This window comes from Ylistrum balloti, unplaced genomic scaffold (assembly GCF_031769215.1).
Source record: "Ylistrum balloti isolate Yb309-2 unplaced genomic scaffold, AGI_CSIRO_Ybal_v1 Utg369730, whole genome shotgun sequence".
Taxonomy (NCBI): domain Eukaryota; kingdom Metazoa; phylum Mollusca; class Bivalvia; order Pectinida; family Pectinidae; genus Ylistrum; species Ylistrum balloti.
In genome coordinates this window covers 2855619-2927707 of record NW_026781945.1, presented here as the reverse complement: position 1 = coordinate 2927707, position 72089 = coordinate 2855619, and the positions used below count along the sequence as shown (strand labels likewise).

The 72089-nt window shown below is 35.4% G+C and overlaps 3 protein-coding genes across 3 annotated transcripts; all 3 read left to right on the top strand.

Moving 5' to 3' along the window:
- The first annotated feature begins 14617 nt into the window (after positions 1-14617).
- Positions 14618-33967, top strand: LOC132565690 (putative beta-hexosaminidase). Its single transcript, XM_060230386.1, has 10 exons — positions 14618-14675; positions 20609-21304; positions 21746-22191; positions 23046-23852; positions 26878-27109; positions 29591-29858; positions 30047-30211; positions 30521-30569; positions 31714-31997; positions 33781-33967. The coding sequence occupies exons 1-10, from the start codon at positions 14618-14620 to the stop codon at positions 33965-33967; spliced, it is 3192 nt and encodes a 1063-aa protein (XP_060086369.1).
- Positions 33968-35788: 1821 nt separating this feature from the next.
- LOC132565689 (beta-hexosaminidase-like) lies at positions 35789-43427 on the top strand. Its single transcript, XM_060230385.1, has 9 exons — positions 35789-35843; positions 37094-37795; positions 37943-38382; positions 38884-39690; positions 39918-40161; positions 40725-40992; positions 41491-41655; positions 42631-42679; positions 43026-43427. The coding sequence occupies exons 1-9, from the start codon at positions 35789-35791 to the stop codon at positions 43425-43427; spliced, it is 3132 nt and encodes a 1043-aa protein (XP_060086368.1).
- Positions 43428-43439: 12 nt separating this feature from the next.
- LOC132565688 (putative beta-hexosaminidase) lies at positions 43440-59662 on the top strand. Its single transcript, XM_060230383.1, has 10 exons — positions 43440-43491; positions 45344-45481; positions 52462-53190; positions 53830-54251; positions 54511-55245; positions 56099-56336; positions 57627-57906; positions 58230-58406; positions 59264-59312; positions 59474-59662. Exons 1-10 carry the CDS (start codon positions 43440-43442, stop codon positions 59660-59662), a joined length of 3009 nt encoding a protein of 1002 aa, XP_060086366.1.
- Positions 59663-72089: the final 12427 nt, after the last annotated feature.

The following is a 72089-nucleotide window of genomic DNA, read 5'->3' as shown; positions in this document are numbered from 1 at the left end:
TTGTGGTCTGTGGTGACAATGTGGTGTATTGTGTTCCCTTATGTGTTTTGTGGTCTGTGTATTCCTTGTTGTGAAACTACCTGTTATTAAGTCAGATAGCTGCATCACTAGACAAGTACTTATCTGATGCTACGTCAGGTAGCGGCATCACCTGACAAGTACTTATCTGATGCTACGTCAGGTAGTGGCATCACCAGACAAATACTTATCTGATACTACGTCAGGTAGTGGCATCACCAGACAAAAACTTATCTGATACTACGTCAGGTAGCGGCATCACCAGACAAGTACTTATCTGAGGTTATGTCAGGTAGTGGCATCACCAGACAAATACTTATCTGATACTACGTCAGGTAGTGGCATCACCTGACAAGTACTTATCTGATATTACGTCAGGTAGCGACATCACCTGACAGGTACTTATCTGATGTTACGTAAGGTAGCTGCATCACCTGATAGGAATTTCATATGTGTTGCGACAGGTAGTAGCATCACAAAAAAAGTTCTTATCTGAGGTTACATCAGGTAGCGGTATCACCTGACTTCATTCGGGGTTGTTAAGGTTCGGATTTTAAAAATATCAATATTAATTTATGGTAGGTGAGATGATGTTTTAAACTTACTCTTGTTCTTAAAAAGGTCAGATGTCATCATTACATTTTTAAACAGGAAATGGTTGGCTGATAATGGCTGAAAAAAAGAGATATGGTTGTCAGGATGTGACAGATGACTGTGCACATGAGTGCGCTGTCTGTTCTTGTCTTATTGTGGAGAATTAAAGAGAATGACATGGTCTGTCTTAATAGGTGTTAATACAATAAGGGGATATTGTCATTTACAATCGTTGAACTTTTCACCAAAACTCTCGTTGTTGATATCAGATATATAATCGATGTATCTATACAACAAGAAAATACCAACAAATTAGGAAAAGCATATTCATGAAAACGAAACGAGACGAGATAAACTTTAACAAAAGAAAGATTTAAACAAGCTCTTGAAAAAAGTAAACGTTCTGGAAGGATAGGTGTCTTCTGCATCATAGATTGGGCGTGCGCCATATAAATCTTCGTCAATCTGTAATGTAACGTTCTCAAAAAAGAACAAGGATAACAACAACGAAACGACTACGTAAACTAATGGGCATCGAAACCCAAGGATATTTTTTGTATACTTTTTCATTGGGATTATGATGTAATCCACGAAAATCTCCCATAATCTCCAGCAATCAGCGTCTCTCGAAACCTGTGCTGTAACCATATCTTTAATGGGTATAATACAGTATATAATTGGTTTTAAACGTATTGATTTGGGTTTTTTAAGGCAAAAACAAATGATAAAGAAGGACATAAATTGGATGATATGTTACCAGCTACTCAAGTATGAACATTATTATCATTACGGGTCATTAACCCCTAGAAGGTCATCAGGGGTAGAAAATTATTGTCAAAAAGGAGTAAAATTAAACAACATCAAACAAACGAATAATGTTGACGACACATTTCTAGATACCAGTACAAAAATTGAATTCAAACATGATAAGATATATGTTGTTAAACAGACCAACAGCTTTCAGCAGTCTAAAATTTTAAATATGTTTTCTGTTGAAATAAACCCCAAACACAAAAACAATCAATATTGTTTTCTTTTAAATCTTAACTATGGTAATCTGCAAATGAATTCAGTGCAATAAAATGTGTTTTATTGTAAGTGGTTGTTTGTATGTTATGTGCTGTGGCTGGTTTTCTCTATATATGTTATGGAGTTACGTACAGTCTACTCGAAGACGACAAAGACGACCTCGTTTCTATGGAGGCCAGTCACCTATAATCGGTTTAATCCATTGGAATTTTTCTGCACATTGATTTTGTCCTAGTGACATAACAAAAGTGTTCAGAAACGGTATAAACTATGTAAAATGTGGTTTAAAATCGATGGATGGTGGTAATAAAGTCGTTTTCGACGGCACGATTTCCTGTAGGTTACCCGCGATTTGTACCTAGAAACCCAGCAAAACAAGCTATTTGATATAGGACTATGTAGTAGAATCAATGTATTGAGAATTAAGGTATTGTTATGATTTCTATCGCTATAGCTTATATGGTTGCTCTTATTAGCATATCATTAGTTTTTATATGTTCAAGGGCAAGATAAATGTAAACAAAATGTGTTCATGCGGAAATGATTGAAGCATTGTTTGGTACCTGGAATCCATGAGCTGGATCAATCAAGGACGTGGCCATCTTATCAATGTCTTCTGATTCAAACATATATACAGACTAAAAATTTTTTAAAAAAATCGACCCCGGGAAAAGCCATGGAGGAATTTTAATTCTTTCAAATGATTCAATTTTGTCGACATTCATTTTGTCATTCTCTAAACGAGAGAAGGGAGAGGCTTGTTTTAAAAGAAGGATTTCCATTTTAGATTAAGCACAGGTGTGGAAAGCCAGGTTTGAAGGATTTTACGTTAACTTAAGTGCCTACTGCAATGGCACTTTATCAGGGTAAAGAGACTCATACGCGAGGCTTCTCCCATTGTCAAAGGGATGGGTTTTTTAAGTATGCGGAAGAGGTCTAGACTGTAAATCGTAGTCCCTAGACTGTAAATCGCAGTCTAGCTTCTATGCATTTCTAAACATCATTAATCTTTTATTTCATCATTATTATTTTCTATTATTTCATATTTTATCAGATAAACACTTGTTGCTGTATAATTATCGTAACCAGGATATTGCTAGATCATCTTTCAACAGATGATATAGAAATTTCTGATATAATATATAGGATATAATAGCAACCAATTGTGATATATATATAAATAGTACTTTTTATCGTCAAAGCGATAGAAAATGTGATAAATAAAAATCCCCATATTATTTCCTTATTAACAATTTCTTGTATAATTTAGTTTAAGGAGAAAAGTCAATTGTTACACTCAAATTAGCAAACTATGTCCATCTCTTGGCCGATTTATTCTGAATTGACACAGGATTTTTTTATAAGACAAGGTAACAAAGTAACTGACTTTGATTGTATAATCAATATGGTTGTATGTATTGTTTGTAAACTGCTGCTTTTAAGTCATTGATCATGGCTCTCCACTTATCTCTATAAACAGCGTACAGCAGACAACAAGCTGTGGTCACCATATCTCAAAAGATAATATGAATCCATGTTGCTCCGTATCATCTGATGCTGCAGTTCTTTTTGTTAATCCCTGTCATTTCTATATGATAGTATGCAGAATGTTGTTATTTAGTGTCTTTTGCTCTTTTGCAGTAAAATAGTTCAAATTATAGATATATATCTTTAGTATTTATAGAGATTAAATGTTATATAATGCTTATAAAGAATACAATATCTTATCAAATTATAATGAAAGATTATTTGATTACAGAAATAATAAACATAGCTAATATAGATTTGTAAAATCTTTGACTTAACTGAATGAGAAGGTGCTATAATGCTATATGTGTCTTAAGTACATTTTTAAAGGTATTTTCAGTAAAACAACCTACGATATGTTGTTTTTTTATAAGATTGATAATAAGTAATAAAATAAGACATGATACATAATTTTCTTCTTTTCTGACAAATAAAAAAAGTTACTTTTAAAAGGTTATCAACTCTTCATCAATAGTATGGCAGTTTCTAGACCTGTTTCACATCTTCCTCAGGCCCATAGTTATTATTACACTATTATTGATTTGCAGTAGTATAGTATATTTTCGATTTCTCTCTTGAAATATCCCTGCTTTCTGCATAAAGATATTTCCTTAAGTCAGCTGAGCTCGTTTTCTTTCTTTCTTTTTGAATTTTCAATATCACAATTTATGTTATAGATGTGGGCAAAAACAAGCAATTATTTTAGGTTTTGAAAGATTCAGGTTTACGTGTTTACAGTTAAAACCCTGGTGCTGAACTGTGATGTAAATACGATGAATCGGTGTTGTTCTCATTATATACAAATCATGATACTTGTTTGGGTGTCGTCATGAACTAGAAGACGCTAACCCTTTCGTTACACATGGTTTTCTTTAGTAAGAAACTTTAAATTATGACATTTATTGATTAACGTTAACGACTTTTTATGTTTATATTTTATGTTTTTCCGGATCCGTCACGTAATTATTATTATTGTTTTGTCTTCATTACATCGATCTCTAGTTGCAATAATAATTTATCATGTTGTTTTACTGTCTGTAAGGTCTGATTATTAAACGAAAAAATCATTTATTATGAAATATACGCTTTTCATCAACCAAGAATGTTTATATCATTTTACTGATTAAGTAGTAACCTATTACAATGCCATTGAAATATGTCTGTTTCTAACGGAGTGTACAAAAGACAAGAGCATATTACCTTTCAATATGAATTTAAACGTGACACTATCCAAAATGGCACCAGTTTTCAATGGTTTACCTTAATATTTCGTTTGACGCGGATCAAATTCCAAATGTTTGCTTTATTTTGACAATTTGTTTCTTAGCAGGCCAGAAAAAGCTTATTTTCTTCCAATGTATACAACATATGTCAAATATCAGAGATCTACATGTATAGATACCTTTCATTATTCATGTATTATACTTAATGGTTCTGTTTTTCTTCCTTCTTATAACATTCTTATAACTTACGAGGTTGGTAAAAACCATGCACCTGTATATGGTGCTGCCGAATGTGTTGTATTGAAAAGTTGTTCTAAATAGATCATTAATAAAGTCATTATTGATGTATACCTTGTCCGAAAATGGCAAATACAGTTATATTATATATATCAAATTCATGATACTACAATGCGTATGGAATAATTTAGATATGATAGTTTAGATATGGATATAGAGGTAGAGTATCTGCCTCCATATATTACCTGGTACATGTAGAAGGGAAGGCAAAGGTAGGGTCACAGTCTGGTATGGGTTTAGTCTGTAATATGAAAGAATGCCTTATATTGATAACTTGTTCCTTTTTAATCATTAAATACGTCTGTCAATATGACGTAAGGATGAACATTAATGGCTACATTGTCTAACCAAGATATTGCATTGCTGCTTTCTGATTCAGGAATGAAAGGAAAGTGTTTCATTAGACATACAAAGAATAGGTTTGGAATTTTCTCTATATCAATTCTGGATGGCGTTTCAAGTCATACAAGAATAATTTATGGGATGACTAGTATTCACCAATATAACTATTTCTTCCTCCTTTGAGAATTACTCCTTATTTTGGTCATCATGAGAGCAAAGATGTCTCTTGACTGTGACACGTGTATCTAAGTACGGAGCTCATCCTCAGCTTGTTACAATGTGACTGTGACACGTGTTACAGTATGGAGCTCATCCCCAGCTGGTTACAATGTGACTTGATTGACTTTCAAACGACATTCAACAATCATATGGTTCAGTTCATTATCCTTGACAGTGTTATTTTTATTGTTTAGTTTGTCTTTGAAAGCATTGTTTACTGCAAATAGCAGTTTGGATTGAGATAAATGACTTATACTTGAATTTGAAAATAAAATTTAAACGTTTTTGTACCTGCACTAAATGATTTGTTACATGTCTGAGTCATGTACATGTGTTCGTTTTTTTACTGGTAAGGTCAAATGGTATAGAAGCATTCAAATGTAAATCAGAAATTGAAACCTTAATTAATTCTTTTTACTCTGAAATTAGGCTATGTATAGGTATCTCTTAGATATACACGTAAATTATACTAATGAGATATCCATTTAAAAATACCTTTTTTAATTCACATCAAAATTAACAAAGATTTAACATAAACAGAATATAAAGTTATGTTTAATGTAAATAGTGCAAAGATCTTCTTAGTCCGGATATTTGTTTACCTGGTATTTGATAGTGCATGCTTTTACTATATTAAATAACTTCTGGGAAATGTTTCATTTTAATATTTAATAGCTCTTCAGGGCTTATGAGTCATGTTCTTTATATACAACAAAACATATTATTATTTTTCTTTTAAATGGCATAATCTCCACTAGAAAAAAAGACAATATGTTAACTCTGACCTGAGACTTGGCTAGATGTAGGTCCCTGCATACATTTGAAAGGTTAGTTTTCTGTTTAATTTGTGTTATTACATAATAAGTGAGAGAAGACCTATTTTACCTCATATACACACACAGATATTCGACAAGTGTCATTTTATTGGTATATTAAAGTAGAAATAATACTTTCTACATAACGTATCTGTGAAACTATTGTATACTGGTCTGGAATTTTTTTTATGTCATTGTCAATACGAATAAAAAGAAGAAAATTACCCCCAAATCCTTTATTATTTACAGGCAATCTTGTATCTTGACAAGGCAGCTTTCATGTCACGAAGAGCATAACCGGATTTTCTTTCAGTCACCTTGCGTTTTTGAGTGACGCCATGAGCACGGCAGTGTAAACAAGATGGCGGAGACGACAACAGTAGTGGCTTGTCGATACAAAATCGAACCACTGAAGATATTTTCTAGACAAAAGTGATATTGATTTGGATTTTTGAGCTTATCATGTTATAATCGATTATTTGGTTATGTTTAAAAATGTCTAGAAGGACTAGAAAAATAATCGTCGCACGACCGTATGATTTGTGAATATAATACTTATGACATTTTTGCCCATTTCGATAGAATCTTGTAGATAAACTTTTGTAAAATAAATCAGTGTCGAATAAACAGTTAGATGTTGTTATTTTTACACAATCAGTGTGAATTTCAGCATATTTCATTAACAGTGCTTGACGAACACTTACTCCGCAAAAGGTATCAACTTGGGCACGGTATCGATTTCGGTAGCGTCACGTTAGAGGTTAGGTAACGTTTGTATTCATGTAATTAAATGCATGTGTATTTCAAGAACTTTTTTTTAAAACAAGTAAATGGATGACAGTTTTGTATACTGTATTTAACGAAATGCAAGTTTAGATTCATCAATCTTTCATTATCTGTGCATTTATATAAGGTACAAAATATGTTTTTCATGATAATGTTATATAATTCATTTGTTGCATGTAAGTAATATATTTATTTGTGTGATGAATAATGAAAACGTCGTGTTATGAAAGACATAAATGTATACGGTTTTGTTATTTCAATAAAATACAAACATATCTTGTGAATAAATTTAAGCCTTCTAGATTTCAGTGATATAAACATTTACCACGTTATTTAACAAACCTTTCAATAAATCATTTCTCCAACACTATAGACAAGTGTTCTGACATACGTCATTATCGTACAATATGAAGCTGTCATCTGTCATGTCGTAAACTTCATTGCAGGTGACGTCTACATTACACCTTTAATTGGCTGGGGCCATCTGTGTTTCATGCATATGTATATATCTATTGTGCTTGTAGGAAAAGAAGATAATAACTATAAACTTAAAGGCAGTTTGATGAATATATAGACACGTTTGATACAAGATTTTGTTATGACGGATACCGACAGAATAAAAACATAAAACTGATATAAACGTCACTTTTAATTAGAGAGGAACTAGAGGTCGTTTCTCCTAACCTGTACTCTGTCTCCTCTCATGGCGTGTACTCTTATTCCATGCTGTGTTTTCTTTGTTTCATCTGGTCTGGCGATTTGCTCTTAACTGTAGGGTGTATATGTGTGTTAGTATGTATATGTGTCTTGTGTATGGTTATATATCAGTTTTGTGTGTATGTGGTTATATGTGTGTCATTTGTGTTAGTGTCGTGTAAGTGTTTTATCTGTATGATTTGTATGTGTTAATATCGCTTTAGCCACATTTGGATGTCGTGTGTGTGGTTATAATCTGTGTATGACTATGTGATCACGTTGGTGTGTCATGTATGTGTAGTTATGATTATTATATGTAATGTGTGGTTATTACATGTTTTATTTGTGTGTTGTATATGGGATTATAATTTTTGTGTTGTATATGTATTGATGTCCGTGTTATGTGTGGGTGTTTGTGTTAAGTCATATGTATGCGTCATGTGTGTAAGTATATATGTGTGTTATGTATGTGTATTGATGTCCGTGTTATGTGTAGGTGTTTGTGTTAAGCCATATCTATGTGTCGTGTGTGTAAGTATATATGTCTGTTATGTATGTGTTTATGTCTGTGTCGAATGGTTAGACGCTAAAATGAATTTTAAGATATTTATGTTTTTTTTTTTTTTTTGCAAACTATGCCAAACAATGTGTGAGAACATGGATTTACTTTCTTAGTTTGTTAAATCCATTCGGTCAATCTTTTCTTAAAAGAATCTAAAAGGAAAACAAAACAGGTCAGCTTTCCTCGATCCTGATGTTAAATCCACACTTAAAAATTAACATGACATGTATGCAATTTTTCCTGCAGATAAGGCGTCCAATTACTTGATCTTTATTACTGCGTTTCTGGTATGCAAAGTATGAAGGAAACTCCATCTAGACTTAATGCAATCTTTCCATAGACAAAAATCTGGCTAAACATGCTTTGGTATTGGAAAAAATTTGGATTACCTATTAATGATCAGGATACGGACTGCCCCCGTTGACTTTACAAGAATCCATATAAACAATGTTTAATAGCTAGCCTGTCTATCTGTTAAACCAAGCCTTTATCAAAATGTCAAAACTACTAAACACCATTCTTAGTACTATAAAATCTGGGTTATAGTCTTATTTTGACATTGTTTACCCAATACATAGAATGAATAGTATGTGGGCTTTTGACCTATCTTCAACACCCTCTTCTTAAATATTTCTTCTATAAGAACGTTTGTTTTTTCCATCCTGTACACCAGCATACTCCATCCTAAACTGAAAGAACGCCTTCGTTCTCATCCTATGAAAGCTTTCAACTCCAAGAAAGAAAGGTGACCGGTTGCATAAACAAATGGTTGTGAACTAGAATGAAGCGTATTTCGTAAAGATACGTCTAAATCAAAGAAGAAAAATACAGAGGACGAAATTTGGTTGTAAATATCTTCGTCCAGTTTGGAGATATGATCTTCCAACTGACTATTTGAATATCTATGGGAACCAACAGCGCCCATCTGTTGGCTGAATTATTCTTGTTTTCATACGAGGCTTAATTTATTTAAGAGCAAAACAGCCCACAAGACCTTGCAAAGTCGTTTGATTTCAATTTCAGATATATTGATTAAGTCTTGTCATTAAATAACAAAACATCTATCGGTAACGTTCACCGTATATACCCACCAGAATTGGACATTTAAGACATGACAGACTCTTCAACAACATGGACAGTTTTCCACTAAGCTGTATGACTTCAATGATGATTTCAATTCCTCTCTTGGGAATTGTCTATTTTTGGGTAGCAACATCCTTTCATTCCCAACCTCTGGTGTTTACATGTTGTAAGTGATTCAATATTCTGTTCCCATTTTCACGATTTATTTGCAAGAATTCATCAAATGATCAACAAATTCCTAACACAGGGGTTTGAAAAGATGCAGACTGATAACAATTATGGAGAATTGATACGACCGTCATAGCATAATATTCTATATTGTGCGTTATGAAGCTGGTTGTGTTTGATGCTTGTTTGTTTGTCTATTGGTTCCGTTGTTGTATTCCTTTTTCTCATTTGAGAACGTGAATGTGTTGTCAATTCTTCAGAAGTCTCTGTTTAAATCTTTCGTTTGATTACATTTTGTCCTCGTTTTATTGAATTTGAGTTTGGATTAAGATCATGTTGACATATTGGTATTTTATTGCTTTCTTTTCGCCAATCAAATTCTAATGTATCAATGGGAGGAGGTAAAAATGAACTGTACAGGTTATCATCTTGTTGTGATACTGTTCACTCAAGAATAGAATTAATGGGATGTGGATTTTAAACAACCCCAAACAACTCTTGACCATTCTTCAATACCCTCTTAAAAGGAACTATTAGTTTAAAAAGAACGTTATCATTAAGTTGTCTGTACATAGCTATACTCGATCCAAAACTACTAAAAAAATCCTTCGTTCTCTTCTTAAGTGAGTTTTCTTTTCAAAGAAAAGTGAAGGCGTTGCAAACATGTGGTTGTGAATTATACTGCGATATACTTCATTAAAAAACGTCCAAATAAAGAAATAAACAGAGGGATCAAATTATGAAAAAAATTATCAAATTGCTGGTTGTCAGTATCTTCGTTGAGAATATCTATGTTGTAAAAATTGAACCGTCTATCAATTTGATAAGGAAAGTGATTGCTCATTGCGCAAAATGTTACCTTGCATTTGATAGATCTGTTTTCATATTTATTGTCCGGTGGCTGTCTTGAAAGATATTTCGTGTCTTTCAGTATATTTCGCTACACCAGTGACGATCCGTGATAACGATCAAAGTATGTTTAAATGCTGCACATTACATAACGTCACATGCATCTTTAGAGGCTAAGTTGACCACAGTTTAAAACACACAATGTAATCGTTTGATGTTTTGTAACTTTTTGTTTTCTGTGCTTTGTTACACTTTTTTCTTTTCTATGTTGTTTTGACGACAGGCTATTACGTGCGTTGAACTTTTTACATCATTTTTTTTAATACTCCAATCCCACTTGTTACTGTCAATGAATCTAAATCTGTTCGAACTCTTCTACCTTATGATTGAAACATCAATGTTTAGCTGTATAACTGTACTCATTCTGTGGACACTTCGCTGCTGTTTTAACCTGTTAAAATTGCTCCTTCTACCGACACTCACATCATAAGTGGTTAATATATGAAAATTACGAAACTTATTGAGTAATCGAGACAGAATACATCCGCCTTTACATTTTCAAGTGTTTTTCGATCACTTTGAGTTTACCTCAGGCTCAATCCAGAACCGTCCACTCTACCGACTCTTCCGTGATGCTACAACTGTGGTTAGAACAGTCCATTCTACCAACACTGTAGAAATGTTATAACTGTGGTTAGAACAGTCCATTCTACCAACACTGTAGAAATGTTATATCTGTGGTTAGAACAGCCTATTCTATCAACATTTCAGTACTGTTATAACTGTGGTTAGAACATTCCATTCTACCAACACTATAGAAATGTTATAACTGTGGTTAGAACATTCCATTCTACCAACACAATAGAAATGTTATAATTGTGGTTAGAACAGTCTATTCTACCAACACTATAGAAATGTTATAACTGTGGTTAGAACATTCCATTCTACCAACACTATAGAAATGTTATAATTGTGCTTAAACAGCCCATTCTACCAACACTGTAGACATGTTACAACTGTGGATAGAACAGTCCATTCTGCCAACACTATAGAAAAGTTATAACTGTGGTTAGATCAGTCCATTCTATCAACACTATAGAAATGTTAAAACTGTGGTTAGAACAGTCCATTCTACCAACACAATAGAAATGTTATAATTGTGGTTAGAACAGTCTATTCTACCAACACTATAGAAATGTTATACCTGTGGTTAGAACATTCCATTCTACCAACACTATAGAAATGTTATAATTGTGCTTAAACAGCCCATTCTACCAACACTGTAGACATGTTACAACTGTGGATAGAACAGTCCATTCTGCCAACACTATAGAAAAGTTATAACTGTGGTTAGATCAGTCCATTCTATCAACACTATAGAAATGTTAAAACTGTGGTTAGAACAGTCCATTCTACCAACACAATAGAAATGTTATAATTGTGGTTAGAACAGTCTATTCTACCAACACTATAGAAATGTTATACCTGTGGTTAGAACATTCCATTCTACCAACACAATAGAAATGTTACAACTGTGGTTAGAACATTCCATTCTACCAGCACTTTAGAAATGTTATAACTGTGGTTAGAACAGCCCATTCTACCAACACTATAGAAATGTTATAACTGTGGTTAGATCAGTCCATTCTATCAACACTATACAAATGTTATAACTGTGGATAGAACAGTCCATTCTACCAACACTATAGAAATGTTATAACCGTGGTTAGAACAGCCCATTCTAAAAACAATATAGAAATGTTATACCTGTGGTTAGAACAGTTCATTCTACCAATACTATAGAAATGTTATAACCGTGGTTAGAACAGCCCATTCTAAAAACAATATAGAAATGTTATACCTGTGGTTAGAACAGTTCATTCTACCAACACAATAAAAAGTGTTACAACTGTGGTTAGAACAGTTTATTCTACCAACACAATAAAATGAAATAACTGTGGTTAGAACAGTCCATTCTACCAACACTTAAGAAATGTTATAACTGTGGTTAGATCAGTCCATTCTACCAACACAATAAAATGAAATAACTGTGGTTAGAACAGTTCATTCTACCAACACAATAAAATGAAATAACTGTGGTTAGAACATTCTATTCTACCAACACTATAGAAATGTTATAACTGTGGTTAGAACAGTCCATTCTACCAACACTATAGAAATGTTACAACTGTGGTTATAACTATGGTAAACAGTCCATTCTACCAACACTATAGAAATGTTACAACTGTGGTTAGAACAGTCCATTCTACCAACACTATACAAATGTTATAACTGTGGTTAGAACAGTCCATTCTACCAACACTATAGAAATGTTACAACTGTGGTTAGAACAGTCCATTCTACCAACACTATAGAAATGTTACAACTGTGGTTAGAACATTCCATTCTACCAACACTATAGAAATGTTATAATTGTGGTTAGAACATTCCATTCTACCAACACTATAGAAATGTTACAACTGTGGTTAGAACATTCCATTCTACCAACACTATAGAAATGTTACAACTGTGGTTAGAACATTCCATTCTACCAACACTATAGAAATGTTACAACTGTGGTTAGAACATTCCATTCTACCAACACTATAGAAATGTTATAACTGTGGTTAGATCAGTCCATTCTACCAACACTATAGAAATGTTACAACTGTGGTTAGAACATTCCATTCTACCAACACTATAGAAATGTTACAACTGTGGTTAGAACATTCCATTCTACCAACACTATAGAAATGTTATAATTGTGGTTAGAACATTCCATTCTACCAACACTATAGAAATGTTACAACTGTGGTTAGAACATTCCATTCTACCAACACTATAGAAATGTTATAATTGTGGTTAGAACATTCCATTCTACCAACACTATAGAAATGTTACAACTGTGGTTAGAACATTCCATTCTACCAACACTATAGAAATGTTACAACTGTGGTTAGAACATTCCATTCTACCAACACTATAGAAATGTTACAACTGTGGTTAGAACATTCCATTCTACCAACACTATAGAAATGTTATAACTGTGGTTAGATCAGTCCATTCTACCAACACTATAGAAATGTTACAACTGTGGTTAGAACATTCCATTCTACTAACACTATAGAAATGTTACAACTGTGGTTAGAACATTCCATTCTACCAACACTATAGAAATGTTACAACTGTGGTTATAACATTCCATTCTACCAACACTATAGAAATGTTATAACTGTGGTTAGAACATTCCATTCTACCAACACTATAGAAATGTTACAACTGTGGTTAGAACATTCCATTCTACCAACACTATAGAAATGTTACAACTGTGGTTAGAACATTCCATTCTACCAACACTATAGAAATGTTATAACTGTGGTTAGATCAGTCCATTCTACCAACACTATAGAAATGTTACAACTGTGGTTAGAACATTCCATTCTACCAACACTATAGAAATGTTACAACTGTGGTTAGAACATTCCATTCTACCAACACTATAGAAATGTTATAACTGTGGTTAGATCAGTCCATTCTACCAACACTATAGAAATGTTACAACTGTGGTTATAACATTCCATTCTACCAACACTATAGAAATGTTACAACTGTGGTTAGAAATGTTCATTATACTGGCATTTCATAAATATGCTAGGGAAACTATTTACGTTTATCATATGTTATCTTGTCCATATTCTTTCATTTGCATACCTTCATAATAGGTTTCATAAGTTCGTTTGGAAGAGGTATTAACATTGGTCACAAAAATCATGACATTTATGATTTTTAATCTTTAAAGAAAGGGAATTCGACGTTTACTCTGTAATGTGTCATTAATTACTTATAGTGACTAAGATATATACATGGTGTTTGTTGTCGGTGAAGTATAAAATGATAATCCTTCCGGAACACCTGGTCTTATTCTCCTTTAACTCTTTTTTAGTTTTAGTGGCGTGCTAAAGTCAGATAATATATAAGTGATTCCAACATGAAATAATTTTCTCTATATTTTTTCATTTTAATTTATACTGAAAGGAAAGAAAACAAACTGCGATTTAAAAAGAAACACTTATTTTACGAAATTGATAATCAAGTGTGAACTTGTCACACTAGGTTTCAATAAATTCTGTGAAACAGTTGCACCTAATGAGAAGAAAAAGTCTTCAGACATATAGAGATCCAAGGCCAGTGTGATTAGGTACTGGTTGGTACAATTCATTTAAATTGACGCATTGTTTCCTAATTTATTTGAAAAACGACGCAACTTGTTTTGATAGTTATCGTATGTTAGATTAACACTACGTGTTAGTGACGAGTTTACGGTCTGTCACGTGTGGACGGGCAGGCTGGCTATACCTATAAATCAGACGGAATATGTGTGGCGGGTCATAGCACACCTCCGTAACATCATGGAGGATCTTCAATCCCGTGGACCGGTGCTTCTTCTGCTCCTTGTAACCCTAGTCTGTAAGTAACAGCTAGTTGAATTATTACAGCTAGTTATCAGAAATATCATTGTGAAATAACAACTAGTTGTCTCATTGTGTAATAACAGCTGGTTGTCAGACATATTATTGTGTAATAACAGCTGGTTGTCAGACATGTCATTGAGCAATAACAATTGGTTGTCAGAAATATTATTGTGAAATAATAGTTGGTTGTCAGACATATTGTGTAATTACAGCTGGTTATCACACATTATTGTGTAATTACATCTAGTTATTGGACATATCATTGTGTAATCACAGCTAGTTGTCAGACATATTGTGTAATCACAGCTAGTTGTCAGACATATTGTGTAATTACATTTAGTTTTCAGAGACATTCTGTAATTACAACTCGTTATCATACATATCATCGTGTAAATTACAATTTCCTATCAGTAGTATTCCTTATTTAATACGTATTTTGTTTAATCCATTCTGATAAATGAACTCTCCATGTAATTTGAATATTTTAGTGACAATTTTCATTTAATTAGTATTGTAAAAGTGTTTGATGGTTTAAATTTTTCGGAAGTCATGAAATACATCATTATTACTTTTACTTAAAATATATTAACCATTCACGGTTTTATTATATCCTTGGAAAAAGTATGAACTTTCGTAAACATCATTTAAATGTAATAACCAAAATGTGATTGAAAGCTCGATATTGATTTGTAATTAAGTTAAATGGAAACTGTTAATACATCTGTTAAACCAGATATAAGTGTGGTAATAGTATTTTATGTATTTATTGGTATACTGATTTGTTTAATCATTATTTTCCTTAACTCCTCAGATAAAAACACTTAATTTTTTTTTCTCGAAAAGACATCAACGAAGATAAGAAAATCATAATTGCCCAGTGCTAATACAAATATATTCGTCATCAGATAGTCATTTAAAGCACAATGGAATTCAAATATCGGTAGCCAGTGCCAGATTAAGAGAGGGACATTTTTATTATTTAACTATCTTTCAATTTGATCTCGAGTATTTCATTTATTTTAGAAAACTCTTTTGTTTGAGGATGATAAGATGACTTCTATACAAATTTAGATGCTTTGTCATTATGAAATAAACTCACCTTTATCTCGACATCAGATTTAGGTTTACATTTACCGGTCATTACAGAAGACAACACTATTTTGTAACCTGAAAAGAGATGCACAAAGAATATATCACATGTACTCAGTAGTAGTGTTTATTCGCCACTTTTATATGCTAGTTATTTCACTCCAAGACACGTGAATTTTCTCAACAGATGATCAGTTATTCTACAACATGTACCTAGAATGCCTAAGATTACATCGAAGTTGTATGTGTAGGTCTTACTAGTTTAGACTACATTTTTAATAAGACTAGTTCAAATGCTTATTTTTACATTGCATTGCTCCAGGGCAAATTTCGTCTCTTCACCTGTAAATTTAAGTTATGTTAGATGTTTTACTTGTGAACTTAAGTTATCAAAGATGTTTTTACCTGTAAACTAAAGATATTCTAGATGTTTTTACCGGTGAACTTAAGTTGTCATAGGTGTTTTACCTGTAAACTGAAGTTATCTTAGATGTTTTTACCGGTGAACTTAAGTTGTCATAGGTGTTTTACCTGTAAACTAAAGTGATGTTAGATGTTTTACCTGTAAACTAAAGTGATGTTAGATGTTTTTACTTGTAAACTAAACTGATGTTAGATGTTTTTACTTGTAAACTAAACTGATGTTAGATGTTTTTACTTGTAAACTAAACTGATGTTAGATGTTTTACCTGTAAACTAAAGTTATCTTCGATGTTTTTACACCTGTAAACTGAAATATTGATGTTAGATGTTTTACCTGTAAACTTAAGTTATCTTAGGTGTTTTTACACCTGTAAACTGAAATATTGATGTTAGATGTTTTACCTGTAAAGTTAAGTTATCTTAGGTGTTTTTACACCTGTAAACTGAAATATTGATGTTAGATGTTTTACCTGTAAACTTAAGTTATCTTAGGTGTTTTTACACCTGTAAACTGAAATATTGATGTTAGATGTTTTACCTGTAAACTTAAGTTATCTTAGGTGTTTTTACACCTGTAAACTGAAATATTGATGTTAGATGTTTTACCTGTAAACTTAAGTTATCTTAGGTGTTTTTACACCTGTAAACTGAAATATTGATGTTAGATGTTTTACCTGTAAACTTAAGTTATCTTAGGTGTTTTTACACCTGTAAACTGAAATATTGATGTTAGATGTTTTACCTGTAAACTTAAGTTATCTTAGATGTTTTTACACCTGTAAACTGAAATATTGATGTTAGATGTTTTACCTGTAAACTTAAGTTATCTTAGGTGTTTTTACACCTGTAAACTGAAATATTGATGTTAGATGTTTTACCTGTAAACTTAAGTTATCTTAGGTGTTTTTACACCTGTAAACTGAAATATTGATGTTAGATGTTTTACCTGTAAACTTAAGTTATCTTAGGTGTTTTTACACCTGTAAACTGAAATATTGATGTTAGATGTTTTACCTGTAAACTTAAGTTATCTTAGGTGTTTTTACACCTGTAAACTGAAATATTGATGTTAGATGTTTTACCTGTAAACTTAAGTTATCTTAGGTGTTTTTACACCTGTAAACTGAAATATTGATGTTAGATGTTTTACCTGTAAACTAAAGTGATGTTAGATGCATTTACCTGTAACCTAAGAGCATCTTAGATGTTTTACCGGTAAACTAAAGGAATCTTAGGTGTCTTTTCAGTCAATTAATGTTATTTTAAATGTCGCTACCGGAAACTCGTAAGAAGACATAAAGCGTTTAAGCTAACTAATAGCATTTGGAAGACTGCCGGTGGACATCAGGTCCACAAGATCTGATGGAACTTGAAAGTCACGTTTTAATTCATTCGAAAAGTGGCACGGTTCAGAATACACACATGTACTTCACGTTTTTCGGAAGTCATCAGGCATATGAAAATTACGAAAATTTGTCAAATCATTGGACCTCCACATTTACGTTTTGAGTTTAGGTTCCATTCAACGCCACTTTATCAGCATAATTATAATTATATGTGTTATTTGGTGGCTATGATGAACAATACGGAAATAACGTATTAAAGTTTACAAACGGCTATGCTATATATAACACTAAAATGGTATTTAAAAGGTGCTATTCTCTTATGTGTCTTTCATAAAATCTTTTCTTCCGATTCTCTTCAGATTTAAGTTGATAAGCACATTTAAGTAGGCTCGATTTTTTTATGATTTAAGTACTGAAAATTCATTATTTCGTAGTTATTGCATTTAAGTTGAATACTTACGCTGAGAACCTATTGGTTCCTAATTTAATCCTTTTGGTGTTAATCTATAGATCAGTGGTTTTATCTTGAGCAGACATTTGTAGAGTTTTAATGATATACGGCGCGACCTTTGTTTTTACAGGAAGAGGTCGTTTCCCTGCGTATGTCTCTAAAACAGCCTTCATGATCTTTGAACTATATGCTCGTAACCTATGTGATCTTTGTTCTGATTGACGACAAAGGTTATGTTAATTTTTATATTAATTAGATTCTGACATTTAATTGTAATGTTATGGGGTTTAATACCATGATTGTCACCTTTTTGTTGATCTTAAACGTCTATATTATTAATGTATCATAATTATTCTATTTCATGTCAATCAGTGTTTCAAAAGGACTTAGATTGCCTATTGAGAGCTTCAGCTATTCTGTTGATTCCTGTGTTAAAATGGCAGTGTCATGTAAACCCGTCCCACAGCAATTTCTATGGATTATTTCGCAAGCGAAATATATACAGGTTTTACATAAAAAGTGGAACAGGAATCGTTTTATCTCCACTTGTACCTGGTCACCTACATTCTCCCAAACGATAACTTGAGATACAAATAGTGCAAGTACATTAATTTAAATTGCTAACTCATCTTTCTATTGACGGTCTGCAACGTGACGTATTCCAGTGTGATACGTATGCCGATGTAAAGTTTCACAATAAACGTTAACGTGCCATCCCGTATTATATTCATACATTATCTGGTAAATCTACTTGGTGTTGCTTTGGAATAGTCGTTTTTTGACTTTTGACATTTAAGAAAAAAATTCTACCTTTACCTTGGGTATGGAATTTGGTCACAGAAGCTAGACTTTGGAGATGTCTTGACTCAAAATCTACTTTCGGTTACGGAAACGCCATATCAATACCCGATTTTATATGTAATGCCATTATTCAACTCGGAAAATGGAATTTTATGTGCAAAATCAAACATATAATGAAAAAAGCAGATTTATTATGAATATAAATAAACAAACAAATCAATTACTTAACAAATATATCACATGTTTCAAAAGTACGATGGACCGGATGCTGCTATCGCCGAAACGGTGAGAAACAAAAACCTGCAAAAACAGACGTTAAAAATCCCTATAAAAACTTGCTAAAGATAAGTCGTAAAAATTTTAACCTTGCACAATCGTGTTTAAATGATCACAGATTCAGCAGAGATATGACGATCATGTCATAAAAAACGTATGCTTGGTACCTTTATGATCTCAAATAAAACCACAAGGAGAATTGATATTGCAAATTTGCTCAAACATATCTTTGAAACTCACCTTAGTACCCATCTACTTTGACTCGGTCATTATTACAGTCACTAGGCTGGGTTACAGCCACTAGCTTTGATTACAGCCACTAGGTTTGGTTACAGTCACAAGGTTTGGTTACAGTCACTAGGGGTGGATACAGTCACTAGGCTGGGTTACAGCCACTAGGTTTGGTTACAGCCACTAGGTTTGATTACAGCCACTAGGTTTGATTACAGCCACAAGGTTTGGTTACAGCCACAAGGTTTGGTTACAGCCACTAGCTTTGATTACAGCCACTAGGTTTGGTTACAGCCACAAGGTTTGGTTACAGTCACTAGGGGTGGATACAGTCACTAGGCTGGGTTACAGCCACTAGGTTTAGTTACAGCCACTAGCTTTGATTACAGCCACTAGGTTTGGTTACAGCCATCAGGCATGGTTTAAGTTAATTTCACTTGTATAACGGTGTAATCGGGATGTGAGCGGTGTATAAGAATAACGTGTATAGGTTGAAGCTGCGTTAATCCGTACAATGATCTGTCGGTTTTTAATCCCCAGTTTTCTATAGGAAAAGTTATCTTACATGTCTTGCTTACTTCCAACATGATCTCATTATATATATATCATGTTTAGTATGTGCTTAATGATTTGTGTTCTGCAGTGGATAAAACTATCAACTGCATCCCAAACGTTTACAAATACCACTGTCAATGTCAATATATGAAACGTTTGTGTCTACAAAATATGCAAAATAATGTTAAATACATCGCATAACATTACAACATAAATGGTTACATAAACTTCAATTGAAGGTATACATATCAGGTGTCATCGATGAAGCAGAAAACGCTTACTCTTCCTTGAACACCTGGTCTTATTCTCTTTGTGCTTTTTTATAAGTCTCCGTGTAATTCTTTCTTTTGTTCACATACAGCCACTTACCAAAAAGATCAACTTAATTACATAATGATGAAAGTATATCTGGCATCTAGTTTGAATGGCGACTCAGAGGCAGTGTCAAATATGAGAGAGGGTATTATACATAGACGGGTCAGTCGAGATCGTTGACGCCTTAAAGGTTCACTGACCAATGGCTTTACCGCATATCTTTAGTTAAGAATAGTGATGAATGTGTCTTATCTGAGAGTTTCTTGCATATAAAAATGAAATATCGAAATGGTGGTGGTTTGTTTTATAAACCAAGAACTATTGTTCTTAAAATGATACCATTGGGTTTCATGTGATGTCTTTTGTATACAAGAAATCACCAATGAATACAATATGATTTAGTTTCTTTCACTGAAAATTATGTTATTGTTCTTTTGCCAGGCACAGCATCGGCAAATGTGGCAGACCTCGCCAAACGACTTGAAGCAAAGTACGAGCTGATAAACCACAATCCTGGCGGCACTTATTATGCTTCCATCATTCTCACCAACGTTGGTAACATTCCTATAGACGCTACTGGTGGCTGGAGTCTTAACTTCTGCCACGAAAACATCGTCGAGTTCGAACGATTTAACAGAAGCACAGAGGAATACCTTCCAACCAGACGAGGAGGCTTCATACTATCACATATAAGCGGATGTCTGTACAAGTTTACTCCAGATCCCCAAGGGTTCCAGGCGATAGGTCCCAACCAAACGAGACGTATAACGTTTCTGTCTCCTTTCTCTATCAGTGGAATATTCGATGTCTACCCAAATATTTACCTAGCTGATAACACGCAGTCAGCAGTCATATCAAACACAAGGGATACTCGTTTATTCGTCGCACCATTTAAGAATATATTTCAGTACACAAGACATCCACCAACAGACCCGATATTACCTGTATCACCTATTAGAAGCTATGCTGTGCTAGCAAACCAAAGCTACCCCGCTCTTCAACCTGGTGACATCATTCCAACACCTCTTTTGATACGCTCCGTTCCATCGAATAGAAAAGTCTTTATCGACAGCAGCTGGATGTTCTATTCAGGGACAAACAGTCCACAAGTAGTTGAGCTAATGTCGTATTTCCAGAGTAAGTTTTCACATTTGTATTTCACAATAATGTCCCCTGAACAGAATAATTCCTTTTATTGAAGAATTGCTTACGTTTTTAATCAGTGAATAGACTTAATACAACAGAATCTACATACATTTCTCCTGATACATACAACACAATGATCTCATGTCCGATCCGTCTTAACTGTTTAGAATAAAATGAAAAAGGAACATAATCAATAACTCTTTTAAACTATAAGTATTGGATAAAATCTGATCGATCAATACAAAATTAACGACAGGTTTGAAAGTATATTATATACAGACTGGTATTTTGACCGATATAAACATTTTGAACTTAAAGAAATAAGCAATACACATGCAGTGTATAATGGATAGATAGTTTTGTCTACGTTGGTTGCGGAATGATATTATCAACACATATATTTTTATCTATTTGTTACTTTTTTCCAAACAGAAACATTGGATATACCAGTATCTACAACCCCGAAACAAAGTGATGTTATTGCCATTGGGATCGTCTCTGATGTTCCATCCTTCGTGGAAAACAGCGATGAATGGTATAATATAACAGTCAGTGCTACATTTAAATACGTCAATATTGTAGCGAAGACTACACACGGGTTACTCAATGGGTTTCAAACTCTTTTAAATCTCTTGGAGGTCAAAGTGAAGCCAGACAACACAAGGGTATTCGAAGTTCCTGAGATAATGATAACTGATTCTCCAAGGTTTAAACACCGAGCACTACTTCTTGACGTTGCGTCAAACTTTTTTCCCTTACCAACTTTAGAGAAACTGCTACGAATCATGGCCTTGGTGAAACTCAACAAACTGCATTTGTTATTAGCCAATGATTATGGTGCCAGGTTGGAGATAACAAGCATACCCGGGTTTCATATTGTGAGTACATATTTACTCTCTTATTAGTGTATTTTCTTTTTCATTCGCATTGTTAATGGCCCATTATTAGTTTTAATGATTACACATTATTAATTTATTGTTTGGCTCTACTTTATCTAAGTCTATGGTTGTATTAAAAGGTTTTGTTCAGTTGTTTGTATTTTTATACAATGTCAATATGCAGTATCGTGGAACTTTTTCATGGAAGTTTTTTTTCTCTCATGAAATTAAGCAAATTAAAAAACCTCGTTTCGTAAAATGTTATGTGAAATGAAAACTCTTTTATAATCTTTTATATTTTTTTCTTTCATATAACATTTTGTATCATAAATTTTTGCACCCCTTTGGCAGCCTCGAATGATCTGTATCGGCAAGACTTGTGTTCTTGTTGTAATATTAATCAATATTTGAGTTAAACTCCTTTCTTTTGTTTACCTCAATATTCATTTATTTTTTCACAAATTTCAATACATCGATTAAGACCTTCTTTCACTTACATATACAACAATTTCTCGAATAGATAATTACGGATGACGATTTCATGACTCCGCTGCCATCTAAGACAAATGACTACTGTGAAGCGTATCTATGATGAAATACCCTGTATATTAGATGGCATTGTAATCACATGTATCATGGTTTTGCCGCCTTAGTATAATGTTAGGTGCAATTTAATGAAGAGTAGTATGGCGAGATGCTGGTCGTATTGTAATAAAAAGATTCATCATTTTCTTCCTCTGATATAGTACATTTTTTTGTAACTGTAAAATTTTCGAAACCGCAGACTGCAAAATAGAGGTTTTGCTATCTGACAAGCGTGAAGCAGTCATGAACTTATTTTATCTATGTTTCAGATTGCTTCCAAAAGATGTCATGATGAAACTGAGGAGTCATGTTTATCCCCCCAGTTCGGATCTGATCCATCAGGAAACGGAGTCGGCTCAGGATTTTATACTGCCACTGAATATAAAATGCTGCTGTCTATAGCGAAACAACTACACATTGAAATAATTCCGACGTGGAATTTTGATAGTAACATGAGAGCATCAGAAATAGCCATGCGGGCCTACAGTAAAGCCACCAACGACAACACAATGAATTGGAGTTTACCAGTGTTAGATAAAACATCTGAAGTCAAACCAAACCTATTCAGACTTGGAAAAGTAGATCCGTGTGCAGTGGAAACAGAGAGGTTTATCAGAACCATAATATCTACTATAAGATCATATCACACTGATGCCGGCTACCCTCTGAAGACATTCGGAATTGGTGGTGATGACACAGATATCGACGCATGGTTAACTAAATGTCGCGTGCGTAACAAGATCAACAGGCCTGGAAATCCTTATGTGCACCGAAAACTTGAGTTCAACCAAATGTTAGCGAAAATTGCCGTCGAAAATGATGTTACACTGAATGCTTATGACAACCAGTTTACAGCCTTTCCTACAACATGTTTTAATAGCACCGAATGTACGGATTGGTTCACACCATATGATCTCAAAAGATGGATGCCGAACACCTTTAGAGCTTCCGTTACCCATCGGGAACCTACCGTTATGACTCTTACGAGACTACGATTCAAGAATCTTAATGTTTCAGAATTAGGACCTCACGATGCCGAGACAAAGATGAGAATGTTCCAGAGAAATGGCTACTCGGTAAGGTATTAATATGGGAATTCCATTAACATGCTATAAACTTTTTTTACAACATTAGGTGTCATAACAATTGGAATAAACTATAAATGCGTTTAGATAGGGTGACACGGTGAACTTTGACTGGAAGGACGCCTCATCCATTCGCAGAGATTAAAACGAAATAAGTAGCTCATGTTTGTTTCCGTAATGGTTTAATTTTCAACCGGATTCCAGCAATTTATTGATTTTAATGTAATAAATCCGTCAATTCATTGTTATTATTTGTAATATTTTCTGAAATTGGCGTAGTAATTATTATCATTTCATTATAAGTCATATTGTTACTTCAAAACTACTTTCGTAAACAAAACCAAGCTTGGAACAGAACAGGTCAATTCATTGTCAGAATAGTTATTTCATTGTGGTATTGTGAGTCACACAAACTAACAGTTGTTGTATATGGTAGTTCTTCCACTCTCGTTAGTGATTTTTACAAAAGTTTCAAAAACAAATTCTGGATTATATAATTATATATTATATAAATGAGAAATTGTTTGAGTAAATCTAAGACAACATATTTAAAGGATAACTTCCAGAAAGGTATAAACGTCTTATTTAGTGGGTACCATACTCATGGGTTTATGTTATATGAGGTTTTAATGAGTTATAGATAAGTGTTCTGGGTACTGGGTTACCGGTAACACCCTGTGAAATATTAACGAGCTATGGGCTGTGTAAGATAGTGAAAGGGTTATGTCCTGTAAAATATTAACGAGCAATAGGCTGTGTAAGATAGTGAAGGGGTTATGTCCTGTGAAATATTAACGAGCTATGGGCTGTGTAAGATAGTGAAGGGGTTATGTCCTGTGAAATATTAACGAGCAATAGGCTGTGTAAGATAGTGAAGGGGTTATATCCTGTGAAATATTAACGAGCTATAGGCTGAGTAAGATAGTGAAGGGGTTATGTCCTGTGAAATATTAACGAGCTATGGGCTGTGTAAGATAGTGAAAGGGTTATGTCCTGTGAAATATTAACGAGCTATGGGCTGTGTAAGATAGTGAAGGGGTTATGTCCTGTGAAATATTAACGAGCTATGAGCTGTGTAAGATAGTGAAGGGGTTATGTCCTGTGAAATATTAACGAGCTATAGGCTGAGTAAGATAGCGAAGGGGTTATGTCCTGTGAAATATTAACGAGCAATAGGCTGTGTAAGATAGTGAAGGGGTTATATCCTGTGAAATATTAACGAGCTATGGGCTGTGTAAGATAGTGAAGGGGTTATGTCCTGTAAACTATTAACGAGCTATGGGCTGTGTAAGATAGTGAAGGGGTTATATCCTGTGAAATATTAACGAGCAATAGGCTGTGTAAGATAGTGAAGGGGTTATTCCTGTGAAATATTAACGAGCTATGGGCTGTGTAAGATAGTAAAGGGGTTATATCCTGTGAAATATTAACGAGCTATGGGCTGTGTAAGATAGTGAAGGGGTTATGTCCTGTGAAATATTAACGAGCAATAGGCTGTGTAAGATAGTAAAGGGGTTATATCCTGTGAAATATTAACGAGCTATAGGCTGAGTAAGATAGTGAAGGGGTTATGTCCTGTGAAATATTAACGAGCTATGGGCTGTGTAAGATAGTGAAGGGGTTATGTCCTGTGAAATATTAACGAGCTATGGGCTGTGTAAGATAGTGAAGGGGTTATGTCCTGTAAACTATTAACGAGCTATGGGCTGTGTAAGATAGTGAAGGGGTTATATCCTGTGAAATATTAACGAGCAATAGGCTGTGTAAGATAGTGAAGGGGTTATTCCTGTGAAATATTAACGAGCTATGGGCTGTGTAAGATAGTAAAGGGGTTATATCCTGTGAAATATTAACGAGCAATAGGCTGTGTAAGATAGCGAAGGGGTTATGTCCTGTGAAATATTAACGAGCTATAGGCTGAGTAAGATAGTGAAGGGGTTATGTCCTGTGAAATATTAACGAGCTATAGGCTGAGTAAGATAGTGAAGGGGTTATGTCCTGTGAAATATTAACGAGCTATAGGCTGAGTAAGATAGCGAAGGGGTTATGTCCTGTGAAATATTAACGAGCAATAGGCTGTGTAAGATAGTGATGGGGTTATGTCCTGTGAAATATTAACGAGCAATAGGCTGTGTAAGATAGCGAAGGGGTTATGTCCTGTGAAATATTAACGAGCAATAGGCTGTGTAAGATAGTGATGGGGTTATGTCCTGTGAAATATTAACGAGCAATAGGCTGTGTAAGATAGTGAAGGGGTTATGTCCTGTGAAATATTAATGCGTTGAAGCTCACCTATGAAGAACAAATGGGTTACTATCTGGTAACATATTTGGAGGTTTTATGCTTTGTGATATATTAATGGATTATTTATATGGGTGTATATTATTGAGTTATACATCATGTAAATAATACTCTAGTTACATATTAATGAGTTCTGTGAGATATTAATGGGTTAGTTATCTAGTAACCTATTGATGAGTTATATATCATTAGATATTAATTGGTTATTGATATGGTAATATAGTTATGGGTTATATAATGAGATATATTAATGGATTGTTGATCTGGAAACATTGAAGAATGTCTACCTGTAAACAGCATGATTATGTTATTTTATTTGCTTCATCTATACACATGTTTTAATTCCATTCCTTTCCCTACAATACTCCTTTGCTTAAGTTTTTATGCTCTTCACAGTTTCTTACTTTATAAACTTTTTTAATGTCACTGTTTTACCATTTTTGTGTAGTATACACGTTTTCCTTCGAAATGTCTTGATTTACATTTATTCTACTCCCTGTTATAACGATTTTTTAAAATTATTTAACACTGTAAGCTTTGTTCCATCCCTTTCTCTGCCAATCCATTTTGCGTAAGTTCGTTTTCATGATCTACCGTGTTTGATTCGTTTTTTTCTTTTTCTTTTACTTTTTATTTTTTTAATATTATTTTCTACGTTGTTAATCGTCGTACCATATTGTCCGTCTGTATATATCTATTTTTATTCCTGTTTCAGTCAATTATCTCACTACAAGATGTACTTGACTTTACCATAAAGGAGGAGCCGGGTCCGTATGTTCCCGGTGAAATGCCTCTAGGCAGATCACCCATTCCACTTCAACATGTCTACAGCATGTGGCCAGAGGCCTTGTGTTGTAACAGATATGAGTGCAATAGAGGAGCTTTCTCATATCGGGGTCGTCGAATCCCTTTATGTGTAGAAGATGTCAATGCGCCAGGACCGATAGGTTAGTAGAGAGTTTAGAGACAAAATGCTATAAATTAGTAGAATTTACATCGCCATGTCTCTTTGACAAGTTGCAAGGTCATTGCCCCAGGTAAATAGAATTGGTAAAAAGAAAAAGCACCTTGCCAGGACCACCCGGTAAAGAAAAAAGTCATTGTCTCAGGACCTCTCGTTAAATAGAGAAGTCCCATGTCCTCTCGGTCTTCAGGCAAATGGAGATTTAAGTGGCTTGGATTTAAAGGTAAGGGTAAGAAGAGAGTGCCTAGTGCCTGGATCTGTAGACAAATAGAGAGTTGAATGACCTTGAGCTTTTTTGGTGACTGGAGATCTCACGGGTCTGGACATGCGCCTGGACTTTCAGGATTTCACTAAAGTCGAATCCAAAATTACGCTTTCGGGTTTTCTCGGAGACATATGGTAGTCTTGTATCACATTGTCCATCGGTTTCCTTGATAAGAATACCATCTAGTATAGTTTTCACCCAACGCATGGCGTCATGCATCTCGAAAATAGCTCTGTTTCACTTCATATACTGTGGAAATCTTGTTTTGAAGTCTTGAACTTTTTGAGGACACTACACACTCATTATAACTTCGTAGGACGCGACAAAATGTAGTCCGTTTAAAAAGTCATATATATCTAAACACATAAATAAATTTCAATATAAATGTGCTTTTCCATCACTTCTTTATGTTGCTAAGAGACAAAATTTGCTGTGAAACGTTCAGAGGGAGTTAAACAAAAATGATATGTAACAAATTATTACGCGGCTGAAAATATGGCGTCAACCATGGTTTTCACTGTCGATTGTACGAATCCTCTTGAAATGTCTTGCTTAACTTTCAAGACGTTCGGTTTGGGAATGGGTTGGACCTCTCATAAGGTCAGTTGTAATACTGGCTTGCATTGTTTGCTATGAAAATAATTTTTACAACGGAATTGAAGGTCGTGTTACCTGTAAACAAACCCTTTCAGATGTCAAACTTTATTCTCGACATCTCGTCTTGAGAAATATTTTGCAACAGCCAACTTCGTCTTGACGTCTTTGTCTTCATGGGATGATGTTTCTTTATCACAATTCTGATAGAGATCATTGCAGATATGATTTGTTTTACTGTAACTTTCGAATTTACCCACTCTGCAGACACCAATACCTTGTTAATGATAAAGTAGTGGTAACGCATTTATCATAGACGTCTGGGCTTCGGTTCCCGAGCGGACGTTAAATTATATGGTGATCACCTGCCCGACCATGTAAGTTTACCCTGGTAATGCTTTTTACCCCACACGCTCTTCTATTTGGACCAACAAGAGTGATTAATATTTTAATCAACTTTTACTCTGTATCATGAAGAGCTATATGTGATCGTCTAAATGGATGAATCACTGGTATAATCGATCCATCTTTTTAATGTGATAGTTGTGTAACGTTCCTTGACCTTTAAACTTACCTTTTAGTCCTTAAAGGTTATGCCATTTAATTGTTTGTGTAAGGTTGTGAACACATGCCAAGTATGTCGACTGTTAAATGCTAGATATACTGTAAAATAATTATTTTTGTGGAGGGTTATTTTTATTGCTTTCGTAGATACTCTTCATCCACGAATAACATGTCTACGAATAGTTACAATTATATAAGTAGATATAATGAGCTATATTTAAGAACGAAGTCAAGTGTCCATAGAATAGGAGCTGTTGATACAAAATTCGAAAATTGAGACCCACAAAAAACATACAGTTTTACAGTATATTCATTAGATGTTCAACTGTTTTCTGAAAGTCTGGCTTTGAGATGTAATTAAGTTTTTCTTATCATATATACGTATAACAGTTGATGTTTATTTCCATTGTTTGCCAACATCGATTGTTAGAAATATCATATATTTGATATAGACCAGAATTTGTTGTTACGTTATATTCGTGAGATGAACAAATCCTTAGCGAAACGAAACATCCGAGGATATGCATAGACACTGTAAAATTATTTCTTGGAATAATTCATTTGTAGCATGATGATGCTAAAACAAATGAGTTATTGCAAAAATATTTTTATATTCAAATATTATAATTATAATGTTTAAAAAATAATTTTCTATTTCTCTTACTTTTGTTCTTAGAATCAATGCAAAGCACTAGAAGATCGGAACAGCTATTTAAGATCTAAACAGCTGTCATGATGATAAAGATATCAGATCAGTCAAATTTAAACCATCTCTATTGACATTTCTTTGTCCCTCTGAATGGTTCGTGTTCCTTAATTAAACAGGGTTAATCGCGGTTCCTTCTTTTAAACAGCCATTGATTTCATATATTCGCATTCAAATTTCTTTGCGAAACAACACCCATTCCAAGAAAATCGGCATATTCTCTAGCTGTTTACTGAAATTGCAAACATCGGACCAATATTCATATTACATCATTTATGTCATGCTGACGTTTAAATATTGTATCCTATCTACTAACGACGCGTTTCTGTACACAGGTATGCAAGCATTCTTATCAACGAGAAAAGTCCGCACCGAGTCAAATTTATTCTTGTTGCTCTTTCCTCGATTAATCGCTTTCGCGGAGAGAGCGTGGCATCGAGCTAGCTGGGAAAACACGATAAGAAGACCAATAAGGAACTTAACAGCTGCAGGGATAGCAGAAGTTCACGATTTCCAGAAATTTAAAGCCATTCTCGGGACAAAATTGCTTCCAACCATGGACAAGTACAAAGCAATTTATTATATGGCGCCTCCAGGAGCGATGTGAGTATTTGCCTCAATCATTCTGGTGATACTTAATTTAGATTTAACAAGCATGCGTTTGGAATACATTTATACACATAAACAGTTTTGCTAGGAAATGTTTAAAAGAAACTGCAACATGATTTATAATGGCTGTTTTTGCGTACAGAACGTCCTATGGCATTTTATATTCTTTCTCTTATATTCAGTATGAGGAATGTAACTACCAATGTGAATGACCAGAACAGAGCAGTCTCAGCGCACACTGAATTTCCAGGATTTGTCGCTCAAATCAAAACGGATAAAATGCCAGATTTTGAAGACATCGTCAACAACAAAATATATAGTATACAGCATGCAGAATTCAGGACAAGGTAAAAACATGGTTCTTACATTTTCTATATCCTTCCCGTCTCCAGATAACGGATTACCGAAAACTATCGTAAGGGTGTCCGACCCGATACATACATCAGTGAAATAAACTTTAGATTCTGATAGCAATAATGAATTACTTATAGATATACTTTACTCGATTTATTCGATTATCTTATTTTTAAAACTATGTCGTGTCTAAAAAAGTACCCGTATCAACCAATTTATTTATGTGAGAGAAGAAGAAATCTCGTCTTTTCGACTTCCTTATCCATGCAACAAATGAATAATACTTCAGTTTTTTATTGTAGAAATGCACAGTCGACAAGATTCAGTAGAAGCGAAGTCGTGTTATCTAATGTAAGTGAATCTTTTTTCTTCTGATATATTTAAAGAAAAGCAAATACATTCAACTTGTTTTTAAAACGTACGCGCAAAAATTGTAATGTTTACAAAGCGTAAATCGGGACCACCTTCCCGGTATTCATGAGGTTCCTAATGCAGTAAATAGGTCTCAATTTCCCGGTGTTCATGAGGTTCCTAATTCAGTAAATAGGTCTCAATTTCCCGGTGTTTATGAGGTTCCTAATTCAGTAAATAGGTCTCAATTTCCCGGTGTTTATGAGGTTCCTAATTCAGTAAATAGGTCTCAATTTCCCGGTGTTCATGAGGTTCCTAATGCAGTAAATAGGTCTCAATTTCCCGCTGTTTATGAGGTTCCTAATTCAGTAAATAGGTCTAAATTTCCCGGTGTTTGTGAGGTTCCTAATTCAGTAAATAGGTCTCACTTTCCCGGTGTTCATGAGGTTCCTAATGCAGTAAATAGGTCTCAATTTCCCGCTGTTTATGAGGTTCCTAATTCAGTAAATAGGTCTCACTTTCCCGGTGTTCATGAGGTTCCTAATGCAATAAATAGGTCTCAATTTCCCGCTGTTTATGAGGTTCCTAATTCAGTAAATAGGTCTAAATTTCCCGGTGTTCATGAGGTTCCTAATGCAGTAAATAGGTCTCAATTTCCCGGTGTTTATGAGGTTCCTAATGCAGTAAATAGGTCTCAATTTCCCGGTGTTCATGAGGTTCCTAATGCAGTAAATAGGTCTCAATTTCCCGGTGTTTATGAGGTTCCTAATGCAGTAAATAGGTCTCACTTTCCCGGTGTTCATGGGGTTCCTAATGCAGGAGATAGGGACCACTTTTCTATTTACAAAATCGTAATAAGGGCACGAAAAAAAGTAGTCCAATTTAGATTAATGTTGGGTTTCAACTTAAGAAGTTGGTCCGGAGTATGGCGTACTTACAAGCATTCGATACTTCATGTCGCATGAGGAAATGGAATATTTTCCAATGGCTGCAAAACCGCATCTTAGTCTTTATCGCCACATCTCTTGAAATCCTGTCTTCCGTCACTGCTCGACATATAAAATATTTTGCCGGGTTTTTGACAAACAGATATATGTTGGATAGTTTTGAACTTTGGGCTGATGAGTTCTCTTTCACGTTACAGTTCACCGATAAATACGCGAGGGAACATATGGAGATGATGAGCGACTTGGCCGAGACCTCTGTATTGGAGTATCCTATCCAAACAACTCTCAGAAATCAGGATGATCCAAGTGGTTTAGTCTCCTTCGCCATAAGACCGGAATTGCCGTTATACTTCGACAGGGAATTCGGCAGGTTTTTCAATAGAACTGGCTTTCAGGCTTTTACTCGAATACGGCCTACACTTGTACAACAAGCTATGCAGAATCGCGAACAACATATGCGTATGATGGAAGCACATCGAAGGCAAATGCAACAAATGGCGGGACCAGCCGTTGATCGAAATTCTAATCCCAATATGATGACCGGAAATAGGAACGTTCCTCAAATGAGAAATAATCAAAACTTAATGAACACACGTCAGAATCTTTTAGGCTAACTTATCATTCGTCTTAAATTCCAGCCAAAGAACATTTGTTGCGGTGTAGAACCAAATGTTTAATGTTCGTTCGAATATTAATTTTGTGTTAATTGGTAAACTGAGATGTAATTCTTTGTAAGTGACTTACTGATGTCAGTTAGTGTTACATCGGTGATGTTGGTTCTATTAATCATGTGATAACGTCATACCATAAATATATATGTACGTAACTCAGTATTAGGACCCGTATGCTGATAAATTATTTTCACACTTTTGTAAGACATGGATAAACTTCTTCTGAGTTCTTGTACCGCCTTAAATGCTTCCTTTATATACGCTCTACTGTTGGATTATTCTCTGACTGACAAGCAGACACGGGAGATCAGCACAAATAGCTCATGCATAATAAAATTCATTGTCCGTATTTACTTTACTGTTGTTATTGTCACAAAAATATTAATATGTGATTAAATTGTATTTGTACATAAATGTACAAATAAGTGACTCTTTGAACCTCGAATATTAGACAAAACTTATTTACAGATAGTGTAAACTGGAGACAATTAGAGCACAACTTTATACGTACAATGTAAACTTGAGACAGATAAGTTTATATAAATAATATAAACTCGAGAGTCAGAGGACAACTTTAAATGGACAATGTAAACCCAGAAAGTCAGGACACATATGTGTATGGACAATGCAAACTCGAAATGCAAAGTTAAGAAATAGTGTCAGGTTGGTACCGATCTTCTGAACATGTATTCAAATACGATAGTAGTCGTATTCGCCATCTCGTCACACTAACACATAACATTAGTATACACAGGATTATAATACAGGCGAAATGTCCAGTACAGTGTAGCACTTTATTGCTCATATGTCTGATGGACGATGTAGTCATAGAAAAATAAAGCTTAGATTTTCTGTATGGATGCGTCACAACCCAAGGCAGCTCCGGGTAGTGAAACATGGACAGGCCAGATTTTTTTATCCATTTAGATATCAGTAAAACTCCATGTTTACCGTGGAAACGAACTACAGTGTAAATGTGTATAATGAACGAGATGAATGCTGTAAACGTCTAAAACCTTGCCGGAGTTGTGGTTTATTGAAATAAGGGATATCTTGGATAACTTTAACCTGCGAACGGACATACGTGCATGATTACATGATGAATTAAATAGTAACAGGGAATGCCATCGCACGTTAGTTTTTATTTCGAATCTCTTTATCGTTCATGCTATCAAACCATCATTTCAGATATGTTTCTATAATTGGTCAATATGTTCCATGTTCAGTCAAAGAATACATATACATACATGCATACATTTTCCCGATAAATTGATATCCCTTCCGCGATTAAAACGGCCTCTGATTGACCTCAAGGTACATGTACATTAACTCCCTCTAGACCTGTAGAGTCCCAGATCGGGTCGTCAGTAACATACAGGGACATATCTGACCAGGGTTTCAATCAAAACGTCCAGATGTTTTTTCATACATTCTCGACCAATGTTCGTTGGTCTTTTGTTTGATGTTGGTAACAGTATCGTCATCTGAAATAATTTTATCTGTATGTGGCATGATATATAAAAAACAACTCTAATTGATCAATCAAAGTAGTATTAGTAATATTAGAACACTAATTTAAATGAACATTTCAAGATTTCGAGATAGTAAATCAGAAGACAAATCAAAACGAACAGAAAACTCGACACAAACGAACAGACAACTCGACATAAAGGAGCAGACAACTCGACCTAAACGAACAGACAACTCGACACAAACGAACAGACAACTCGACATAAAGGAGCAGACAACTCGACCTAAACGAACAGACAATTCGACCTAAACGACCAGGCGACTCGACATAAAGGAATAGACAACTCGACATAAAGGAGCAGACAACTCGACCTAAACGAACAGACAACTTGACCTAAACGGACAGTCAAATTTTAGAAAACAAGACCGAACACAACAATAGCTGAACAGTCAACTTGAGATAAGTCAGAAAACCAGCCCACCTGAACCGTTACAACTTCAGATAGAGAAGCGTCTGAAATGGATAAAAAATAAGGTTTTCTCTGGTAAATATCATTTCAGCAGCAAGGACACTAAAGAAAAGTGGACAATTCACTTACCTTTCGTTATATACACTAGGGGCAATCTATCATAGTTTGTAGCCTCGTTTTGGTAAAAGTCAAGGTCAAAGAATATAATATATCTTGACAACTGTAGAAGGGGAATTAATCGAAAATTCCTTATTAATTTTTACTACATACAATGGTTAGTTTTGCCGCATACGAACATTTATTTCGCACGGCATAATTTTGCAATATTATGCCTGTATCTGGTAGGGATTCTTGACCACTTGAAAAAGATTGAACAAAATCACTATCTACCTTGGTTATACGAGGATGTGGTATTGTAGACTACGAAGTAAATACCAACCTGATACCAGGATCTTCAATCCAAGCCAGTAATGCCATGCTCCAGAATGGTATACAAGAGCCCAATCACCAGGCATTCTATCGGGCATTTAACACGTCCAACTTCACATCGCATGACGAAATATAATTTAACCCAATGAGATCACTATGGTGACCGTAAAGGAATATCACCATTACTGTCATGAACCTGCATTTCTCGTATGTTATGATATCATTTCTTTTCTTTCAACATCTTGCATTAAATAGGGAACATCCCAGCTGCCATAACACCATAGGTTATGGAAGCTGGGGTGTAGCTCTTTAGAAATGATAAAACCACACAAGGGAAACTAAAACGTTAACGTTTATTATACAGGTTGGTGGAAAGCTGTCCATGATGATTTCGTTGTAGGTAAAGTATACGGATGATGTGAAAATCTATCATGTTGTTGGTTTCTAAATTTGGTGTTAGTAGTTTGTAATACAAGACTTCTGTGTGCTCAGCTTATCAGCTGTTTTTGCTTGGAATCTTGATACCCATTTCAGTATCATCTGCCATTATCCCGCGGCGAATGGCTCTGTAGACATTCGATTCTAAACAAGAAAGAGGAATACAAATGACAATATATTTATTTATGTGTAACTGCCAACTGAAACAATACTGTCCTACGTCAGACGTAGAGGAACAAAACTAGAATCATTTGAAACTTAAAAAGAATACGCGTGGTTTAAATAGGATACAATCCGCGTTATAACGTATGTCAGCAGTCTACGAACTCAGCATAGTGAGTGAATAACCAAATTCTGATTCAATTTTTTAAATGTTCAAAGTAACATTCAGTATTCATATATTTGTAACATGAAATTTTCGAAATGTTCAAAGATCAGTATGGTCTGTATTATATTCGATATGTCAAATGTCACAGTAACTCCTTGTTATTAGAATCTCGATGTAAACTAGTCCAGTGTCAAATTAAATCCGTTAGTAATGATATCACGTTCGGCGGCCTGTGAATTGATGCTATATCAGTTTTATAAGATAACATTATATGATTTTATGGGAGAAAAAGAAATCAGGTAAAATATCTTATCACATGCTTATTATCTATGGTCAGGTACACTTGGCTTAGAAGAATTTTCAATTTACCTGTCTTGTTATCGTCACGTGACATAAGACTGACTAATAGACGAGTTCCTTGTTAACGTATTGTGTTTACTCCATCTTTTTCACTCCTCCCTCTATCATGGCACTACAAACGAGTGGCTCCCTCTGTCTGCTGATTCTGGTGCACGTAGTCGGTAAGTCGTCAGATACATTGTTATTTCCTACAACTTGTGATATACAGATGTACATATCAATTGAACAGGTATGAAAATGTATAAAAGAAACATTTGTCTAGTTGTAATATATCCGAGATTATGAAAAACACACAGTGCGCATAAAACATCTGAAACGTTTCATTTTTGTCTTTTTTATCAACTTTTGCTGTTTTAATTTTCTCCAAGTACAATGATTGCATATATATCTGGTTAAGTTCTCTTTAGGTTAAAAAAACGTCATCAAAATATTACCGACTGGTGTCGTAAGATTATGTTGTTTATCTAGAATGAAAGCTAAGATTACAGGATATATTCTGTTCTGTTTAAAACATGACAGTCATCACAACGAAAAAAAAAACAAACAGAACACTGATGGTTGATTGTCTCGGCGCAAACATGAACAGGGCGTCGTTATTGTTTTCTACTTTTTATCCCGTTCTGAAATGTGTTTCTGTCAAACCTTAAAATGTCTGTCTTGACCAGGAAGGGATATTGTGGTTACGTTTGAAGGCATGTACAATATCAATCGACCGTCACATCTCTATTACACTCGTTTTCCATTTGTTAAATATTCTAGTAAATGTCTAAGGACAAAAATACATATTTTTAAGTGATATAAACTATTAACATTAATTATTTTCTTTAAGGCAAATGTAATGATGCAATTTAAAATATTATGCTATACTGAAAATGTATCTATTTCTAAATGTGTTAGAAAGTGTTCACCTGTGTCCCTTGTAAAGGTCTTGAAATTATAACATGCATTTTATAAATTTTTTGTTTTCAAATACTATCCTATCCACATTCTTTTTTCTAAAACTTTTAGTAGCGATCGTATTGTTATGAATGATGTTTCCTTATCAAGCTTTTTTTTTCAAAAAACCTATTTAGTGGGCAGTTAATTTTGTGAATAAATGCAATAGATCAATGAATCTGCTTTTACTATTTGTAACAGTTCATGGACATATGAATTCATGGATTGAGAATATTCACGAAATCAAGGATAATCAATGCCTCACAAAAAATCAATAATGAAGTCTTTTCCATGAATTTCTTGAAAAATGCATCATATTTGTTTGTATTTTTTGGTAAAACCACGAAAAAAAATAACCATCTGAAAAAAATCCTTATATAATAATGTCTTTATGTATATCAAGAAATTCCTTCCGCAAACTGCGATACGATCACCTGGTACGATTTATAGTTCATAATTTTGTCTTGTTTTGCAGGAACAACGTCAGCCAATGTGGAGACTTTGGCGAAAGACGTAAGGGTAATGTACTACTTGATCAACCACAACCCTGGAGGATCTTACTATGCTGCAATAATTCTCACAAATAACGGAACTTCGTCAATAGATCACAGCGGTGACTGGAGTCTTTACGTTTGTCACGAAAATCTTATAGAATTCAAACGATTCGACAGCGACACTGGGGAGTATGAATTTCCAACCAGACGCGGTGGCTTTTCCTTGTCACACATTGAAGGCTGCATGTACAAATTCACTCCCGATCCAAACTCATTTGGCACAATCAACCCTGGTAGAAGTAGATATATAACATTTCTAACGTCAGCCTCTATTACTGGTAAATACGACATCTTCCCAAACTTCTACATAGCCAACACAACTAATTCGGCAAAAGTTATTCAAAATACGAAAGCTGATTTAAGTCGAGAGTTTGTTGGACCATTCCAAAACCTTTTCCAGTACACAAGAAATCCTCCACGAGATCCTATTCTCCCAGTATCGCTGTCTAACCGTTACTCTGGCCTCGTGAAAAACATCTACCCTAAAACAACACAGGGTGACATTATCCCGACACCACGTATGAAGTATGAATCACCACAGAAGAAAGTATACATGAACTCGACCTGGAAAATTGATTCAAGAAATGATGCACGGATATCTGTATTAATGGAATATTTTACAAGTAAGTGGTGCATTTGAGAATATTGTTACCTGAATACAGTACGATAATATACCAAAGTTAACTATTATACAATTTCATATTGTTGTAAATATCTCTAGTCTATGGTTGTTTTTCAAAGAAAGGACTTTTATATATTTTTTTCGACAGGTACACTGGATATGACTGAAACTACAACACCGCTGCTACATAATGTGATACTTCTCCAGCTGAAAGCTGCTCCTGCAGTTGAGAACTACCATGAATGGTATAACATTACCATAAGTGCCGATCACTCTTACGTTCATATCGTAGGGAATACCACCCATGGTTTATTAAATGGGTTTCAAACAGTTTTACATCTGATCGAGAAGGAAGAGCACCCAAAACTTGGCAGACAGTTGGCAGTTCCTCAAATGAAGATTGTTGACTCTCCGCGGTTCCAGTACCGTGGACTTCAACTTGATACAGCATCTAACTTTATTAATATGACAACACTGAAAAAATTACTTCATGTGATGGCTTTTCTGAAACTCAACAAGCTCCAGCTATTATTGGCGAACGATTACGGTGTCAGACTTGAGATTACAACAATGTCCCATTTTCATACGGTAGGTTGTATTGGCCGGAAGTAGTATACCTGGTGAAATCATTCATGTGTGAAATAGATGCATGCTTTTTACATTAAGTTAAATGGAAATGGTATATTAACCGTAGTCAAGACAATTATCAGAATTAATATATGAATCCATAACTTTCAGTTTCAATTCTTCTTATGAAACTGGACGTGTTTGATGTCCGTTACTTTGCCTACTTATTCCGTTTTGAACCTTGTTCTCATTTGAAAACGTGACATTACTTATTTTGATTGACCAATGTTTACATGACAGGTGTCGTCGATGGAGCATCAGACGCTTACTCTTCCGGAAAACCTGGTCTTATTCTCCTTGTATGATTTCAGAAGCCTTTATGTAAATCTTTCGTTTGCTCATATTTTGCTCTAGTTTTATTGAACTTTAAGTTTGGATTATGATTACGTTGACATGTTGGGTTTTTTCTTTATGTATTTACTTTCACATTAGAACATTTAAGTTCTATCTATTTGATTTAAGGTTGGTTCGACAAGATGCCACGACGAAGCTGAAGAATCGTGTTTGTTCTCTCAGTTGGGATCAGATCCTTCTGGAAATGGGCTTGGGTCGGGTTATTATACTGCTAAGGAATATATAGAACTCCTCTCTATAGCGAAACGTCTACACATTGAAATAATTCCGATGTGGAGTTTTGACAGGAACATGAGAGCATCAGAAATAGCCATGCGGGCCTACAGTAAAGCCACCAACGACAACACTATGAATTGGAGTTTACCAACGTTGGATAAAACATCTCAACTCAAACCAAACCTTTTTAGACTTGGAAAAGTAGATCCGTGTGCAGTGGAAACAGAAAGGTTTATCAGAAACATAATATCTACTATAAAATCATATCACGCTGAAGCCGGTTACCCTCTGAAGACATTCGGAGTTGGTGGTGAGGACACGGATGTAGAGGCATGGCTTGATAAGTGTAATGCGAGAAACAAAACCAACAATTTGAAACACCCATACATCAGAAGGAAGGTACAGTTTTCACAAATGTTGTCAAAAGTTGCGACCGATAATGACCTTGTCATCAACGCTTATGATAACATGTTTACAGCATTCCCGAACAAATGCCTCGACCCAAACGATTGTCCTAACTGGTTTGTGCCTTTCAATATCAGCAAGTGGTACCCAAAGAATTTCCGGTTCACTGTGACCCATAGGGATCCCAGAGTCATGTTCCTGACCAGACTTCACATGCGTCCGTCAAACACCACAAACATAACGGCGATGGACATAGAGACAAAGTTGAGGACATTTAAGAAAAACGGATACAAGGTAAAAGATCCCTTCGGGGCATCAATGTATACCTCAAATCAGCATCATTCTAAAATAAAATCGATTACTAATTATGAGAACGCATATTTCAACTACATATTTTGACATTTTTATGCAGCTTAGTGATATTGTAAGATAACACTATTTCACCCTAGTGTACTAGGAAAAACTTATTACCTATCGATTATATCATTCCGATCGACTAACAATCGGCTTCACCATTCCAGTCAATAATATCCATGCATGACATACACGACCTGTCAATCAAAGAAGAACCTGGTCCACACGTTCCGGGAGATATGCCTTATGGAAAAGCACCTATTCCACTTGAAGACATATACGGAACTTGGCCCGAAGCCATGTGTTGCTCGAAGTATGCATGTCCTACGTCTGGCCCAGGAGGATATAGATTCACACACAATCAACCACCGCCTGTATGCATTGAGGATCCAACGGACCAGGGGCCATTAGGTACTTTGATATATTCGCATTGAAAATAGGAATGGTTTTGCAAAAAGATACACAATATTCTATTTTGTGTTTTTACGTCTGGATATTCAGTCTTATGTGGTCATTTTAAGACCGTGCTTATGGTCATGTTTACATCACGTTTTGTTTTATTTTATTGATTCATATTAAAATCAAGATTATTTAACCAACAGCACAGTCGTAACAACTATTTCAACATATTACATATGTGTTGTCGTCGTTTTCTTAGTTATTATCATTATGACGTTAAGTGGTATCTCGAGAAAGAGTATGAGTTGAAAAAAGGCATCTGTTATTTAGGCATGGGTTTCTTTGGAACGTGTTACGTGTTATGGAAATATGTGATGAAATAAAGGGTCAACATGTTTCACGCTAATTAACTCCACAGCATGTACATATTCACGCCTAAGTACATATGGGTATGATGATATCAAAATTAACTTCGATATGATTACGTAATTATAGAACAGGTGCCTATATGACGATTTAAGATATAGAAATATGTTATATGTTCTAAAAGCAACAACAATGATTTTTAACAATAGGTATGCAGGCTACAATAACAACAACAAAAGTGTTGGATGAAGATTACCTGTTCCAACTCCTCTTCCCACGGTTAATCGCCTTCGCAGAAAGAGCATGGCATCGTGCTTCATGGGAAAACACTGTAAAGAGACCCCTTAAAAATATGACGGAAGCAGAAATTGAAGAAAGGAAAGATTTCCTGAAATTCAAAGCTATACTTGGAGCCAAAATACTTCCGAAACTTGACATGTTCAAGGTCAGCTATTACTTAGCACCTCCCGGAGCCATGTAAGAAACATTTCCTGAAGTCTTATTTCAAATCATTTTATCTTAAAGATAAAATAAAAATATAGATTACATGTTATCACGATATCTTAAACAGGTAACTGTTTAATAATCGGTATGTATAACTATTGATAAATCGTCAAGTAATGGGGCTTCTTCAAGCGCTGTCAAAACAAACCAACATCACTTGATTACAAAAATATGTGATGTGCCCCTCTTAGTTCCGGGAAGTACTATTTTGACTACTACACCTTGCCTCGTGTTAGCGAAGGATATTGATGCTTGTCTTCATTTAAGTCGTATTTGATGAAACATAGGGTGGGATACCTTCTCTTAATGAACTCTGCAAAATGATATCTGTTTATAAAAGTCTTACCTATCTATTACAGTGTATATTATTCTCTCTTTGATGTTTTCTAATCCTCAATTTGGCAGTGGGAATCAGATTTATTAATCACACTTTTAGTATCCGACTTTATATTGTTTAAATGTATTTTATAGCCTGAAGAATGCCACTGCAGATGAAAACGACCCTGATCGCACTGTATCTTGGTTGACCGACTATCCAGGTTTCATAGCTCAAGTGAAGACAGATTTCATGGCTGACTTTGAAGACATTGTTGACAGTAAGGTGTACAGGGGAATGGTACTGGAATTCAGGACTAGGTAAAAATTTCACGTCTACTAGCTTAACTGACTTAAGCCGTATACTTGAAATCTATGCATTTTGTGACTATTTTTAATTCATATCCTAACTGTGATACACTGCTGTTAATATGTAATTTTTAATTAACACATAAATATTCTACTAACAAGAAGAACATGTTGTAGATTAGCCTCTGGCTTAACATGTACATGTTTATCTGCGGAAAGATTCTTCTTGTTCTAGCTTTGACCGTTATTATTCAAATTACGGACAGAATATTTTTTAAAAACGTATGAATATATACACACACAGAGTCTTGAAGATTTCACTGATGGAAAGAATAGACAACAGAGGCCATCTGTGTTTATTGTACATCTAAGGACTTTATTTTATGTTCTCTCAGTATGCTTAACTGGAAAACTGCAAATAGTTTTGCAGGTGTTTCAAAACAACTGAAGAAAAATGACAAGCTATTGAATACGAGAACACAATTATATTGCAATAGGTAGTTCTCCAGATATATTGTCTTAGTGGCCTTTATGTTTTTATCGTATCTGTTTATTATTTGAGTGTGTTGAATTGCTAACTCAGCACATTAAATTAACCTACAATTTCTGCTGGTTTATCACAACAGACTTTTGTATGATTCTAGAAAACGTGAACATCTCGTCAATATCATATAATCCTATAAGAACTTGTGGTTTTTACTCATAATATCGTACTCATAATGGTCAGCTTATTGTTTTTGAGTATATGTATTACTGCATTTCTGAAAATACATCATTACCTTTGTACACTGTTTTAATGCATAAAGGAATAATTTGTAAATAACAATGAGTATACACGATGAACGAATTTAAATTACGATCAAACACCCTTGATTTCCCCCAAAAAATACATCATAGGTTGTCTATGTATTGTTGAACTTGAATTTTCCTATTTTCATTAAGACCACATCATACATAGGTTTTCTATGCATCATTGAACTTTTCCAGGAACAACGATTCCTCACGATTTAGTAGAGTGGAGCGAATGTCAACACTTGTAAGTAACTACAATAGTGACATCACGGTGTTTTTTATGATTTAGACTGCGATATAATAATATTTGATACCCGGGATTCTATAAAGTGGTATTGTTACGTCATTACAATGATATTTAATGCCCGGGATTCTGTAAACTGGTGTAGTACATATACTCACATTGTTACAGGAAGTCATTAATTATACTCATTTGTTTATACACGAAAGTTGAATTTGTTATTACAACGTAGTTCATTAGAAAATGTTCATCGATATAACGAGAATATTTCACATTTTCTAGTTTGTTTGAATTCTTTAATCGGTATAACGAGGATTTTTCATATTTTCTCATTTGTTTTAATTTCTAGCACCCTGACCCTTATGCGAGTGAGCATCGAGCTATTATGCACAATTTTACAAGAAGCCCGGCGCTAACTTTTCCAATACAGTTGATGTTTGGTCACATCTCCGACCCTACTGGACAGTTATCTTTCACAATCACAGATAACCTGCCATTGTTCTACGACACAGATTTCCAAAGGTACTTTAACCGGACTGGTTTCCTAGCCTTCCGTGAACGGAAGCCAATGCTGCTAGCACAACAGCAGCTACAGATAGCGATTGTGGAACAGTATCGTTGGGAAAGGCAACTAAGACTGCTAGCAGCTTCAATGGCGAACCAGTCCGTCAGTGGTCAAGGTCTAAACTCTACCTCACAAAACCAAGTAGCCACTAGCAACAGAGACATATTCAGAAATACACAATTGTAATATAGAACGAGAATGGACGTTCCAGCATTTTATAAAGAATCCATTGTACGTCTAGTAATGAATGGTAAAAGTTAACTTAATCGTTCCATAGGCCCATCATTGGTTCTGTTTGTCACTATATATACAGCTGTCTACCGCTACCTCGTACATACAGATATACCCCGGCTGTTAACTGTCGCCTCTTTTGTTTTAGCTGATTTGGTGAAAACAATTCTCACTGAGTGAAAAAGAATCATCAATATGTCATTGAGATAGATATCCTTTGTTAAGAGCAACCTAAAGAACAGTTCCCAATATCAACAGATACCATGAATTAATTATTTGATGATATTTTATTTGTGAAACATCCATAATTAAACGGTAGACATTCAACGGGAAGTGTTATTAATGGTTAAACCGGGAGGCCTGCTTAAAGCCGCCAACCGCTATTTTCTTGTTTGTCTAAAATACTTTCATTTTGCCAGAGAATACATTGTTTATAATTAAAGAAAAGAGAGAAAAATGCCATCCTAGAGCTTCTTCAATGGATTTAACTTACGGATCTCAACAAAATCAACCGGATCTCAACAAACCGAACCTCAACAAACCGATTTCAACAAATTCAACTGGATCTCAACAAACCGGATATCGCAAACCGAATCTCAACAAATTCAACTGGATCTCAACAAACCGGATCTAAGCAATTGGGAATAAAAAAAAACAAAATTCGTTGGCTAGATGTTATTTGAACGTTCTGTACATAATGTGTATTTCCGTCTTTGTTTAGCCTGAATCTTAAAGAAAACGACCACGGGTTTTCTAAAACTTTATGGTTTCAGCTCTTGGTATAAACAAAGGCTCTATTATCATTTATTAAATAACTAGATTACAAAATCTTCAGATTATTTGTTTATTTTGTATTTTTGTTACTATATTACATATTAACAATTCAATGTCGAATCACAATATTTCTAACATCAAATATGAACAGTAAACTTGGAGTTCTCACCGAGATGAAATACTATAGTGAAGGGCTGTGGCAGTTCTATTAACTGTAATATTATAGGATAGTTTGACGAGGAACACACAGTAACATTACATCATATTCCATATCCAAATCATGATCAACAATGTCTTAACACAATAGTAAATATCAGTAATACTAAATCCCCTGAACGATCTACCTGTATGTTATACTGTTGACATTGTATGATATTTATACCAGCTTCGTAAACAGATATCTATTTCACTAATTCTCATTAACGAAAACGCATGGTCATGTATGTATCAGATATAATTGATGTATACAAAATAGGATCATATAGTTTTTAGCACAGCTTTATACATTTGTACCAGGACTGAACATGCAGAGAAAAGAAGTTTAAAGAAAAATATCGGCTTTATTCGATACACAAATTGGTGTATTAATCTCATAATTGATTTTTTTGAAATATAGTTCTGGTACTTTGTGTCTGGTTACAAAGAAGTATCGACAGTCTCTTTGTTACCATGAGTTAACGCTTATATTAGTTACATAAGATGTTGAATTACTTTAGCTTTGGTATTGTATTAATGGCACAGTGAATACGCATTCTAAAAATAGAACGTTTATATGTATATACACTCATTTTAACAATAACAACGATGTATATACGTTATGATAAAAATGAAGGTCACAATTGGTAATTGACAGCAACGTCATCAAAAGTCCGCTAAGTGCGCATTTCAAAACATAGTCCATCATAATTGTACACAGGTTTTTGCTCGTACCTTTCTCTTACGTGCACCAAATGATAGAGGTGAGCAGTACTGGACAGTTAGCCTTGGACGTTTGATGACGTCACTGATGGTTTGATGGTCAGTTGTCCGCCCGGAACTTTGTTTATTTATGGAGCTGTCAAGAGACAATAAGACAATGTGACGCATCAGCATTTGAGGTCAAGCCATCAACTGGACGTATTTAACGCTGACCGACCTGTACACTCGATCACTCCGTCCGCCATTCCGGCCAGACAAGAAGCTGACCACGATGGTCAATACATATATCTACCTACTTTTTGCGGCATTGCATGTCGGTAAGTTGGAGCATTTTCGAAAATATTTTTAAAGTTCCATGTGTATTACCAGAGTGAATGACTCTCCCAAAAGAAAGAAGATGTACAATATTACCTGTACTTTAATGGGAGGGTGAAGGAATGATATGGTCAGGAACCTTTCCTTTTGTTCTTGCGATATACATTTGTATTTGGGTATCCACTTTGAATGTCCACCTAACTCTATAGCTTTTATTTTCTGTCGGTATATTGACGCATTGGCACATACTTGACATTTCTGTTACCAATAACTCAAGTGAAGTGCCAATTATTTTTTACGCAAACGTCGCCGTTTCTTTCTAATTTAAGTCGTGTCTCGCTCACACAAGTTTTACGGGGACGTAACGTCAAGTGACGTGTATTGATAGACATGCAAGTACACGTAAAACCTAATTGTCGTCTGTTAGGGAAAGAAGAAAATAGTGGAAGAACATATGGTAGGCAGAAGTAAGATACAGTAAGCATGCTCATGGTCAATTAGCGATTACAGAGTAGGAACACTAACATAAACAAAGCTAGGTTGGTTCACTTAATAAACAGATGTATTATAACAGTAACAAATATAATATTGAACTGTCGTAAGTTAGCACTCCTGGGAATTGTGAATGCAAACTGGATAAAGACAAATTCCATGCAGGTGGCAGTCATAGATGCTAAATTATTGTTCTCAGAGTTGGAGCCAGTGAAACCTGAAAAATTCCTCCAGTTATAGTTTATTTTAGTTGGTAGATTACGAGCAGAGGAGATAGGTATGTTGTATACAGCTACCAAAAATATATGGGTCTAGGACATATACCGTTAAGGATATATATTAAACCGATACAAAACTTCAGTCTCGTATGTCCCACAGATTTCTTTGTTATTTCTAGATACTATTCTGATCCTTTTACGTTTGAATTAAATTTTATACATCTAGAGATGTACGGTAATATTAAAGATGGGTATTTAAGTTCGTATTTCAATTTTATATATTTCTTTCATAATTTAACAACAATGTACAGAAATATATTTTGTTTGGGATAGGAAAAACTAACTTGGAGATCATATTGATATTTCTTTCTCTTTGATTTCATGCATAATCCAATCCTTCAATTTTCAAACATACGTTCTCTCTATGGTACATGCTTAAAGCTATTGTATTTAGTTACTTAGTTAGTAAGTTAGTTACAGCTTTTCCGTCTCCACGACTCCTTCCGTTGTCGGATATTGTCTCGAACGTCAGTGTTCTGGAGACGTTTTATTATTGTAAAAATGACAGGACGATAATGAGTGGTATCAGGTCAGTACAGTTAGAAGCACCAATATCGATCTATTAACGACCCCAGACAGAATAAACCCATCTTGACAGGTACATTGTTGTCTGTCATCGCTACCAGACTGATGACATCAAACATACGTGTGACCAGCATGACGTAACTACCTCGTCAACAAATCATCATCATTCTTGTTCTGTTGATCAGCGATTATGACGTTTACGTAAAAACGTGTCATAATGTTCGTCTGCACATCAATCAACTTGTCACGTAATCAACAATGGTCCGCTGTTTCTATAGCATACAAGGCAAAGGCTATTCCGAAAAGATGTTGCTATTAAATACAAAGCAACGGCTATTTTACCACAGGTCTATCTTACACACATGGTCTGTTACTTAAGCTTGAGTTTAAAACTCGTCGATACTGTATATGACCGATTCGTGCCGATATGCTGACACAAGACATTGTTTTCGTGACATTTGGATGTGACAACGATGGGAATCCTGAACTGTTTGTGTAGACCTATAATGTATGTTTACAAAAAGTATATATAGCTGTGGATTGGGGTTTACTTACGCCAAGAAAATGAACTGACCGAAATGGAATTCAACCAGAAATTATCTCACAATTAGCTTTCGACTTTGTAATTAGGAGTAATATCAGTACATGTTCGGTTCGAAATTTGAACTATTTAGCTTACATATTGCCCTTTTTAATACACTTTCGTGAAAATAACAATCTAATCTAAATGCACTGTCAAAGGTAGTCAAAATGCTTCACTTCCTGCCGTCTTCCTTACTTTTACTTTTAGTTTCATTCACTTCCTGTCGTCTTCCTTACTTTTGTTTTTACTTTCCTTCACTTCCTGTCGTCTTCCTTACTTTTGTTTTTACTTTCCTTCACTTCCTGTCGTCTTCCTTACTTTTGTTTTTACTTTCTTTCACTTCCTGTCGCCTTCCTTACTTTTGTTTTTACTTTCCTTCACTTCCTGTCGTCTTCCTTACTTTTGTTTTTACTTTCCTTCACTTCCTGTCGTCTTCCTTACTTTTGTTTTTACTTTCCTTCACTTCCTGTCGTCTTCCTTACTTTTGTTTTTACTTTCCTTCACTTCCTGTCGTCTTCCTTACTTTTGTTTTTACTTTCCTTCACTTCCTGTCGTCTTCCTTACTTTTGTTTTTACTTTTCCTCACTTCCTGTCGTCTTCCTTACTTTTGTTTTTACTTTCCTTCACTTCCTGTCGTCTTCCTTACTTTTGTTTTTACTTTCCTTCATTTCCTGTTGCCTTCCTTACATTTGTTTTTACTTTCCCTCATTTCCTGTCGTCTTCTTACTTTTGTTTTTACTTTCCTTCACTTCCTGTCGTCTTCCTTACTTTTGTTTTTACTTTCCTTCACTTCCTGTCGTCTTCCTTACTTTTGTTTTTACTTTCCTTCACTTCCTGTCGTCTTCCTTACTTTTGTTTTTACTTTCCCTCACTTCCTGTCGTCTCCCTTATGTTTATTTTTACTTTCCCTCAGTTCCTGTCGTCTTCTTACTTTTGTTTTTACTTTCCTTCACTTCCAGTCGTCTTCCTTACTTTTGTTTTTACTTTCTTTCACTTCCTGTCGCCTTCCTTACTTTTATTTTTACTTTCCTTCACTTCCTGTCGTCTTCCTTACTTTTGTTTTTACTTTCCTTCACTTCCTGTCGCCTTCCTTACTTTTGTTTTTACTTTCCCTCACTTCCTGTCGTCTCCCTTATTTTTATTTTTACTTTTCCTCACTTCCTGCCGTCTTCCTTACTTTTACTTTTAGTTTCATTCACTTCCTGTCGTCTTCCTTACTTTTGTTTTTACTTTCCTTCACTTCCTGTCGTCTTCCTTACTTTTGTTTTTACTTTCCCTCACTTCCTGTCGTCTTCCTTACTTTTGTTTTTACTTTCTTTCACTTCCTGTCGCCTTCCTTACTTTTGTTTTTACTTTCCTTCACTTCCTGTCGTCTTCCTTACTTTTGTTTTTACTTTCCTTCACTTCCTGTCGTCTTCCTTACTTTTGTTTTTACTTTCCTTCACTTCCTGTCGTCTTCCTTACTTTTGTTTTTACTTTCCTTCATTTCCTGTTGCCTTCCTTACATTTGTTTTTACTTTCCCTCACTTCCTGTCGTCTTCTTACTTTTGTTTTTACTTTCCTTCACTTCCTGTCGTCTTCCTTACTTTTGTTTTTACTTTACTTCACTTCCTGTTTTCTTCCTTACTTTTGTTTTTACTTTCCTTCACTTCCTGTCGTCTTCCTTACTTTTGTTTTTACTTTCCCTCACTTCCTGTCGTCTCCCTTATTTTTATTTTTACTTTCCCTCAGTTCCTGTCGTCTTCTTACTTTTGTTTTTACTTTCCTTCACTTCCAGTCGTCTTCCTTACTTTTGTTTTTACTTTCCTTCCTTTCCTGTCGTCTTCCTTACTTTTGTTTTTACTTTCCTTCACTTCCTGTCGGCTTCCTTACCTTTGTTTTTACTTTCCTTCACTTCCTGTCTTCTTCCTTACTTTTGTTTTTACTTTCCTTCACTTCCTGCCGCCTTCCTTACTTTTGTTTTTACTTCCTTCACTTCCTGTTTTCTTCCTTACTTTTGTTTTTATTTTCCCTCACTTCCTGAAGTCTTCATTACTTTTGTTTTTACTTTCCCTCACTTCCTGTCGTCTTCCTTACTTTTGTTTTTATTTTCCCTCACTTCCTGTCGGCTTCCTTACTTTTGTTTTTACTTTCCCCCAGTTTCTGTCGTCTTCCTTACTTTTGATTTATTTTCCTTCACTTCCTGTCGCCTTCCTTACTTTTGTTTTTACTTTCCCTCACTTCCTGTCGTCTTCCTTACTTTTGTTTTTACTTTTCCTCACTTCCTGTCGCCTTCCTTACTTTTGTTTTTACTTTACTTCACTTCCTGTCGCCTTCCTTACTTTTGTTTTTACTTTCCTTCACTTCCTGTCGTCTTCCTTACTTTTGTTTTTACTTTCCCTCACTTCCTGTCGTCTTCCTTACTTTTGTTTTTACTCTCCTTCACTTCCTGTCGTCTTCCTTACTTTTGTTTTTACTTTCCCTCACTTCCTGTCGTCTGCCTTACTTTTGTTTTCTTAGTTGTCGTTGTCTACCTTGCTTTTGCTTTCGTGTTCCATCAGTTCCTGCTGTTTTCGTTCCTTTTGTTTTCGTGTTCCGTCAGTTTTTGATGTTTTTTCTTATTTTTACTTTTGTGTCCACTTAGTTCCTGTTGTTCTGTTTGTTTCCGTTTCGTAAAAAGTGACGTGTTCTATTTGAGTGATTTCTCTAATACTTCACTTACTAATGTATGTTCTATTCTTGTCATTACGAAGTATACATCGTATAACAGGCATTTATCATCCTAAGTTAGAACAGACACACATACATGGCCTGGTCAGATGATTAACCTTGGTAGGTTGTGTAAATATGTAAACGAATATTAGTACGCCTTAAAATGCGACTTATCGTGCGTGTAATTAATACATGTTCTTCAGTTGTTAATTATACCTGTGTATGAAATGGTTTGGATTTTTTAGGAAACATTAAGATGACTTCACTCATTAATCTTCATTTCAAACGTTGTTCGATATTTTGAGACGAAGTCTCCTTTAAGTAGCTAGTAGCAACACCACTGAAAAATATGCGCTTGTCCCGCTGCATGCTATTCAAATCAATTGTGGTAAAGTGTTATGCCAATGATGACGTTTCCAAATTCTATATTAAAATGATGTGGCCTTAATACTCTCACAAATATATTCTGAAGTGCAGCACAATGCATCACAGAGTGATTTATAAGTGTGGCCGAGTCGACTTCAAGTGTTACAACAATTAACCGTTAGTTCGTATATTCTTCACAACCAAGATTAATATTAATTATGCCTGAAATGATGAGGAATCGATCTGTCGGTTTGACTGCTTTCACCTTTCGTACACTTTACTCCTCAGTGTTCACTGTTCATATGTCTTAAGAAAGTGACAGATTGTAGCCACTGAAGCGCGACACTTAAATTGCTCTTTTACTTTCTTACAGATGAATCTATTCACATAAATACATTAAACTTTTTTTTTCAAAAAAATCAAAAAGGTGTGACGTATTTTGTAATCAAGTGTTGATGTATACGAGTCAGAGTTACTTCGCTTGTACACTTGTATTTTGGTGTACACAAGGGTATCACAAGGGTAGTCGGGTGACTGTAATATTCGAGGGTCGATTCCCCGCGCGGACGTGAGAAATCAAAGTAAGGGGTCACCTGCCCAACCACGTGAGTTTTGTGTCGATACTTCGGTTTCCTCCCACGGTAAGATTTCGTGCGCTTTATGCCGGGCCAACAAGCGTGATTAATATAGGTTGGATAACAACGGTTTAGAAATTGTTGTAAAATAAATAAAGTTTTGAATTTAAACAAACACAAAAACACAATCCACATTTATTTATTAACACAGTGTTAACTGTAAAATATCAACTATAGAATAGCTATGGATTTGTTAGCAAATCCGACATTTCTATTTTTTGTGTGTGTTGTTTTCAAAGCGTTTGTAAACTGCTGACTCCGAGTTTTTGGAAAAAAGACATTTAACATGCATGTAAAAAATATTTATAAAATTTACTTCGTTGGTATGATGAAAAATGGAAAATGTTGAAACGTGTGTGTTTATATATTAAATGGCGGAAATGGGAGTTCTACAACATGTGCCTTACATTTACACCAAACATTTACCTTACAACAATAGAAAGCGCCATGCTACAAACAGCTGTTAATGGCTGTTACTCCAAGTAATGTCAACATAACGAGACTCGCCGGACCACGTACAGCCCCAGGCAGTATACCTAGGCCTGTCAGAGGCCCGTTAACATCGGACAGAATAATTAATATGCTCCGTTTTCCCTAAACCTATAAGTCAACGAAACCAAGTGCATGTCAGATCGTTCTCTCTATCATATATTCTAATTCGATTGATTGCACAAAAAATATGATTTTTTTTTCACTCTTTAGAAAGTTTCCATGTTACCCAGAAATGACTCACTGATTGTGGTTGGAATGACAGATCTATAGTTTTTCATATACACTTGCTTTATCTCACTTAATGTTAACCTTTAATTATGAGGTCATGTCACGTGCAGACAGTTACAATAGGGATAACCAAGGACATATCAATCCTATCTGAAGATACGTTATACGAGTTTCCTCCTGGTGAGAACAATGACTCCAGACCGATAGACAATGTTAAGCTTTACGGAAAAATAACCTCCTTTCTTCAACCACGTTGGACTTATAGAAAGTCGCTTTGATCAGAATTGTTATTACATTTATATTCCTTAAATCATTCACGCAACAACGACATAATTACTTGTAACATTCAGCGTCAAACCTTAGACGACTACATTCAAATCACAAAATATCAAAATAATCTAACTCGCACAAATTTCGTTTATAAGACCTTATGAAGTAATCAAAGACACAAAACGGAAATATGTCAACGACATGACTATTTTGAGTACCAATCTAAACTTCCAATTGCTTGATTTTTTTTTTTTTTAAATTCTTAGAGAAGATAATCGTCTGGAGTCTAGATATAATAAAAACAAGAAAACACACGAGTTGTGTGTTCGGTACTACAAGTAAGGTGTTATATGTGAGAGAGGGCGTACCTCCGTACGATGTAATTTTGATATTTTGTATACGAGTTATCTCTCTTGTTGTAGTAATCGTACTTGCCGTGGACATCGACGAGTTGGCCAAGAACTTAGCCATCACTTATGACGTAGACCGCCACAACCCTCCAAGTCCTGTGTACGGAAACTCCTTCCTGGCAAACATTTCTCTGGCTAACGTCGGCAACAGTTCGATCCCTGCATCTGGATGGAGTATATACTTCTGTCACAACCCATTAATCCAGCCTCTGTATTACAACACGTCCGCGGCGCAGTATTTTGGAGGTGGGCTTATTTTGTCAGGGAATATTACCCTTACACACGTAAAAGGGTGCATGTTTAAATTTCAGCCGTACGTCGGTAAAAACCCAGCCTATCAATCTCAACCCCTTAATCCAGGAGAAACCCGCAATGTGTCTTTCCTCTCGTCTAACACCGCCGTCAGCAGGTTTGACGTCTATCCTAACTGGTATCTCTCAAATGAAACGCATACCGCCAGCATACAAAATACCAAGAATGACGTCCCGCTTTTCGTCACACCACACAATACGTTCCTGAAGTGGATGAGAAGCGTCCCTACCGATTTGTACGGGACTCCACTTGGTCTGTGGAACAGATATACCGGGTACAACTTTACAGCTGTTAATGCCACAAAGTACTCAGTTATCCCAACCCCTCTGGAACAGAAACTCAAACCAGGCAAAGTTATGGTCAACAACAAGTGGTCAATCGACCGAGATCGGGATGGCCGTCTGACTGGAGTGGCAACTTATCTCAAAAGTAAGTGGACACCGGCGTTCGTTTTGTTCAAGGCATTATGAATGCAATTGGTGCTGTTGATTTTTTTTCAAGTTGCGTCAAACACAATTCGAAGATTCCATACATATGAGCCATCGATAATCGTCAACGGCATGTAAAATCTTTTTAGGATGGAGGTGTTACGCTGTGCTGTTTGGACATAAATGTGTTACAGTTATTCCCCTTGCTCCATAATTTATAACTCTGTCTTGGAGAGAAATGAGGTAGACATTTTTCTTGTTAGATATCAAAATTTTCAACACCTTCTTTCAAAATTCAAAACACTGTATCATAGATAATAGTATGGTGACTTTGTTAGCTGGGTATCAGATTACCTCTAACAACAAGATGACAACTATTAGGTTAGATCTCGTCAGTCATAACAAATTGTTCGGAATCTACACTGTTGTTGAGAGGTACAATACCATACATATATGTCCATTTGTATTGTATTTTAAAATGTATATCATTACTTCCATAAATCAAGATGTGTGAATGATGGATGACGAGTAAACATATAGCTTGGGAAATATTTGAACAAGATAAAAGTGTGGTGACTCAGAAAAAAGTTTGTTAATAAGAGATAAACTTTTTTATTTCAAATGTTTTACATAATTGTAGAATCCATCAGTGGAATCCGCATCAAGAACAAGAAGCGAGGCAGTAAGGATGTTATACAACTATACATCCGAAGAAACCGGCCTGCCACAGAGAGCCCTGAGCGGTATCTTATACGAGTGAAGAGTACGCCCCCCAGGATAGAGGTAGGAGGAAACACCGTCCATGGCGTATTCAACGGCATCCAAACGCTTTTCAGTCTTCTCGCATTCGATGGTACCGTTCAAGAGATGGAAATCACAGACGAACCACGATTTCCGTACAGAGGAGTTATGCTTGACGTTGCAAGTAACTTTTACCCCAAGACCACGATAATCAAACTCTTGAATGTGATGGCGTTATACAAGCTAAACAAACTCCAGCTCAAGCTTGCTAACAACGAAGGATGGCGAATTGAAATACCAGACATTCCCGAGCTTTCACAGGTACCGTCTAACAATCTGTTTATTGAAGACGTTTACTTGAATTAACTGACTTTTTCAAATAGCAAATACCTGAAGATCGTTAAGTGAAATCCTCGTTTTAAGGAAGTACAGATGTTTAGTCGTCACATTCCTTCATATGCTACATGAGTAAATTTGAAACCATAAATTGTATGAAATACATGTCGTCCACCCCTGGTTATCAGTGCATTGAATGTCTTATATAATGATACCGTTAAATGTTAAACTTTCTTTTTGTTAGATCGGAGGACGGCGCTGTCACGATTTGAATGAGACAACATGTCTCTTTAGTCAGTTTGGCTCTGGACCTGATAATACAACTTCCGGTTCCGGATTTTACTCGGGAAAAGATTATATGGACATACTAAAAGCCGCTAAAAGACGACATATAGAAATCATTCCATGGATAAATTTTGGCGGTAAAGCTCGTGCTGCAATCGTTTCTATGAAATCTTACGAAAACAGAACAGGTGACAAAAGCATGAGAATCTTTGACCCTGCGGACACTGTAAATTACATGACCGAAGACCTGTACAGTGATGCCGTTATTAACCCATGTATACAAACTGTGGACGCATTCTATACCAAAATCCTGAAGACCATGATCGGGTATCATGCCAGGGCAAAATCTCCACTTACATTAATTAATGTAGGAGGCCATGATGTCCCAGCCGCTACCCGGATAAACTCCACCTACTGCAATGCTCTGAATCTGACAGGGCCGGACCCATTCATGCTGATGAAGGTTAACTACACTACGCGACTGGCCAACATATCGTCCTCCTTGGGAGTAAACTTGGCTGGAGTCGAAGATTTCTTCAGTGCCTGGCCAACCAACGACGAGAGAGGGGGGATCCTCGTGCCCTTTAGTCGTTCACGTTTCCCTGGTAACATCGACCTGTACCCTGTTTTGACCAACTCTTTTGACCCAATGACGTTCCAAAGAGCCCAGGTGATGGCAAATGTCGGTTACAAGGTAAGCTGATTTGGTAACACTAAGTTACATACCATGTCTGCACGTGTGAAGAATAGGTGAAACCAAGTGAAGTATTTTTATTTTGAATTTTCACAAAACTTTTACTTCTAAGTCGACAAACATACGAGGAAACTTTGATATCAAGAGATTTTACTTATCAATCTGTCCATGCTGACATGATTACAATAACTTTTACAAAGTTGTACAGAAGACACCTGAATGAAACGCAACTCTCAGTACAAATTTAGAATAAGGTACAGTCAACTAAAACATTAAATTGCATTATACCGCTATTTCGCCCTGACAACACTCGTAAATGATTTTAATATAACGTACGTGTGTTGAGTTTTTTTTTTTTTTATTTATTTTATTTCCGTGAACCATGCGACTCATACGTTAAATAACAAACACATAATTACATAATGTGGTACAAATATGAAAGAATGTTATACAGATCAGGTTAAATGAAGAGTAAGCTTACAATGATACTGTAGTGTACAAGTAGTTCTATCAATTTCTAAATTCTAAGCGTTTCCTTGAGGCACAATATAACTATTTCCCTAAATTACATAATTCTTTTACATTATTTTTGCTCAGTAATATCGTTAACTTAAAAACATTTTGACTTCTGTAATAGAATTGTTTGATATATTTACGTCTCAGATTTTGGTAAAAAGGACATTTTAGGATAAAGTTAAATTCGTCCTCTATATCACCAGAGGTACAACGAGTAAAGGATTTATTTTGACGAAAAAAAAAACAAAAGGTGATAATGACAAAAATATAGTTGTACTACCTGTGGTCAAATTGTAATTATACTTAACGCCTGCCGTATACACGATTATTTTTACAGGTGATTCTATCTCCCGCTGATTATGTGAGTTTAGATCACGCCCCGGAACCCGACCCGCATATTCCCGGGGCCTACTGGGCGATACGACATATCCAAGCCACCAGAGTGTTCAACTACCTGCCTGACAACCGCTGTTGTAATCTTAATCCGGACGAGTTCAGGTATGGAAAGTTTACACCTAACGGGTGTATTGACACTGACGACTGTGTACCACTGGATTATCCTGGAAATATCACAGGTACGTACCACAGGATTTACGTGAGGGCGGTGACGAGTTTAAATGATATATCATATGACAAGTTACTATTTGTTCTATATCAACATCATGTCCCTTGTACATCAGTTTAGAAACGTTGAAAGATTTTTTTTCTATTCATCTCGTGTTCTCAAACACGGGTTTAGTGTCTGTTCTCAATATTGTCCTCAATGTAGAAACTTAAGGTCAGATGAGGTCAGTAATGTACTACTTTTCACATGCACACACTCCCGCAACTAATGCACACAAGCATTCTACTATTTTTTTGAAAACTGACTACAACAAAGTTTAAAAACTTCCTTTAGTTCAATAAAAGTCGTTTGACCTGTAAAGTTTGTTATGCATCCTTTTTAGAAAACGATATTACTTCTACCCTCTCTATACAGCTAACGATATTACTTCTACCATCTGTACAGCTAACGATATTACTTCTACCATATGTACAGCTAACGATATTACTTCTACCATATGTACAGCTAACGATATTACTTCTACCATCTGTACAGCTAACGATATTACTTCTACCATCTGTACAGCTAACGATATTACTTCTACCATCTATGTACAGCTAACGATATTACTTCTACCATCTCTGTACAGCTAACGATATTACTTCTACCATCTGTACAGCAAACGATATTACTTCTACCATCTGTACAGCTAACGATATTACTTCTACCATATGTACAGCTAACGATATTACCATCTGTACAGCAAACGATCTGTACTGTAAAAGATATTACTTCTACCATCTGTACAGCTAACGATATTACTTCTACCATCTGTACAGCTAACGATATTACTTCTACCATCTGTACAGCTAACGATATTACTTCTACCATCTGTACAGCTAACGATATTACTTCTACCATCTGTACAGCAAACGATATTACCTCTACCATCTGTACAGCAAACGATATTACTTCTACCATCTGTACAGCTAACGATATTACTTCTACCATCTGTACTGTAAACGATATTACTTCTACCATCTCTGTACAGCTAACGATATTACTTCTACCATCTGTACTGTAAACGATATTACTTCTAACATCTCTGTACAGCAAACGATATTACTTCTACCCTCTCTGTACAGCTAACGATATTAATTCTACCGTCTTTATCGTTTACATCTTAAACGTTACATCTCAGTAGGTGGTCTAATTCCTCATGTCTCTGAAGGCATATTTTTATAAGTTTTTTTCCAAGAACTATTGATATTACATAAAGAACGAATGAAAATGATTATCTACATTGCTATTCCCTTTTAAGGTATGCAAGCACATATTCTGACCCCAAAGATCCGTAACGAAGACCACTTGTTTGGACTGATGTTCCCACGTTTGTTGGCCTTCGCCGAGCGCGCGTGGCACAAGGCAGATTGGGAGTCTTCCTATGTGGGACGTTTTAATAGATCCATGCCATTTGTCCCTCCAAACCTAAAGGCTCAGAACGAGGACTGGGTTAGGTTCGCCAGCATTGTCGGTCATAAAGAGCTGAGGAGACTCGAAGCATACACCATTCCACACCGTATACCGCCACCAGGTGTTCAGTAAGTAACAGCTCTAGTTCAAAATATTTTTATTGCGATTGCAGAGATTATTTTTATAATTTTGCATTTGTCTCTAAGTAATGAGAAGTGCATGTGTCTGCATACAATGAGGCCAATAGTAGACTTATTTTAAGCGGAAATGAAAGCTTACGTGTTTGTCCTTTTGGAAATACAGATTTGATGAACATTTGTCCTACCTTAGCGGAATTGTTATAAATGCTTTGTTAACATTAAAGTATACGATTTCGAAACGTTATTTCAATCATTGTTGAAGTGTTTGAAGGGTTTACTGCGCTCATTAACGCCGTTCATTTCCCTTACAGCGTTGATCCCCAGTTCTACGATCCTTTTGACGGAAAGAATAAAAGTGTAATATTGACGGATACCCAGTACCCTGGCCTGGTGCCTCAGGTGTATGGAGCCAACGGTCAATGGGCTGACCTTGGCCCCGTCACCGATATTACGAACCTCACAATTTCAACATTGACCTTCAGGACAAGGTAAGTGTTGTGAAAATATCAAGCGTTGGTGGGTAAAGATGATATGATACAAAAGTCACATTTTTGTTCAATCCTAGACCAAGACGTAAAGTTAGGTTATTTCAAAGTTATGTCATTTTCTCAAACTACTAACACTACTAACTGCATCCTCCTCCTCCAAACCAACCACTCCTGGTGTTACTCTATCTACACCTTCACGGAAATCCTCGACACAATCTAAAGTCAAAGTGACGGGCTGACGTGTTACGAGTGGGTCTTTTACGGACCGCGTCAATCCTAGACCAAGACGTAAAGTTAGGTTATTTCAAAGTTATGTCATTTTCTCAAACTACTAACACAGAATTTACATTCTCGTTCAATCCTAGACCAAGACGTAAAGTTAGGTTATTTCAAAGTTATGTCATTCTCTCAAACGACTAACACAGAATTTACATTCTCGTTCAATCCTAGACCAAGACGTAAAGTTAGGTTATTTCAAAGTTATGTCATTCTCTCAAACGACTAACACAGAATTTACATTTCCTCTTAAAACATTTGTACAAATTCTATTTTGACGATGACTTATTTAATATCCCTTTCATACACTGTGTTCTGATAATACGTTTCAAGTATCTCAGATATTTTGTTGTGGTGAAATAATTTGTCTTCCTTTCGGAGAACCTCCAGATTTCATTATGTATTACATTCTAACATGAAAAACTCAAGGAAGTGAATAATAAAATATGATATCTATTTGGTAAGTAATATGTCCATGTTTGTTTTGCCCGCATTGTCCTTTATAATAGACGAGCTTTACACACGAATCAGTACCATTGTGATGACGATGTCATTTATTATATCCTCACGACTCTTTACAGAAATGCCGCCGGTAACAGATTCAGTGAAATGGAAGGGCTAGACCTCAAGGTAACTAGATATTAAATGTCATATGGTGTGTTAGAATAACGTGAAAAAAAGTTAAATTCTCCTCGGAAATCATGTTTTACAACTTAAATTTTTTTTTTTTTTGTTCAATCACAAAAGTATTTCACAACGTTGATTTAATTATCATTGTTAACTTTTTGTAGGTTCCGAACGCATACATAGCACAGCTGATTGCTAACGGTATAATGTACAATCCGAGCCTCGTTTCCGGTATGAGACGCACTGGACCAACCTCTGCATCCTCCTCCTCCAAACCAACCACTCCTGGTGTTACTCTATCTACACCTTCACGGAAATCCTCGACACAATCTAAAGTCAAAGTGACGGGCTGACGTGTTACGAGTGGGTCTTTTACGGACCGCGTCAATCCAGTGTCTTACAATGTTTCTGCAAATCGAGTAGAAAGGTTCAGAAATGTGTGGTTGCCCTAGCAACAGATAGTGACATCCAGTGCTACACTCTCAACATCTGCTCGTGAACAACGTGTCTAAGACACAAAGTCATTACATCTCATCATGCACGTGTACCTCGAGCTGTGCGCGTCCTTTGGGTATGCAACAGCTCAAGAAACACAATTCAGAATAGTTTTGTAATAAAATATACAATGTAAATTATTGATGTCTTCGTCTGGTTCAATTCAAATCTCAATTCCACACATACACATCTTATAAATATGTCAATAATAACAACGAAACATAATAATCATACTTTTAAAACAAAATATTTTCAGACCTGAGATCGTGAGGTTTTCTTTGATGGAAATATTCGAAATCTAGGAACTCCTTCATTCTCTTCTTAAAATACATTTCTTGTCACAAGAATTTCTGCTTGAAACCATTTACGTTGGAGTTGGTGCCAATCTCTTCAAACTGACTACTAGTACCACTGGAACAAAACGTGCCAATATTTCGGCCATATCAAAACTGATCGTAACAGGTAACCGAAACATCTCCTTTGTTGATAGTTATAAATCTAGAAAGTATGGTGTCTACAAATGAAACGATAGTAACTGACGCTGTCTGACTAGTATATCTTGATTAACTATGGGTGATTGTTTGATGGTTGCCATTTCAGTCCTGGAAAACCTACATAATTTGCGATATAATGCTGAAAATGTGTTTTTGTTGGTTTGTTGCCACTTCTGTTGTGACATGGGAGCAGGACATTACTAGGATTTTACTAGGATGTAGATATCGATTATGCCGTGGATAAAATAAAAACGTTTACCTGTTATTCTCTGTCACAAAATAACTCTTTTACGAACTCATTGATGAGGAATCAATCATCAACTAGTCCTATGTAAATTCATAGCTTTATTATCGTGAGAAATAACACCGTAATACAAAATCTATCAATTTGACGGACAACAGGGAATGGTTTGAGATGGACCGTAAATACAGTTTACTTATGTACGGATCTAAACCAGAGTTGCGTAAGCAAACCAATAGCAGGAAAAGACACTGTTTAACATGTCGTCATATCCTGGTGTCCATGTCAGATCCAAACTCAAATAACACAAGATAAACATCGACCTAGACTTTCCCAATGTGGTATCCATTTTAAAATAAAATGAAAAACATGACTTACGTAACACAGATAACACGTGACAATCGCGCACAGGTCTGCTGGTGATATTGATAGGTGCATGTGTCCGTGTTTATATGGCTGTTGTATATGAGAGTAAGAAAATCCACATGACAAATTTAAGTGTTTGAATAAAATACGACAAAACCGATATCTATCAGTTCATCAAAGTCAAGAAAATACTGTCTAGCGGCATTGCTTTGTTAAAATTACAATTCAAAGATAATGAACGAGGACAACACGGGAATAAAATAAATATTTGCAGAAAGATTACAGAAAATTACAAGGGAATTAAAACTGGGTGTTTTGGAGAGATAGTTGCTTTCTACTTAATCGAAGACACACGTCATTTCAAATGTTGGTCAAAGTAGCTTATGTTGAGGTATATCAACGGCCATCGAACCCCTAAAACACCATATCTCACGAACGATTAGAGTACAAGTCGGTGACCACAGGAATTTCCTATACATCCAATCAACATGCATGTCTCAAAAACCCCTTTTGTAAGTTCATTTGTTGGTTCTCGACATCTTTAAAGGAAATGATATTGGTGTAACTCAAGATAGCTTTGGTAGATAATAGCTGTAATATACCGCTCGGCTAGAGAGAATCTCTCTAGCTCGAACGGTTGAGCGTCAGACTATTAAGCCAGAAGTCCTAGATTATCACGGAGGTATTGAAATAAATAATGACCTCTGTTACACAAGGAACAACTTCTTGAACACGAAATGTTAAAGAAGCAAGGGTAATATTATCTTAAGTCTATAACCTTAGACACTCTAATCAAAATGGCCTTTAGATATAGAATAAGACATATTAAGTACCTATGTCAGATTTACCCATCCTTCTTAGTCACCAACGTTGCAGTAATACTAGGAGTCTCGAGCTGTGTATATCAAAGAGAGGTGGTTTTGAAAACCCAAAATCGCCCAAATAGTATTATTCAATGAATGAGGTGTATTTTTGAAGTTAGCCTTTCGGTCTTTTATTATGGAAACTGTGTCTTATTGGATTTGAAATATTTAGTATGATTGATCTTACCTTAAAAAAATCACGAAAATACCAACATGGCAAAAATAATCATAATTCAAACTCAAATTACATAAAACTAGGGCAACATATAAACAAAGGAAACAAATACACAGGGACTCCTGAAAAAGTACAAGGAGAAAAAGACCAGGTACTCTGGAAGAGTAAGCGTCTTCTGCTTCCACGACGACACCCGCCATGTAAACCTTGGTCAATTCAGGTAAGTGATGTCACGTTCTCAAATGAGAACAAGGTATACAACAACGGAAACAACAGGCAAATTAACGAGCGTCAAATACGTCCAGCATCATGTCGCACAAAGAAATAGAATATTTCTCAATGAGATCACTATGGCGACCATAAGACTTTCTCATAATTTTCACCAGTCTGCGTCTTTTTAGCCCTTGTGTTACAAGTTTGTCAGTCAGTTGACGACTTAACTATATCACATTACATGCTTGCATATGTTGACAGACAATAACCATTTTTTTGTTACTATTCGATATAAAGCTATCATTATCTCACAGCCCTCCAACAAGACGACACCTTGTAGTATCGTCTTATTCCACTGACCTTGTTATTATATTTCTCTATAGATTATCAATAAATGACAATCCTGATACATCTAGGTCTGATTACTAAAAACTTATCTGATTGGTGGTATGATTCTATCATCCTGTACCTTTTATTTTTTTTTCTATTAAACCAAAGTCATTAAGTTTATATTACTTTTGTGACATGCTCATACTTTAGATTTTCACATTAAAGCGAGTGGTCAAACTGCCATGATTTCTTTTCCTTACTTGAAACAAAATGCAATGTCGAATATCATTTTAAAGAAAAAAATACGTTGTGTGTCCACAGTTCAGAAAATACCAATATGTCAACCGAATCTTACAATCAAATTCGAAGAAACCAGGACCAAATATGAACAAAGGAAGGATTTACTGGGACCTCTGAAAAAGTACAAGAAGAATAAGACCATGTCTTTCTGAAAGGGTGATCGTTTTCTGTCTCATCAACACACAACGTGTAAATCTTGGTCAACACAATTAAGTAATGTCACGTTCTCAAATGAGAACAAGGGAAACACCATGGGAAACAATAAAACTTCTCCATAGTTTTCATCAATCTACATTTCTCGAAGCTTTGTGTTGTGTGTTTGTCATATAACACGAAAATCGTGACATTTGGAAACAAACCCTATAATAATGAAATATCCTTCTTGATTTACAAAAGACGCTCGTGTGACAGGATCTAAAAATAATACGATATTTGATTTGTAGAATTTGTGTAAAGATATAACTAGAACAACTTAAAAACACCAGCTCGAAAAAGATTTAGAAACAAAATCTGAACAAAGTGAAATTTTTGCATAATTTCAAATCGACAGAAAATAAGGCAAATAAAGCAACGCAAATTCGACGACAGAAGGAACTATAAGTTAACAGAGTATCTCGACTACTTTGCATGAAATAACAATGGTATCTTATTTAAAGTAAAATACAGCAGAGCCAAACAATGAATTTAAGTGTATCATACAGTTGTTTCGACCTTCTAGGACTCGACAGTGATGCTACATTATACTGCTGTTTCGACCTTCTAGGACTTGAGAGTGATGCTTCATCATACGGCTGTTTCGACCTTCTAGGACTCGACAGTGATGCTACATTATACAGCTGTTTCGTCCTTTGAGGACTCGTCAGTGATGCTACATCATACAGGTGTTTCGTCCTTCTAGGACTCGTCAGTGATGCTACATCATACAGGTGTTTCGTCCTTTTGGGACACGTCAGTGATGCTACATCATACAGGTGTTTCGTCCTTTTGGGACTCGACAGTGATGCTACATTATACAGCTGTTTCGACCTTTTGGCACACGTCAGTGATGCTACATCATACAGGTGTTTCGTCCTTTTGGGACACGACAATGATGCTAAATTATACAGCTGTTTCGTCCTTTGAGGACTCGTCAGTGATGCTACATCATACAGGTGTTTCGTCCTTTTGGGACACGTCAGTGATGCTACATCTTACAGGTGTTTCGTCCTTTTGGGACACGTCAGTGATGCTACATCATACAGCTGTTTCGTCCTTTTGGGACACGTCAGTGATGCTACATCATACAGGTGTTTCGTCCTTTTGGGACACGTCAGTGATGCTACATCATACAGGTGTTTCGTCCTTTTGGGACACGTCAGTGATGCTACATCATACAGGTGTTTCGTCCTTTTGGGACACGTCAGTGATGCTACATCATACAGGTGTTTCGTCCTTTTGGGACACGTCAGTGATGCTACATCATACAGGTGTTTCGTCCTTTTGGGACTCGACAGTGATGCTACATTATACAGCTGTTTCGTCCTTTTGGGACACGTCAGTGATGCTACATCATACAGGTGTTTCGTCCTTTTGGGACACGACAGTGATGCTACATCATACAGGTGTTTCGTCCTTTTGGGACACGTCAGTGATGCTACATCATACAGGTGTTTCGTCCTTTTGGGACACGTGAGTGATGCTACTTCATTGAGGTGTTTCGTCCTTTTGGGACACGTCAGTGATGCTACATCATACAGGTGTTTCGTCCTTTTGGGACTCGTCAGTGATGCTACATCATACAGGTGTTTCGTCCTTTTGGGACACGACAGTGATGCTACATCATACAGGTGTTTCGTCCTTTTGGGACACGTCAGTGATGCTACATCATACAGGTGTTTCGTCCTTTTGGGACACGTCAGTGATGCTACATCATACAGGTGTTTCGTCCTTTTGGGACACGTCAGTGAAGCTACATCATACAGCTGTTTCGTCCTTTTGGGACACGTCAGTGATGCTACATCATACAGGTGTTTCGTCCTTTTGGGACACGTCAGTGATGCTACATCATACAGGTGTTTCGTCCTTTTGGGACTCGTCAGTGATGCTACATCATACAGGTGTTTCGTCCTTTTGGGACACGTCAGTGATGCTACATCATACAGGTGTTTCGTCCTTTTGGGACACGTCAGTGATGCTACATCATACAGGTGTTTCGTCCTTTTGGGACACGACAGTGATGCTACATCATACGGCTGTTTCGTCCTTTTGGGACACGACAGTGATGCTACATCATACAGGTGTTTCGTCCTTTTGGGACACGACAGTGATGCTACATCATACGGCTGTTTCGTCCTTTTGGGACACGACAGTGATGCTACATCATACAGGTATTTCGTCCTTTTGGGACACGTCAGTGATGCTACATCATACAGCTGTTCCGACCTTCTAGGACTCGACAGTGATGCTACATTATACTGCTGTTTCGACCTTCTAGGACTTGAGAGTGATGCTTCATCATACGGCTGTTTCGACCTTCTAGGACTCGACAGTGATGCTACATTATACAGCTGTTTCGTCCTTTGAGGACTCGTCAGTGATGCTACATCATACAGGTGTTTCGTCCTTTTGGGACACGTCAGTGATGCTACATCATACAGGTGTTTCGTCCTTTTGGGACACGTCAGTGAAGCTAAGAGCCTAAATCTAATCACAATGAACACAACTAACCGGATATATTACCAAACAGAAACAAACCCTGTATATTAACCTGACTTTCATTATGGCCCAAATGGTATATAAACCAAATATTTTACGTATATGTAGAAATTAATCACGAAGTATTCGGTAATAATAAGTAGTCATGTCACTGATGATATGGAGCCCAACGATTACTGAAGACAGTATTTTGTCTACCGGCGTAATTTATCAATAATTGTTAATAATTTATTAATTAAATTTGTAACACTTTATTCAAAATTCCACAGCGAAATCAAAATCAGTTACGGTCTTTGTATTTTGCCCAAACTGATAAGAGTTATTTTCTGTAATATACATGAATATTTGTAATTATGCGACATTTACTTACACGTGACAAAATATGAATAACATTATTTTCTCAAATTTAGATTAAGGCTATATGATTATCATTAATTGCATGTTAAATGTCACAAATTGTCACGTATTCATACGTCATTCAGAATCATATTTCAAACCTCATTGAAAACAATGTGTAACACATCATCAAGCTATCACTGGCATATCACACATGATATTAACCACTAAGTTCAGAAAGTATGTATGGAACTTTTGGTTAGTGACGAGAGATGGAAACGTCTCAATTCAACGCATGAACAAAATATACGATATTTGATATGTAGAAGTTGTATAAAATAACGACAACTATTTACTAACATCAACTCGAATAAGATTTAGCCATACAAGTTTACTATCAGCTGAACAATGTGAAATATTTTTATATTTTAAAATCGACAGGAAATAAGGCAAATTAAGCAATGAAAGTCCGATCTAAGCAGGAATTCAGTGAACAGCGTACCGACTACTTTACATTCTACCATCCAGTCAGTGGCTGAGTCCCGGATTCCCCCAATGTGCGATATTTAGACAATTAAGTCTGATTTTATATTTGCATGGTTATTTCCACCAATTTTGCCTGTTCAAACTGACCTTTAGATGATGAAAACAGTTTTAAAAGTCATTAAAAGAAGTGTTAAAAAGGTGCAAATAAGTCAGACATTTGCCAACTTATGCCAAATATCCCTTTAAGAATGTTTGCCAGTATAAAACTTTCAAAAATGACATTTTGTAACAACGCAAATTGAAAAATGAACAGTGCTGATAAGGTTATAACTCCGCCTACCTAAAATGTAGCAAATTAACAAATGTACAACCATTTGGTAAACAATGTCCTATTCTATAACATATTTATATACGGATGTTACCAGTTTTTAATATTAACAGACTTAAAGTGAACAATATGTCGTGAATTGATAGTATAAATTGATGTTTATCACATATAAGCACTCCTTCAATTCAAGGATCGATCAATAATGTATAGGATCCAGAAATGACTTCATGTCTCACCTACACAAAGTTTCCTATTGCGTGATAACTAGTGCTTCCTACCAGTCAGTCAAATGCCGTGAAAACAGATAAGTGAGAACTTACTATATTTAGAGATAGATACAGTTAGCCAAACAATTAATTAAACTGTATCATACAACAGTTTAGTACTTGTAGGTCATCAGTAATGCTAAGGGCCTTAGTATTGAAGTCTAGAAGGCCTGTGGAAATCCAAAGTGATCGAAAATAAAGTGAAAATCTGAATTAGGGAGGTGCACTGGCCCCGTAATTTATTAAATTTTGTAATTTTCATTATCTCATCACTTTAGAACAGGACAACGTCAAGTTCATAAGTATATTCCGAACCGTGCTGATGATCGAATGATTAAAACGTGTCATTCGGGTTATCGCAAACCTCGGGGACAAAAGTTCATCAGCAAATGTACATTGCCTACAATTTCAGATATTGTACAAAATAAGCGCCATTTTGTATCTAATGTGAGCTTACTTTAACTAATGTGTAATATTTATATACGCTATGTTTGAAAGCATTAGCATCCAGACTTGCATACCAAATAGTTGTGATCACAATACGTTCACAAACTAACTCTATCAGCAATTGAATGAGTGACGAAAAGAAAATGGATAAATAAAAAATGATAGCCTTAATGAAAAAGTTTTGTTGTGTTGAAATAATATGTTGACATAATCTTAATATAAACATAAAAGAAATATTTACTCCTTGAAAAGCACAATGAAAATAAGACCGTGTGTTCCGGAAAAGAATGCGTCTTCTGCTTCATCGACATCGCCTGAATTTGCCAGATTAACTAACATCTAAGCTGATAACACAAACAAACAAAACATATTGTTATTCTGCTACTAAGACATCTTATTCTGCGCGTAAAAAAGGTCAATATCAATAGGAATCGAACGGGCAAAACACACACTAATAAACCAGTTAACAACTGTAACCCATGGCAACAGGGGAAAAGGGAAACTGTTTATCTGTGAGGTAGTGCCACCAGCTATCTGTTGCAACATCCTGTTTGTATAGATTTTTGTAGAATTTCATTTTTCATTTAAGATCAGTTCAACTTCAATTGACTATCAAAGAGCCACGCTTACCTTAATACGACTTATTGTACCTATATTATGTAATTAAGAATGTATAATCGTCTGAGTTATCTTACGAGACATGAATTTAAAATACAGAGTGAAATGAGAATATGAAGGAAGATTTGTTGTTAGAACAGATGTTATGACTAGGCGAAAAACGTTTTGACTTTCAGATGTCGCTCCTTCATAAATACGTTGAAATTATTGAGGGAAATCAAATTACGACACAAAGAAAGAAATACTTTTCAATATTCAACAGATAGATGATTAACACGATTAGTTGATCATTGTCAGAATTAATATGACCTCCTCAGTGTTGAAAAAGAAATAATATTCAAGAAAGGAAATGAAACAAAAACAAATTGCACAGATAATCTAATATAGCAATCTGGAGCATGCTATTACATGGAACTTTTTACATAATGTATACGAAGAAGAGATGGAGACAATTGACTTCCAATATCTGAAAAAAAATACTCTTAATTGGAACATGACAGATATATATCCCGCAATTCATTTCTGATACAATGTATAGTTGGAATAATAGATTTAATAGTCGTGAAATTCACCGTTAACTGTAATTACATTAAGTATAATAGGGTGTGCGAGGCAAAGGATAATAACGCTGAGAATGTGATTTTATTACAAATCTGGTTTGTGATATATGCAGCAATCCCAATGTGATGTCATAAAGAAAATAACATTTGTGACGGTGTAAGTAGCAAAAACAGGGGCTTGAGTTTTACCAGCTTTAATCATATATTTTGTGATATAATTTTATAGAATAGATGCCATTCACAGCTGTAGAACCAAACATCACACTAAAAACCTATCAAATACGTATAAAACTGAAGATATACCGCTTCCCTTTTTTTCACAACAATCACACTTGCGTATTAACCAAAGAGATTAACGAGTATATATCATTCGACTACCAGTCGTATGATTTCTTCAAACCAGGTTTCATTTTATGTTCTCTATTTAAAACATTGAAGTGTGACAAAGGGCGTTAGAATTCGTGATATATCCTGTTTTAACGCCTAAAGGTTCGTCATGTTAGTCCAGAAATGAGAGTAACAATCATCAATTAGTAGGCACGTTACTATGTTCCACTACACTAACCACTACCATTTATTACAATTACGTAACTATAGAGATCAATAGAAAGGTCGTCACGAGACAAAGACAAAATGTATAAATGATATACAGTTGCTCTCTAATTTCGTTATTTCGTTATTACATCAGTAACAAATGGAAAACCTTGTTGGCAAAATAATTACATTACACTGATATAAAAAATCAGACTACATTGAAATACAATGTCGAAAACAGAAAATCAGACTATATTGAAATACAATATCGAAAACAGAAAATCAGACTATATTGAAATACAATGTCGAAAACAGAAAATCAGGTTATATTGAAATACAATATCGAAAACAGAAAATCAGACTATATTGAAATACAATATCGAAAACAGAAAATCAGATTATATTGAAATACAAAGTCGAAAACGGAAAATCAGACTACATTGAAAAACAAAGTAGATGATTATAAAAATTGTTCAAAAGAAGTCTTTTAATGAGATACGATGGAGCCAAACAATAAATTAAACTCGCCAACGATGCTAAGGGCGTAAATTTTGAAACCAAGGATAGCACTATGGAATATCCAAATTTAGATGGTCAGGTGCGTAAGCCTCACAATTCAATAAATTTCGTAAAGTTCATACAATTAGTAATTTCAAAATAATGTCATGTTCATATTCTGGACTGTGCAGCTATTGAAATTGATTAAAATGTGACATACAAGGCAGTGTAAATAACTTTGAAATCGCAATTTTGGAAGCCTACCGTAGCTGTAGCATGTCATTTCTTTGTCCTTGAAAGATATGAAAAAATAACTTTCGGCATGTTCACCTGATATCCAGCTGCTGCTGTAACCAGGGTGTGTCGTACGGTGCTAATTTATCATTCTGGGGACAAAACAATTAAATTATGTGAGTAGTTTTTATGCCTAGCCAGACATCTTGAAATGCACCTTTGATTACATTTGTATAAGCAGCAGATTCCAGAAATAAAATGTCCAAATATCAAAGGTTGATCTTTTTCTTGGTTTTCCCTCAAGATACCTTATGTGTTTCAAAGCGCATAGCATTATTTTAATTCAAATTGAATATTGGATATAATATATAATGTATATATTGCATCATATAGCTATGTCTTCGTTCTAGTACTCGTCGGTGATGCTAGCGTGGACAACATATATATGGACAAATGAACTAACCGTATCAGTAAATGATTATTCAATAACAGATGATTTTAAAAGCAACGTATGTTAGAAGTTAAAACGCTTCTCGATCATGGCTTTGTTTCTAAAAATACGACATCAACAGAAAGTTTATCTTAGTGACCAAAACATATGTCCAGTACTCATTCTGTTTCAGATAAATATAGAAATACAGAATAAGAACGGAAACTGTGGGGACAGACATCGAAACAGTAAGACATCGAAACAGTAGACACACAGTGATGGAAACTGTGGGGACAGACATCGAAACAGTAGACACACAGTGATGGAAACTGTGGCGACAGACATCGAAACAGTAGACACACAGTGATGGAAACTGTGGCGACAGACATCGGAACAAAAGAAAAAGACACACAAGAACTGTGGGGACATTTAAACATTGGAGACATAAAATCAGAGCCAGTAGGAACAGCAAAACCAGGGAGAGAAATTAACGGGAATTGTAAAGACGTCAAAACAATACAGAGTTATAAACGGCAACTGTCGGAACATCAAAATTATGGTATTACATCAACATGAAACGGAAGACGACATCAATCATCCAAATAACAGAAACCTGAAAACATAGAGAATAAGTAGTAAACGACAGGAAGAGATATCAATGTAATGATCAATAGACAGTAGGAATGTCAGCAGGAATTACAAGTTTAAGATTGTTTAAAGAAATATTTAATAAATAAAGCAGTTTACTCTGTACCGTTTCATGCCACCAAGTCTCCTGTCACAACATGCACCTCATCAACGATCAGGAAATATTACAAAATCCTAACGGCCAATTCTTTAGTTTGATGTTGTCACTTGAAAACTCTAGAACAGCTTCTCCCCTTCATAAAGTACGTCAAGATTAGCTTTTAGAGACTAAAAGGGGTTATCTGGCTTAAAATCATTTGAAGCTGTTATTTAAAGAATTGATATAAGGATATACTGACTTCTCGTGCATAAAACATTTTGAAATTGTCATTTTAAGAATATCGATGTTCTTCTCTTGCATGAAATATTTTGTGATTTTCATATGATTGATATGCCTTGTTAGCCTGCTGTTTGGGTCAGACAATGGACGTGTTTTTATTGCCTAATACGGTAGGTATCGGGTCATTTCAACACATAAAAATCGTTATTAGGGACGAGGTATTACATCTATATCATATCACTCAATCTAGGCTGTCGTTTACGTAACTAGTGTAATATGTGATATATACATATACTGTATACTTTAGGTTTATAAAAACTGGACAGGCAAATATTGTTATTACCGAACTGTTATACCATTTGAAGAAATGTATCTAGAACAATGTGGCTTTGTCACGAAAACACTTAGAGACCTACAGTGTGATCAGTGATTAATATAGAATGGTAGTTGTAACATACACCATAACCGGCGTCTTTAGTATGTAATATAGCAGCTAATGGATGTGACGATGTAACAGAAATCACCAGTAAGAGAGACAAAATAGGTCAGACGGGGGCTTTGTAAGCTAATTTATAGGGTCGTGGCGCTCAGGGATCAGCAGTTTTCTGAACAATGATCTCTTTTAAGGGTCCCGCAACGACTTCATTAACCCATTTTAGCCTTCACTACCTTGAAATGCTCCTGTGAATATTTCTGGTAACATACGTTCTATAAGTTACATGCTTTTTTTTAATAATAAACACTGGCATATACTAACTCTTATGTACCTGCTTTTAAAATTTCACGATAGTTTTGTTTCTTTTATTAATGATAAATTGACAATAGGGGAACAGCAATGAATATGGGTTTATTGATGTTGAAGAATTATTTGTTCAATTGCCTTAATGAGATTACTGACCGGAATT

Excerpts from the sequence above, each read along its gene's own strand:
- LOC132565690 (XM_060230386.1), top strand. The coding sequence starts at position 14,618 with ATGGAGGATCTTCAATCCCGTGGACCGGTGCTTCTTCTGCTCCTTGTA. Across the intron at positions 23,853-26,877 it reads TCCAGAGAAATGGCTACTCG|TCAATTATCTCACTACAAGA; the intron begins GTAAGGTATTAA and ends TTCCTGTTTCAG. Across the intron at positions 31,998-33,780 it reads ATGATGGAAGCACATCGAAG|ATTTCGAGATAGTAAATCAG; the intron begins GCAAATGCAACA and ends GAACATTTCAAG.
- LOC132565689 (XM_060230385.1), top strand. The coding sequence starts at position 35,789 with ATGGCACTACAAACGAGTGGCTCCCTCTGTCTGCTGATTCTGGTGCAC. Across the intron at positions 40,993-41,490 it reads TTAGCACCTCCCGGAGCCAT|CCTGAAGAATGCCACTGCAG; the intron begins GTAAGAAACATT and ends TGTATTTTATAG. Across the intron at positions 41,656-42,630 it reads GTACTGGAATTCAGGACTAG|GAACAACGATTCCTCACGAT; the intron begins GTAAAAATTTCA and ends GAACTTTTCCAG.
- LOC132565688 (XM_060230383.1), top strand. The coding sequence starts at position 43,440 with ATGGACGTTCCAGCATTTTATAAAGAATCCATTGTACGTCTAGTAATG. Across the intron at positions 56,337-57,626 it reads TTATCCTGGAAATATCACAG|GTATGCAAGCACATATTCTG; the intron begins GTACGTACCACA and ends TTCCCTTTTAAG. Across the intron at positions 59,313-59,473 it reads TGGAAGGGCTAGACCTCAAG|GTTCCGAACGCATACATAGC; the intron begins GTAACTAGATAT and ends AACTTTTTGTAG.